Source organism: Rhinoraja longicauda, chromosome 18 (assembly GCF_053455715.1).
Source record: "Rhinoraja longicauda isolate Sanriku21f chromosome 18, sRhiLon1.1, whole genome shotgun sequence".
Taxonomy (NCBI): domain Eukaryota; kingdom Metazoa; phylum Chordata; class Chondrichthyes; order Rajiformes; family Arhynchobatidae; genus Rhinoraja; species Rhinoraja longicauda.
Genome location: NC_135970.1, coordinates 29,188,585 through 29,243,273, shown reverse-complemented (window position 1 = coordinate 29,243,273; position 54,689 = coordinate 29,188,585). Strand labels below are relative to the sequence as shown.

The window sequence follows — 54,689 nt, the reverse complement described above, 5'->3', positions numbered from 1 at the left end:
CTCTCAACCCCATTCTCCTGCCTTCTCCCCATAACCCCTGGCACCCTTACTGATCAAGAATCTCTCAATCACCATCTTAAAAATCCCCAATGCCTTGGCCTCCACAGCCCTATGTGGTAATGAATTCCACAAATTCACCTCCCTCCGACTAAAGAAATTCCTTCTCAACTCCTTTCTAAAGATACGTCCTTTTATTATGAGGCTATGACCTCCGGTTCGAGACTCTCCCACTAGTGGAAACATCCTCTCTGCATCTACTCTATCCAGCCCTTTCACTAATCAGTAAGTTTCAATGAGGTCCCCCCTCATCCTGAACTCCAGCAAGTACAGGCCCAGTGCCGCCCAACGTTCATCACACGTTAACCCAATCATCCCTGGGATCATTCTCGTAAACCTCCTCTGGACCCTCTACAACACCAGCACATCCTTCCTCAGATATGGGGCCCAATATGTGGTCTAATATAAATTTAACACATATTCCTTGCCTTCTTGATCTGGCCTTCTAAAAATGAACTTGACGTATTTTTTTATGGCCTTATTTACCCACGCTACCAATTTGTATAAACCTGTGGCTCTGTGGCTCTAGATCCTTTTTCTTTGCCCCCTTACCCTATTCAGATTTTTGCTAGCTAAGTAATGTTTTTTTAAGTATGCCTGTATCTACCTATTCCCTGACACACATTGTCTTGCCTCTTCTCTCTCCTAGTTCCCACCCCCCCCCCCCCCCCCACCCCCAATTATCAGTCTGAAGAAATGTCCCAGCCTAAAATTCCATGTACTCCAGAGATGCTGCCTGACCCGCTGAATTACATCAACACTTTGCGACTATTTATTTGTAAATCAGCATCTGCAGTGCCTTGTTTCTATATATTGTCTGGCCTTCTTATGCACTTAACTGTATTGAAATTCATTTGCCAATTACATGCCCATTAAATCAGGCACTGTACAAATTACATTATTTAAAGCTTCAGGTAATACTTACTCTCCCATTGTGATGGTTGTGTTTAATGACCCTGTGGATAAAGAACAATTAAGTTACTAACTTAATGATTTAACCTCAAATGTTCAGGTTTCCTATTGTCAAGTGTAGTTTTGCATGTTATCCATACAGATCTGTTAATACTGTACATAAATATAGTCAAACAAAAGTACAATGGACAGAGCAAAGTGCAAGATGTTGTTCTTAACATTGCAAAGCATTATTGTTTATTTTATGCCTTATGCTCATTGCAAATAGTCCTAATTGTTTTAATTGAGGACCTTAGAAAGTGGTTTATTTTGTTTAATAGACACCGTTAGAAAACCAGATTTTGCCAGATAAATTGCCAATTTACCAAACAAGTGAAATGACAATTGGTAAAAATAAAGATGGATATTAATAATTGTAATGTTGGTGGATTTTGGTCATAATGCTTACATTCCATTTAAACAATATGGAGATGGGCTGAAAGAATTCTCAATAGCCGAGTCCTGATGACTTCTAATGGTTTTCAAAACCAGACCCGAGAGGGAAAGATTAGTCGTGTGGAAACTGAATCCTTTAGAATGGTTGGCATTTTGGAAATTAATTTGAGAAAGTGTTTCTAAATTTGGTTTGAACGCGAAGGGTAGCAGATGCTCGATGGAAGCATTTCTTAACGTCAATCATTCCTCAGAGCCCAACAGTCTAAGACCAGTGGCAGGTGGTAGACACACAACGGTCTGATGGACAGCTTCCCTCCTGCAAAACTGAAGAACTTCTCCACCCATCTCAACAACTGCTCGAAGTTGCTGCCAAAGGAAGTAGTTTATGTAAAATAAATCCATGTCTTTGCCTACAATTTCGTTTAAATGTAGTTTTAGTTCAGTTTTAGCTTAGTTTAGTTTCAGGTTTAGTTTCAGTTTAGTTTATTGTCAAGTGTAGCTAGGTACAGTGAAAAGCCTCTTGTTGAGTGCTAACCAGTCAGTGGAAAGACTACAAATGATCACAATCGAGCCGTCCACAGTGTACAGATACTTGATAAAAGGAATAACGTTTAGTGCACGATAAAGTCCAGTAAATCTTCCAATTGAAGATAATCCAAGGGTCTCCAATGAGGTAGACGATAGCTCAGGACCGCTCTCTAGTTGTTGAATTCAGTTGCCTGATAACAGCTGGGAAGAAACTAACATTCTCGGAATATCTGTCGTCATTTAAAATCCAACATTATAAAGATTTTAAAACAATAATGATGTGCAGAAATTGACATATTCATGAGACTGATGGACAGATTTATAAAAGTAATTAGCCAATGAAATATTTATTAGTACAATATTAAGTGATGGCCTTAGAAAATGTTTTATTTTGTTTGATAGACACACAGTTAGAAGACTGCATTTTACCAAATAGATTAATAAGACAAATTAAATGGCAATTGTAAAATTAAAGATTCCAAGTTGAAATATATAATTCACACAGTTAGAAGACAACATTTTACCAGATAGATTAATAAGACAAATAAAATGGCAATTGTAAAATTAAAAATTCCAAGTTGAAATATATAATGCACACCGTTGGAAGACAAAATGTTACCAGATAGATTAATAAGACAAATAAAATGGCAATTGTAAAAATAAAGATTCCAAGTTGAAATATATAATGCACACAGTTAGAAGACAAATTTTTACCAGATAGATTAATAAGACAAATAAAATGGCAATTGTAAAAATAAAGATTCCAAGTTGAAATTAATAATGCACAGTGAGAAAGCTTTTTGCCACATAGGAGATCAAGAGAGAGATTTGTAAAGTCAAACTTAGAGCTCACCTGAAATAAAGAAGGCAGAAGGCAGACGGGGGTGTGTGGAGAGGTGCAGTGAAGACTGGGGAGCCACAGGCAGATTTCAAAAGCAAGCGGTATAAATTGCTTTGTGTGATGGGTCAGCAAAAAGCAGCTTTCTCTTTATGGCAATGAGTTCTCCTTAGACCAATGGACTCCAGACTCCAGAAATACCCAAGCTGAGCGTCTAGAGTATAAATAAATCGGCTGCAAAGGAGCTGTGGAGCTGAAGAAAACTCTTTGGGAGAAAGAAAACGGTGAAACTTTCACTCACTTCATGGCACTTGTTGAAGTCAGGGTTGTAAAGGACTTATTGACATCCTAATGTCAGAATTAATCTTTACTTTACTTTAGAGGTGCAGCGTGGAAACAGGCCATTCAGCCCACCTAACATTCCGCAGATGTGCAGGTTAATTGGCCTCTGTAAATTGTCTCTAGTGTGGAAGATAGAACTAGCATCGGGGTGATTGTTGGTCGGCATGGACCCGGCTGGCCGAAGGGCCTAGTTCCACGCTATATCTCTAAACTAAACTAAAGTAAACTAGGCAAAGAGTTCTCCAAGATCATAGAGGCGGAATCGTTCTGCCACAGCCAAGATCTCAAGCCAAGAATGTAAATTTAAAAGAGGCAGGCGACATTGAGCAGACTGTGGTTGAGAGGGAGAGATAGATCAGCCACGATTGAATTGCGGAGTAGACTTGATGGGCCGAGTGGCCTGATTCTGCTCCTATCACGTATGAACTTACGAAAAAATTATGAGTGTGCCCTAACTAAGGTTCTTAAAAACTTCACCCAACCTTCTAAACCTCTGCGGTAATCCATTTCTGGAATTGTTCTGCTGTGTTGTGTAGTTTTCTCTGGAACATCACAAGTTGAGGAGAGACCTGATAGAAATATGTAAAAGTAAGAGAGGTGTAGAGAGGGTAGACAGTCGGAACCTTTTTACCAGGGTAGAAATGCCAAAGAGTTGAGGGCACAGCTATAAGATGAGACGGGCAGAGATTAAAGGAGATGTGCGGAGCACGTTTTATTTTACACAGAGGATGGTGGGTGCCTGGAGCACACCGCCAGGGGTGGTCGTGGAGGCAGATATGATCTTGCTGCACAACAGTGTCGCAGTGCTCATGTTTTAGGTGCCGGAGCTGTCACTGGTGCCAGAGCGGCCGCTGTTAAATTCCCCACTAGTTAAAATTCCCCGCAGTTTATTTGGGGTTTTTTAAGGAGGTACTGGAGTGGCGGTCTGGTGAACTCCCACAACACTGCACCCCTGCTGCACAAGATCATAGCTGGAATAACAGAACACTGAAAGTCTGATAGCCGTACAGACCAAAAAGGGGGGAGTCTAATCAACAAAAGTTTGAAAGCCTGTACCACCAAACTCAGGAACAGCCTAGAGTCATAGAGTCATAGAATGATACAGTGTGGAAACAGGACCTTCGGCCCAACTTGCCCATACTGACCATCATGTCCCAGCTACACTAGTCCCACCTGCCTGCACTTGGTCCATATCTCTCCAAATGGGATAGGGGGATCTTATCGAAACATATAAGATTATTAAGGGGTTGGACACGTTAGAGGCAGGAAACCTGTTCCCAATGTTGGGGGAGCACAGAACTAGGGGCCACAGTTTAAGAATAAGGGGTAGGCCATTTAGAACGGAGGAAAAGGGATTTTTCAGTCAGAGAGTTGTAAATCACTACCTCAGAAGGCAGTGGAGGCCAATTCTCTGATTGCATTCAAGAGAGAGCGAGATAGAGCTCTTAAGGATAGCGGAGTCAGGGGGTATGGGGAGAAGGCAGGAATGGGGTACTGATTGAGAATGATCAGCCATGATCACATTGAATGGTGGTGCTGGCTCGAAGGGCCGAATGGCCCACTCCTGCACCTATTGTCTATTGTCTATTGTCTAAACCTGTCCTATCCATGTACCTGTCTAACTGTTTCTTAAACGTTGGGACAGTCCCAGCCTCAACTACCTCCTCTGGCAGCTTGTTCCATACACCCACCACCCTTTGTGTAAAAAAGTTACCTCTCAGATTCCTATTAAGTCTTTTCCTCTCCACCTTGAACCTATGTCCTCTGGTCCTCGATTCCCATACTCTGGGCAAGAGATTCTGTGCATCTACCCGATCTCTTCCTCTCATGATTTTATGCACCTCTATAAGATCACCCCTCATCCTCCTGCGCTCCAAGGAATAGAGACCCAGCCTACTCAACCTCTCCCTATCGCTCACACCCTCTAGTCCTGGCAACATTCTCGTAAATCTTCTCTGAGCCCTTTCAAGCTTGACAATATCTTTCCTATAACATGGTGCCCAGAACTGAACACAATATTCTAAATGTGGCCTCACCAATGTCTTCTTCCTTGCTGCGATCAGACCTCTAAACTCTGTACTCTACACTCTGGTATTTTTCTCTGTTGTACTGTCAAGTCAAGTCAAGTCAATTTTATTTGTATAGCACATTTTAAAACAACCACATTGACCAAAGTGCTGTACATCAGTTCAGGTACTAAGAACGAACATCCAATGGCACACAAACATATCAGCACATACATAAACAGTTTACAGCGCCCCCTCAGAGGGCCTCAAACGCTAGGGAGTAGAAATAGGTTTTGAGCCTGGACTTAAAGGAGTCGATGGAGGGGGCAGTTCTGATGGGGAGAGGGATGCTGTTCCACAGTCTAGGAGCTGCAACCGTAAAAGCACAGTCACCCCTGAGCTTAAGCTTAGACCGCGGGATAGTGAGTAGCCCCAAGTCGGCCGACCTGAGGGACCTGGAGATAGAGTGGTGGGTTAGAAGATTTTTGATATGGGGGGGGGGGGTGGGGTGGGGGCAAGCCCGTCTAGGGCTTTGTATGTGAATAGGGGGAGCTTGAAGTTGATTCTGTACCGTCTGTTGTACCTGTGTATGGCTTGATTGTACTTGATTTGACTGGAAAACACATAAGCAATGTGTTTTCCACCGTGACAATAATAAACCAACCCCATCACCAAAACAAGTCACAAGCCAAGAGTGTTTTATTGTCATGTGTGCCAAAAAGAAACAATAAAATTATTTCTTGCAGCAGCACAACAGGATTGTAAATACAGATTATATCATAAATACGCAGAAAAAATGTTGATCATACTGACTAAAAAGACTGAAAGGGACTTTTAGGAATGTGTGACACAGAGAGAATTCCCAGAATTGTGTGGAAACCTTACTTTAAAAACATGTAAAAATCCAGGATAGACATGCACGTGATTAAAGTTCTCTCATTCAGGGTGGGTAAGGAGGTGAGAGGAGAGACTGGGAAGCTACAATCATCATTGACCAATGAAGGTGATGAGGTTGTCAGATGTGACGTGAACTCTTGCAGACATAAACCCCCCCACAAGAGGGCACCCTAACCATCCATTTCTTTTCTATGAAGATATTCTTTTCCAAATGAGGATACGCATCGGCAGAAGAATTGAAGCAAAATATCTGCTTCAGAGTTTATGCCCCCAGGAGTGATTGGAAGATAACACAGGATAAAAGGCCATTCTTCATCCATGCGCCATCCAACTCTAACCAAGACTCCAAGAAATTGCAGAGAGTTGTGGACGCAGCCCAGCCCATCACGCCAACCAACCTCCCTTCCATTGACTCCCTCCACCACGCTGCCTCGGCAAGACCACCAGCAGAATCGAGGACCCCGGTCGCTCCCTTTTCTCCCCTCTCCCAACAGGCAAGAGGTACTGAACTGTGAAAACCCACAGCTCTACATTCAGGGACAGTTTCTTCCCAGCTGTTATCGGGCAACTGAACCATCCTATCACCAACTACTGTGGTGATAAGGGCGGTCCTGAGCTACCATCTATCTCATTGGAGACCCTGGGACCATCTTTGATCGGACTTTTCTGGACTTTATCTTGCATGATACGTTATTCCCTTTATCCTGTATCTGTACACTGTGGACAGCTTGATTGTAATCATGTACAGTCTTTCCGCTGTCTGGATAGCATGCAACAAAGAGCTTTTCACTGTACCTCGGTACACGTAACAATAAACTATACTAAACTAAAAGGAGATTATTCTGTGTGATAAGCTATATATGCATTTGCATCGATGGCTCAATTAGAGATAGTCAGCATGGTTTTTTATGTGGGAAATTGTGTCTTATGAATCTGATTTTTTGAAGAGGACACCAAAAAGGTTCGTGAGGGCATGGACTCAGTGGGCTGAAGGGCCTGTTTCGATGCTGTTTCTCTGGACTGAACTAATGTAAAGATGAGAAATGATGAATCTGGGCAAAAGGATAAAATTGATTTTTTAAGTGTATCATATCCACTCACTGGGACCTCATTGATCATAAATGTAACTCAACGACATGTTGGATGATGTCCAAAAGCATGTTTTGTGTGTTCATTTCTGAAAATCCGATTTATATTGAATGCATCAACCACTCACTGCAAGGTACTGCTAACGAAGAGTCAGTGGGCTCTGGTTACCATGGCAACACTAGTGCCAGCGTATTTGGAGTATTGGTGATGAGGTGCCACCTACATACTTCAGCTCTACAAAAGAGTGAACGGTCAATTGACCGTAGACCACATCAACCACACAGTGGCGGCACAGTGGTGCAGCTGTAGAGTTGCTGCCTTGCAGCGCCGGAGGCCCGAGTTCAATCCCGACGGGGGCCGTCTGTGCGGAGTTTGTACGTTCTCCCCGTGACCGCGTGGGCTTTCTCAGAGATCTTCGGCTTCCTCCCACACAGGTATGTAGGTAAATTGGCTTGGTAAATGTAAAAATTGTCCCTAGTGTGTGTAGGATAGTGATAATATGCGGGGATCGCTGGTCGCCGCAGACCTGGTGAGCCGAACGAAACTGTTTCCGCGCTGTATTTCTAAAAAATAAAAAATAAACTAAACTGGTCTGTAGGAACAAGGAACTGCAGATGCCTTAGCAAACCTCGGGCACTTTCCCCTGCAACCGCACGAGATGCAACACCTGTCCCTTTACCTCCCCCCTCAACTCCATCCAAGGACCCAAACAGTCTTTCCAGGTGAGACAAAGGTTCACCTGCACCTCCTCCAACCTCATCTATTGTATCCGCTGCTCTAAATGTCAACTTATTTACATCGGCGAAACCAAGCGCAGGCTCGGCGATCGCTTCGCTGAACACCTGCGCTCGGTCCGTATTAACCAAACTGATCTCCCGGTGGCCGAGCACTTCAACTCCCCCTCCCACTCCCAGTCTGACCTGTCTGTCATGGGCCTCGTCCAGTGCCATAGTGAGGCCCACCGGAAATTGGAGGAACAGCACCTCATATTTCGCCTGGGCAGTTTGCAGCCCAGTGGTATGAACATCGACTTCTCCAACTTTAGATAGTTCCTCTGTCCCTCCCTTCCCCTCCTCCTTCCCAGATCTCCCTCTATCTTCCTGTCTCCACCTATATCCTTCCTTTGTCCCGCCCCCCCTGACATCAGTCTGAAGAAGGGTCTCGACCCGAAACGTCACCCATTCCTTCTCTTCCGAGATGCTGCCTGACCTGCTGAGTTACTCCAGCATTTTGTGAATAAAAGGAACTGCAGACGTTAGATAATGGAAAAAAGGACACAAAGTGAGGAAGTGAATCAGTGAGTCAGGCAGCATCTCTGGAGAACATGGATAGGTGATGTTCAGGGTTGAGACCCATCTTCAGACTATAATGGTCCATTAGTCCGTCTAATACCTTCTAATCCAGGCAGCATTCTGGTAAACCTCTTCTGCACCCTCTCCAAAGCCTCCACATCCGTCCTGTAATGGGCTGACCAGAACTGTACACATTATTCCCAATGTGGCCTGTCCAAAGGCTTTTCAAGCTACATCATGACTTCCTGTTTAGGTATACTGCTTGTGTAGGAAGGAACTGCAGATGCTGGTTTACACCGAAGATAGACACAAAGTTCTGGAGTAACTCAGCGGGACAGGCAGCCCCAAAGGAGAAAAGGAATAGGTGACATTTCAGGTCGAGACACTTCTTCAGACTGTGAGTATATTGCTCTCTTGAAAAGATCCAGGAGAATAGGCATTATAATATGTTTATTATAATAATAATAATAATAATAATGTATTTTATTTATATAGCGCTTTTCATATACTCAAAGACGCTTTACAGAGATTTAGAGAACATAGGGAAATTAATAAATAGATAAATAAGTAAATAAATAAACGAACAGAGAAGGGAGACAGAAGGTGAGGTGACCTTCAGTGGTTGAAGGCAGTACTGAACAGGTGAGACTTCAGCGATGTTTTGAATGTGGTGAGTGTGGAGGAGTCTCTGACGGTTTGGGGTAGTGAGTTCCATAGGGTGGGAGCAGCGATGGAGAAAGCCCTGTCCCCCCCAGGATCTGAGTTTGGTCCGGATGTGGGGGGATAGGAGATTGGCAGCGGCAGAGCGGAGGGTGCAGGTGGGAGTGTGCCTGTGGAGGAGGTCGGTCAGGTAGGATGGGGCCAGGTTATGGAGGGCTTTGTAGGTTTATGAGGAGGATTTTGTACTGGATTCTCTGGGGGATGGGGAGCCAGTGGAGTTTGTAAAGGACGGGGGTGATATGGTCACGGATCGGGGTTATCGGGATTATCGTCATACCTTTCCCTTCATTTGAATGACACCATATGATATTTCCATGGCACCAGGAATTATAAGACTAATAAAAGCAAGCAACCCGTTAAAATCCCGAATCAAATCAAATGAAAACAAAGGATCTCTGGACATATTCTGCCAGGTCTCCCCTCAGCCTTTGGCATTCCAGAGAAAACAATGCAAGTCTGTCCAAGCTCCCCTTGTATCTAATCCAGGTGGCATTCTGGTAAATCTCTTCTGCATCTTCTCCAAAACCTCAACACCCTTTCTATAGTAGGCCAACGCACAACTGCCCACAATACCCCAAATGTATTGGAGAATACTCCAAATGTATTGTATTCAGTCTGAAGAAGGGTCTCGACCCGAAACGTCACCCATTCCTTCTCTCCCGAGATGCTGCCTGACCAGCTGAGTTACTCCAGCATTTTGTGAATAAATCGATTTGTACCAGCATCTGCAGTTATTTTCTTATACTCCAAATGTGTTCTGAGCAGATTCATTTCCCGAATTGTTTTAACATTTCACAAAAAAGTTCTGCCTTTTGTGAAAACGGGATCTTCATTGTAAAACAAAGAGTGAAACGATTCCGAAAAATTATGAGAATGGGATAAATCACCCAAGGGAGGCTAGAAGGGTAAGCAAAGATAGACACAAAAAGCTGGAGTAGCTCAGCGGGACAGGCAGCATCTCTGGTGAGAAGGAATGGGTGACGTTCCCGGTCGAGACCCTTCTTCAGACTGGTTAGGGATAAGGGAAACGAGAGATCTGGACGATGGTGTAGAGAGATAAAGAACAATGAATGAAAGATATGCAAAAAGGTGACGATGATAAAGGAAACAGGCCACTGCTCGCTGTGTGTTGGTGTCTAACCATATCTTTCACAGTTGATGTTTTATGGAAGAGACACCAGAGGACAGCACAACCCGTATAGCATAGGAACAGACCCTTCAGCCCACAAAGTCCTTGCCTAACATGGTGCCAAGTTGAACGACTCTCATCTGCCTGCACGTGATCCATATCCCTCCATTCCCTATGTATCCATGAATCTGTGCCTCCACCATCCCCACCCCCACCCCCATCCCCACCCCCATCCCATCCCCACCCCCATCCCATCCCCACCCCCATCCCATCCCCACCCCCATCCCATCCCATCCCCACCCCCATCCCATCCCCACCCCCATCCCATCCCATCCCCACCCCCATCCCATCCCATCCCCACCCCCATCCCATCCCATCCCCACCCCCATCCCATCCCATCCCCACCCCCATCCCATCCCCACCCCCATCCCATCCCCACCCCATCCCCACCCCCATCCCATCCCATCCCCATCCCATCCCCACCCCCATCCCATCCCCACCCCCATCCCATCCCCACCCCCATCCCATCCCCACCCCCATCCCATCCCCCACCCCCATCCCATCCCCACCCCCATCCCATCCCCACCCCCATCCCATCCCCACCCCCATCCCATCCCATCCCCATCCCATCCCCACCCCCATCCCATCCCATCCCATCCCATCCCCACCCCCATCCCATCCCCACCCCCATCCCATCCCCACCCCCATCCCCATCCCCATCCCATCCCAGTTCCAGGTACCCACCACTCTGTGTAAAAACACATGCCCTGCACATCTCCTTTAAACTTTGTCCCAGTCACCTCAACGTTTTGCCCCTCGTTGGTGATATTTCCACCACGGGGGAAAAGCCTCTATCTGCCCCCACATCATGTTAGATACTTACTTCAAGTTTCCCTTCAACCTCTGGCGCTCCAGAGAAAGTCCAGGCATCATTCTGGTAAATCCAAAACCTCTGCATCCTGGTTTTTCAGCGGGTCAGGCAGCATCTCTGGAGAACATGGATAGGTGACTTCTGGTCGGGACCCTTCTTCAAATTGAACCAAAGTGGAGGGTCCCGATCCAAAATGCCACCTATCCATGTTCTCTGGAGGTGCTGCCTGACCTGCTGAGATACTCCAGCACTTTGTGTCTTTCCTCAGCAAAGCAGCATTTGCATGTCCTTGCTTCTACATCCTAGTTCTTGTTGCGAGAACAATCACACCAAACGTGAAGGGGTCTGGAGTGGGGTTGGGAGTTTACAAACGAGGCAAGAGCTGTAGAAACCAGCAAGCATAATAGCTCTTGATTTCAATCGGCCCACGCTGGCCAACAGGGGAATTCAGCGGTCAGGCAGCATCTGGGGAGGGTGTTGGATAGGCAACATTTCAGTATAGAACCCTTCCTAGTTTAATTTAGTTTATTGTCATGTGTACGAAGGTGCATTGATAAGCTTTATGTTGCATGCTAACCAGTTAGCAGAAAGACTATACGTGATTACAATTGAACTGTCCACAGTGTACAGATATAGGATTAAAAGAATAACGTTTAGTGCAAGACAAAGTCCAATGATGTCGGATTAAAGATAGTCCACTGGTCTCCAATGTGGTAGATAGTATGTCAGGACTGCTCTCTGGTTGGTGAGAGGATGGTTCAGTTGCCTGATAACAGCTGGGAAGAAATTGTCTCTGAATCTGGAGGTGAGCGTTTTCACACTTCTGCACCTCTTGCCTGGTGGGAGAGGGGAGAAGGAGTGACCAGGGTGAAACTCATCACCCTTCAGACTTCCGACCTTAAACATTGTTTGTCCATTCATTCAGCAGATGCTGCCTGACCCGCCGAGTTCCTCCAGCACTTTGCGTTTCGCTCGACTCCAACATCTGCGGTTCCCTGTGCTTCTGGTCCTCAGGGGATTAGATACTTGGGCTGATTAAGAATACCAGGGGTTTGTAATCTGGTGGTGAAAAGTTTAGTTCAGAGATACAGCATGGAAACAGGCCCTTCAGCCCACTGAGTCCGCCCCGCCCAGCGATCCCCGCACTTTAACACTACCCTGCACACAGCAGGGACAATTTGTATATTTATACCAAGCCAATTAACCTACCAACCTGTACATCTTTGGAGCGTGGGAGGAAACCGAAGATCTCAGAGAAAATCCATGCAGATCAAAGGGAGAATGTATAAACTCCCTACCCGCAAGCACCTATAGTCAGGATCGAACCCGGGTCTTTGGCATTGTAAGGCATTAGTTCTACCACAGTGCCACCGTGACTACCGGGTGTTGGAAGCTATTTGCTCCACAGGGTTTTTCTTTCAGTAATCTTTGGGGCCAAGAGGGGCCGATATACTTACTGAAACACTCAAGAAACAGCTTCTCCTGTTCCTGGATTGGAACAAACAATTAAAGAAAAAATTGTGGACAGTTGTAACCAGCAATAACCACTAGAGGCTGCCATTGAGCAGCGCCCACCAACCGGGAGAAACAACAGCAAAATTAGAACTTGGAACAATATAGTCTGAAGAAGGGTCTCAACCCAAAACGTCACGCATTCCTTCTTTCCAGAGATGCTGCCTGTCCCGCTGAGTTACTCCAGCATTTTGTGTCTATCCTCGGTGTAAACCAGTATCTGGAGTTCCTTCCTACACATCGAACAACACAGCACAGGAAGAGGCCCTTCGGCCCACAATGTCCATGCCAATCTTGATGCCTGACTCATATCTGTCTCCATATCCCTCCATTCCCTCCTTATCCACACCTATCTAAACGCCTCTTCAACACCTCTATTGTACTTGCCTCCATCACCACCCCTGGCAGCTCATTCCAGGCACCTACTACCCTCTGTGTAATAAACTTGCCCCTCCCAAATCCTTTAAACTTTGCCTCTCTCACCTTAAAGCTATGCCATCTGTGTTGAGTATTTCCATATTGGGGAAAAAAAGGTTCCGACTCTACCCTATCTACATTTCTCATAATTTTACATACTATCAGAAGTCTGATCTTCAATCCAAGTCTGACCAGCCTTTCCCCTTTAGCTAATACCCTCTAATCCAGGCATCATTCTGGTAAACCTCCTCTGAACCCTCTCCAAAGCCTCCATATATCCTTCCTGATTTGGGGTGACCAGAACTGCAGTAAAATTGGTGAGTTGTGACTTTAGTTTTTAGAGATACAACGTGGAAACAGACCCTTCAGCCCATCAGGTCCATGCTGACCAGCGATCACCCCGTACACTAGTTCAGTCCTACACACGAGAGACAATTTACAGGCGCCCTTAAGCCTACAAACCTGTACCTCTGTGGGAGAAAAACAAAGAATGCACACACGGTCACAGGGGAGAACATACAAACTCCGTACAGACAGCACCTGTAGTCAGTATAAGAAAATAACTGCAGATGCTTGTACAAATTGAAGGTATTTATTCACAAAATGCTGGAGTAATTCAGCAGGTCAGGCAGCATCTCAGGAGAGAAGGAATGGGCGACGTTTCCGGTCGAGACGTCGGGATCAACCCCGGTTCTCTGGGTCTGTGCCAACAGTGTTGTTAGATTCACCAGTAATTATGGCCTTTCCACTTATGCTCCTCAGTACATGTGGCCCCATAGCAGAAGCGTCCACGTCGCGGGGCTGGAAGCTGGGAATGCCCCGAGCTGATTCTGCTACCACCATCGTCTACTGTACAAGTGATGGCTCCCACTGATTGTCGCCGGAAGCTTGCGCCCTTTTCAGGACGGGCGATGACAGCGATGTAACATTTGAAACGTGGATGATGGACACGAAAGAAGAAGTGCTACATGTACAAAATATACTTCCTCCATTGGGCCAGGGATGGAGGTGGAGGCAGATACGAAAGTGGCGTTTAAGAAGGTTGTAGGTATACACATGGAATGGAGGGATATGGATCACATACAGGCAGAGGAGATTATCTTGGCATCATGTCTGGCATAGACAGGAACAGGTCCATCGGTCCACAATATCTGTGACGAACATGATGCCAAGATCAACTCTTACCTGCCTGTACTTGTTCAATATCCACCCATTCCCTGCATGTCCATGTGCCCATCCAAAATCCTCTTCAACACCACTATTGTACCTGCCTCCGCCTCCACCCGTGGCAGCTCGTTCCATTTGCGCAACTGATCAAGATCCCGCTGTTATTTTTTGATGACCATATTGGCTATGGGCGATACCACCCACTTCCATGTCATCCGCAAACTTACTAATCATGCCCTCGACATTCTCATCCAAATTGGTGATTATAAACCACAAACAGTAATGGGACCAGCACCAATCCTCGAGGCACGCCACTAGTCACAAAGCACAAACCTCCAGGTTCAGGGACAGTTTCTTCCCGGCTATTATCAGGCAACTGAACCATCCTATCACCAACCAGAGAGTGGTCCTGAGCTACAATCTACCTCATTGGAGACCCTCAGACTATCTTTAATCGGACTTTACTGAACTTTATCTAACACGGTGGCGCAGCGGCCGAGTTGCTGCCTTACAGCACCAGAGACCTAGGTTCGATCCTGACTACGGGTGTTGTCTGTACGGAATTTGTACATTCTCCCCATGATCTGTGTGGGTTTACTTTGAGTTCTTCGGTTTCCCCCCACGCTCCAAAGGTTTGTAGGTTAATTGGCTTGGTATAAATGGTTTTTTTTTAAATTGTCACTAGTGTGTGTAGTGTGCGGGGATCGCTGGTCGGCACGGACACGATGGGCCGAAGGGCCTGTTTCCACACTGTATCACTAAACGAAACTAAACTAAACATTATTCCCTTCATCCTGTATCTGTATACTTTGGACAGCTCGATTGTAATCACGTACAGTCTTTCTGCTGACCGAATGGCATGCAGCAAAAAAGCTTTTCACTGTATCTCGGTACACAGGACAACAATAAACTAAACCAAACTATCGTCATTGTTTTTAAGACTGACAACCTTGCCTCAGTGAGGCACAGAATAATCGCTCAGTGCATCAAAATGTGTTCAATCCAATAATTCATCACTTTTATTTATTCCATTTGGAAAATTAAACAAATAAATTAAGGGAACAATTCAATGCAGAAGGAAACCAAGGAACCTTTTAAAAAAGTGTATGTAAATACCCCAGGAAGGGACGCGTTCGTCCAGGTTTTGTACCCAAAACAAAATATTCAAGCCAAGCAAAGTTGCAGGCAATTGTTTCCAGTTTCCAACTTTCAACTAATAGACTCCGTGAGGGGAAACGTTAAGGCATTTATTTGGACCAGGCTGTGAAGATACAAGCATTTGGGATTAAGTCCAAGCTATCTTTCGAGACAGTGCTTGTTTAAAACACTCGGGGGCCGTTTTGCCCGGTCTGAGAGACTTTTCCAGCGTCACCAAGAGATTCTGATGGCGTTCCTTGATGTTGAGAGGATACTTGGATCTCACACATTCGTACGCTGTCAAGAGATGCATGTTTTGTTTCAACATGAGGAACTGTATGATACAAGTTGGTGCCAAGGAATACCCATCCCGGCAGTGGACCAGGACTCGTTTCTGTTTCTCCGCTGACGCGCTGATGCACCCGTTAATGTCCTCGAAGCAATGTTCCCTCAGAGGGAAGACGTCGTCGTTGGAGAAGTCTCCGATGTTGACCTTGAGTCGCGACCAGCTGTGCTTTACGTTCTTGGAGCAGGTGCATGGGATGAGGGACATGTTGGACTCCTCGGGTAGGTTGCTCATGTCAATGATGCTGTCGATGTTGTTCCTGCACAGGACACGCCCGCAGTAGGCGGCGTTGACATTCCCCACGTAAATGTACTCCGTCACCTTGGCGATGACGGGCTCGGAGTACTGGAGCTGCTTGGGGATGCCGCGCTTGCTGTCCTTCGGGCTGTCCGTTTCGTTCGCCGTCTTGCGGCCGTGGTTCTTGAGCCTCTTGGAGCCGGACCTGGAGGGCGGGTTGGAGTCCGACTCCGAGCTGCTGTTCCAAGGCGCTGAGAACAGAGAGAATCTGCTGGAGGACTTGGCCTTGGCCAGCGCTTCGTTGGAATCCGTTAAATTCGATGGCGTTGAGGTTGACCCAGAAGCGCAAAAGAGCGAAGCTCTCTCCAAAGATCCCGTGCTGCTGGAGGCCCCAGTGGTGTAAGCCTTGTCCATCTGAAACAAACAAGGATGGCAAAAGTGTAAGGGAAAATATCAGGAAAAAATATACTTCCACTAAACGGGCCCTCGAAAATAATACAATGCATTGGAAGAACGTTATTTAAGAATTGGATAATTTTTGTAAACAGAATTCAGATACTTTAAGCGTGGCACAGTGTCGTAGCTGGTAGAGTTGTTGCCTCTCAGCGCCAGACACCTGGGTTCGATCGTGACCTTGGGTGCTGTGTATGTGTGAAGTTTGCATGTTCTCCCTTTGACCACGTGGGTTTTCTCCGGGTGCTCTGGATTCCTCCCACATTCCACAGATGTGCTGGTTTGTAGGTTAATTGGTCTCTGTAAGATTGCCCCTAGAGTGTAGGGAGTGGACGCAAAAGAGGGACAACATAGTGGACCCCGGTGGGCCGAAGGGCCTGTTTCCATGCTGTATCTCTGAACTAAACCATAGAAAGCATTCTGTCGGCTTGCATCGCAGTTTTGTTTGGGAACAGCTCTGCCCAAGGCCGCAAGAAATTGCAGAGACTTGTAGATTTAGTCCAGTCCATCACACAGACCAGATTCACCACCATCGAATCCATCTACATTTCACTCTGGCTGGGAAAAACAGCCAAATAAATCAAAGACTTGTCCCACCCCGGTCAGTCGTTCTTCTCCCCACTCCCGTTGGGCAGAAGATACCGAAGCTTGAAAGAGTGCACCACCATGTACACGAACAGTTTCTTCCCCTCTGTGATCAGGCTTCTGAACGATCCTTCCTTAAGCTAGGTTACTGTCCAATTCACCCAGAGATAGACTCTGGGACCCTTCTTCAGACTCTTTCAATTCTTTGGAGACACAGGAATTGCAGCTGCTGGTTTTCAAAAAAAGACAAAGTGCTGGAGTAACCCAATTCCTTCATCTAAACTCCTCTTACATTCCAGGCCACGGATTTCTGTGGAACTTTATTTATGAGTGGTTATTATCTTGCCTCGCTGCCCTAGGTGGTGCAAATATCCAATCCTCGTCAGTGTTTCCACTGCATTTCTTGGCCAACTCCTCAACCCCAACCACACGTGGCCACGTTCCTTTACAGTGAGCACTCGGCTGTACCCGGAGTGAACGATATCCCATGCACAACATATCCCATAACGATAATGATATCCCAATCATAACATATCCCATAACGATAACGATATCCCATAACAATATCCCATAATGATAATGATATCCCAATCATAACATATCCCATAACGATAACGATATCCCAATCATGATATATCCCATAACGATAACGATAACCCATAACAATATCCCATAACAATAACAATATCCCATAACGATATCCCATAATGATAACGATATCCCATAACAATATCCCATAACGATATCCCATGCATAACATATCCCATAACGATAACGATATCCCATAACAATATCCCATAACGATAACGATATCCCATAACGATATCCCATGCATAACATTTATTCACAAAATGCTGGAGTAACTCAGCAGGTCAGGCAACATCTCAGGAGAGAAGGAATGGGTGACGTTTCGGGTCGAGACCCTTCTTCAGACTGATGTCAGGGGGACGGGACAAAGGAAGGATACAGGTGGAGACAGGAAGATAGAGGGAGAACTGGGAAGGGGGAGGGGAAGAGAGGGACAGAGGAACTATCTAAAGTTTTGCCGCCCCCCCCCCGACATCAGTCTGAAGAAGGGTCTCGACCCGAAACGTCACCCACCCTGAGATGCTGCCTGACTCCTACACTCTCATGCATAACATATCCCATAACGATAACAATATCCCAATCATAATATATCCCATAACAATATCCCAAGCATAACATATCCCATAACAATAACGATATCCCATAACGATATCCCATAACGATATCCCATACTGATATCCCATGCATGACATATCCCATAATGATAACGATACCCCATGCATGACATATCCCATAACAATATCCCATAACGATACCCTATGCATGACATATCCCATAATGATAACGATACCCCATGCATGACATATCCCATAACAATATCCCATACTGATACCCCATGCATAACATATCCCATAATGATAACGATACCCCATGCATGACATATCCCATAACGATATCCCATAACGATACCCTATGCATGACATATCCCATAATGATAACGATACCCCATGCACACCATCACTGTGCTTACCTGTGATTTCAGGCTGCTTTTAAAATCCTGAGATTCCAAAGCTGCATATCGCCCGTTTCCGTCGGAGGAGACCGATAGACAGAGGGGTCGGTGTGACCGGACCGGGAGCTTGGGGGTCGAGGTCATGGTGATGTGTTTGTAACCCGGCCTCTCGCTTCGACTCATCCCCAAATCTGGGCATGAACCTGTGGAAAATCGCAAAAGGTGTATGAAGCAACAGCAGACGCTGGTTCACACCGACGATAGACACAAAATGCTGCAGTAACTCAGCGGGACAGGTATCATGTCCGGAGAGAAGGAATGGGTGATGTTAAGGGTCTCGACCCGAATCGTCACCCATTCCTTCTCTCCAGAGATGCTGCCTGTCCCGCTGAGTTACGCCAGCATTTTGTGTCTACCTTCTCACAAAGTAGATGGTTTAGTTCTAGTTTTTTTTTATTGTCACATGTACTGAGGTACAGTAAAAAGATTCTGTTTGCATGCTATCCAATCAAAGAAAAGACTGTACATGATTACAATCAAGCTGTCCACAGCGCACAAACGGACATAAATGTGTAGCTCATAACGACTGAAAACAAGCAGAGATTAAGTGGCTGGTGTGGGAAATGATGGCACGGTGGCACAGCGGTTGAGTTGTGGCTTACAGCGCTAGGTACCCAGGTTAGATCATGACCATGGGTGCTGTCTGTACGGAGTTTGTACGTTCTCCCCGTGACCATGTGGGTTTTTCCAGGTGCTCTAGTTTCCTCCCACGTTCCGAAGACATGCGGGTTTAAGTTAATTGGCTTTTGTAAATTGTCCCTATTTTGTAGGATGGAACTTGTGTACGAAGTGATCGCTGGTTGGTGTGGACTCCATGGGCCGAAGGGCCTGTTTCCACACTGCATCTCTAAACTAAACTAAAGTCATTGTGCCAAACATGAAGCCAAATTAAACTAATCTCCTCTGCCTCCACGTGAGGCATATCCTTCCTTTCGCTTCCTGCCAAAAAGCCTAAAATGCTGGAGCAACTCAGCAGGTCAGGCAGCATCTCTGGAGGAAAGAAGTAGGCGATGTTTCGGGTTGGAATCCTTCGTCAGACTGAAAGTCTGAAAGTGGTGGTGGGGGGGGGAGGAACAAACTGGAGGCGACAAAAGGCCAGGACAAATCACGTCTGACAACAGATGACCTCGGGAGGAGTGGTGTCCATAATGGCCCATTGTTGGCTAGGGGAGGTGTGATAACAAGAGGGATACAAGGATGCGAACAGTGGGATTGGTCGGATAACTAGGATGGGGGAGGGTGGGAGAGAGGGGAGGGTGGGAGAGAGGGGATGCAGGAGTACTTTAGTGAACCAGTATCAGCAGTTCACTTCTTACACATTATCACTATGGTAACTGGCTCCACCACCACCCCTGGCAGCACATTCCAGGCCCCCACCACTCCCCACGTGAAAACATTGTCCTGCACTTCTCCTTCAAACTTTGCCTCTCATACCCTGAGGCATCCCATTCCAACCTCCTTTCAGATTAGGACCCCAGCCTTGACTGATAAAAATAGTGTTCGTGGGCTTTTGTTCTTTATTGACGAGTCAATAATGCAGTTGAGCACGAACTGGTCACCAGGTCAACATCTGCGCACAAGTGTAATTTTCACTGAGTGCTCCAGGCTAATGCCTCTTGTGCCCACTTTCCACGAGAGGGCAGGCTGCTGTGTGTCTATTCCCAGTCTCAATCATACCAGCCACTTCAGAGAGAAGCAAACCTGATATTTCTGCCACAATATTTAAAAAGCACGCTATGAGCAAAATACGCTCAAGTGCATTTATATTTTAGAAGGAAAGGAGGCAGAGGCTGGAGTCTTGAGAATCGAGAATCTGTAATCGAGAATCTGTAAATCTCTGCCTTAAAACACAAAGTGCTGCAGGAACTCAGCGGGTCAGGCAGCATCTGTGGAGGCAGTGGACAGGCGACGTTTCACATCGAGACCCTTGTTCAGTCTGGGGGTGAGGGGGGGAAGCTAGAAAAGAGAGGTGGGGGCAGGCCCAAGACTGGCAAGTGATAGGTGGATACAGGGGAGGGGGTTTTTGAAAAGCAGATGGGTAGACAAAGGCTAGAGATGAAAAGGTGTCCGAAGGCCATCAGATAAAGAGAGGAGTGAATTAAAATTAATTGAAAGATACAGCAAGGAAACAGGCCCTTCGGCCCACCCACCATCGACCACCCATTAACACTAGTTCTGTGCTATCTCGCTTTCTCATCCTCTCCCGTGCACTATGGCCAATTTTCAGAAGCTAATTAACCTACAAACCCGCACGTCTTCGAGATGCGGGAGGAAACCTGGAGCACCCGGAGGAAACCCACGTGGTCGCAGGGAGAACGTGCACACTCCACACACAGATACCGCCCGAGGTCAGGATCGGACCTGGGCCTCCCGCGCGGTGAGGCAGCAGCTCTACCCACTGCGCCACCGTTGCAAGAAAGACGTCAGGTTGATGCAGAAATAATATTCAAGGGAAGTTAGCGATTCAAGGGAAGGTTGTCAATCAGACAACGAGCCGTCATTTTAAAGAGTCTCGGGTGTGAAGGTGGGGAGGGGATTCCCCACAAAATAATCTACAAAAATTCTTGTTCTTACCAACAGACAGTCAGTAATCAACTGGCCTCCTAGGGCAACAGCCGCGGTAGTTTGTGCAGCTTGTGGAATCTTTTTGCCCAACCCCAGGTCTTGGGAATAATATACATAACTTCATTCTTTGCAATAAAGCTGCGGCCAATTCAAACCCATCGCAACAAACCCCATGAGAGCGGTGGCTCGGGGGTCATTCCTTTCACTTCACGAAGCATGCAACACGTGCTTAGCACAATAACAAAGTTCGTGGCTACACATTAACACAAGTAATGTGTGTGTGTGTGCGCGTGTGCGTGTGCGTGTGTGCGTCTCGAGACAAAAGCACCCAAGTGATCGGTCTGAATGTGGCCGCTTACTCTGGTGAACTTGTCACCAGGGTAAACAGTGGCCTTCTCCAGCCTGACACTAGATTGGCCGCACCTCCGAATCTAGCAAACACACTGTGCAGGTTCCCATTTGCTTTTGCAATTCAAATCGTTTGTTATTGCAAGCAAAGCCAGGCGTTGAAGAGATTCACAGAGGGTGCAAGCTGAGTGGGAGGGAGTGAAGCACGTACTCTCCCAGGCAGAATGTGGGATGAATGGGTGGGAGGAGGAGGAGGGAGAGACGGGCCAGGGAATTGCAGAGGTCAACGGAAGAGGAATGGGAAGGGGAGTCGGTGATAGGGAGAAACATGGGAGGGGGAGGAGAGAGAGAGAGAGAGAGAGAGAGAGAGAGAGAGAGAGAGAGAGAGAGAGAGAGAGAGAGAGAGAGAGAGAGAGAGAGAGAGAGAGAGAGAGAGAGAGAGAGAGACTGAATCAGAGAAAGAGACACACATGGACAGACAGAGAGAGACGCAGAGAGAGCCACACAGAGACAGAGGGAGAGACAGACAGAGAGACACACACACACACACACACACACACACACACACAGAGACAGACAGATACACACGATACACACACACATACACACACACACATGCACACACACACGTGAAGAAGAAAACGACAGAAAGGGACACAGAGAAACAGGGGGACACACAGACACAGAAAGAGACAGAGAGGCAGGGATAGAATAAAGGTTCAGAGGGATGTACTGTAGGTCAAACACAAGCAGGTGGGACTCGGGTAGATGGGCCATTTTGGTCGGCATGGATGAGTTGGGCTGAAGGGCCTGCTTCTGTGCTGTATGACTCTGGGGCTCTATGACTATAACTCTTGACAACATAACAAGGGTCGCATTAAGCTAAGATCAGGATGTATTTTACACAATAGATGGTCATTGCTGGGGCATCTGCACAGTGAAGGTGAAACGTTGGGACCGTTTGTAGGCGGGGGCATTGTGATTGGGGTAACGTACATCCATATCTACACTCCAGCCAACTCTACACTTGTGTTGTAATACAGATTTGCCCGATAATCTCTGCACAGCCGGCCCCCTCCAAAACAAATTACTCCCAAAGAAATGCGAGAGGGAATACAAACCTGCACCGCAGTCTGAATGAGGAGCAGAGAGTGGTAAACAGTCACGGATCTTCAATATTTGGAGCAGGTTCTTAGCTATCATTCCTGCATTAAAAAAAGCACAAAAGTCAATAACAGAGTTTATGATGTGCAGGGAACTGCAGATGCTGGTTCAAACCAAAGATGGACACGAAACATCGCGCATTCCTTCTCTCCAGAGATGCTGCCTGCCCCGCTGAGTTACTCCAGCTTTTTGTGTCTAACCGAGTTTGCGATCATTTATACTTCTCACTTTAAGTTCAGTCATTGCAAGTAGAATGGTACAGAACAGGAACAGGCCCTTTGGCCCACAATGTCCGTGCTGTACATCATGCCAAGACCATAAGAAGCAACGAGGGACCGTCCGAACTATAATGAATACTTTTGTAACTTTGACGGCAGCATATTTGAGGCGACTCTTTGCGTACTTTGTGCATTGAATGCCAAAACAATTTCACTGCACTGAGGCACATTTAGATTAGTTTAACGATCCAATGCGGAAACCGAGACGGCGCCGAATGGCGATCCCCGTACACTAGCGCTACCCGACACACTCGATCTCTACTGAAGCCAATTAACCTACAAACCTGCCTGTCTTCGGAGTGTGGGAGGAAATCGGAGCACCCGGGGAAAGCCTACACGGTCACAGGGAGAATGTACAAACTCAATTAACAGGGGGGACGAAGCTGTTCCCAAGTATGGTGTTGCTCGCTTTCTGTACATTGGATAGAGGCTTGAGTACCTTTTGCCCAATAGGAGCGGGGAGAAGAAGGAATGACCGGGGTGGGACAAGCCTATGATTATATTGGCTGCTATTCCGAGGCAGCGTGAAGTGTAGACGGAGTCAATGGAGGGGAGTCCCCAGAAATGCTGTCCGACCTTCTCAATGTTGTCAACATTTTCTGGTTTTATTTTGGAAATCCGGTAGGTTTTTTTTTTAATTTCATAATGCTAAGATACTTTGTCAACCTGCCATTGATGAAGGCAAATAAAAGATACCTCCTGCAAGAGCAGTTTACACAAGGGTAATCATTACAACGCGAACAGTTAATGAATGGCTGCTATATCATTGCTGGATCAATTATCATGAAATTGCCATCCATCATTCAGAGATAACAGCAATTGCCAACACCATTTGCCTTAATGTCTGTCAAAGCATTGCTCAATATTCTAAAACCAGATATTTTTAATCATCAACATACTCCTCTGTGAGTTTGCCGTGTGAAGATTTAGTTTAGTTTAGAGATACAGGCCCTTCGGCCCACCAAGTCCACACCGACCAGCGATCCCCGCACATTAACACTATCCTACACACACTGGGGACAATTTACACATACACCAAGCCAATTAACTACAAACCTGTACGTCTTTGGAGTGTGGGGGGAGACCGAAGATCGCGGAGAAAACCCACGCGGTCATGGGGCGAACGTACAAACTCAGTACAGACAGCACCCGTAGTCGCGAACGAACCCGGGTCTCGCTAAGATGGTGTGGTGTTTCCTACAAATCAACAGTAACTATGCTGCGTAGGTATCTAATTGGCAGTAAGCACTTGGGATATCCCGAAAGGGGCAGCAATGATGAAAAGCAACTGTGAGCCCTTTATTTACTCCTGGACCAAGTGTATAAAATCGGACCCTCAAAATTATGTCGGGACATAATTATCATCTGTGGGATATCCAGTTTGTAGTTGCAATTATTTGGGGTTAAATGGAAGCCAATTGCAGCTCAAAACCTTCATACATTTTGCAAACGGGGGTCAAAAACGTCAACCATTTTGAATTTCTACGGAGAAACCAGGAGGAAATGGTTGAGAGCTTCCAGTTCCTTGGCGTCAATAAACCAACGCACTATCGTGGACCAGCCTCATCAATGCAACAGCCAAGAAGGAACACTAGCGCCTCTACTAGCTTTGGGAAACCGAGGAAATTTGGACTGTCTCCAATAATTCTGATCAACTTCTACAGATGCACCATAGAAAGTATACTGTCAGGTTGCATCACAGCTTGGTTTGGGAACAGCTCTGCCCAAGACCGTAAGAAATTGCAGAGAGTTGTAGATGTAGCCCAGTCGATCACACAGACCAGACAGACCCCTCACCGTTGATTCCCACTACACTTCACATTGCCTTGGAAAAGCACCCAGCACAATCAAAGACTTGTCCCACCCGGTTATTCCTGCTTCTCCCTGCTGACATTTGGCAGAAGGGTTTGTCGGTTAATTGGCTTCCATAAATTGCCCTGATGTGTCGGGAGTGGATAGGAAAGTGGCATAACAAAGAACTAGTGTGAATGGGTGATCGACGGTCGGCATGGAGTTGGTGGGCCGAAGGGCCTGTTCCTCTGCCTTATCTTTCCAAGTATTTAGAGGTATTAATAGTTTAATATTGAAAGCACCATAATCATTGTTGGATCTTTCGTTCATCGGATGACTAGTAACCAGTGGGTGCCACAGATGAAATGCAGCTGATACTGCACAAGCTAGAAAGAGGAACTATGTTCTTTATTGAGTGCCTTATGCTTCCATTTTGTGAGCAACACAATAATTTAACCGCACGTATCCCTCTGCTGTTCCCACACCAGAGCGGCCTCCATCAAAGAGGCTGGGGACATTTTGGGGAAGATTGCGACCTTTTCTTTGGAATATACCACGGCAGAGAAAAATTGGGAAAAAGTATATCCGGGTGGCAGCGGGTAGAGCCACTGCCTCACAGCCCCAGAGACCAGGGGTCAATCCTGACCTCGGGTGCTGTCTGTGTGTGGAGTTTGCACGTTCTCCCTGTGACCACATGGGTTTCCTCCGGGTGCTCAGGCTTCCTCCCACATCCCAAAGATGTGCGGGTTTGTAGGTTGATTGGCCCTCTGTAAAATTTCCCCTTAGCGTGCAGGGAGTGGATGTGAAAGTGGGATCACAGAGAGCAAGTGTGACCGGGTGATCGATGGGCAGCGTGGACTCGGTGGGCTGAAGGACATGTTTTCATGCTGTATCTTTCAATCAATTCCAATTCACTCCTCTTCTCTCCTTATCTCACACCCTTCTGCCTCCTTTTCATCTGTCTATCCATAAAAAAACCCTCTCCCCTGTATCCACCTATCACTTTGTCCCGCAGCCTCCTCTTTTCTAACTTTCTGCCCCCTTGATCAATGGTCGGCGTGGACAGAGGGCCGATTATTGCATTATTCAATCAATGAAAATATTAAATATCCAGAACCAGGGGCCACAGTTTAAGAATAAGGGGTAGGCCATTTAGAACGGAGATGAGGAAAAACTTTTTCAGTCAGAGAGTTGTAAATCTGTGGAATTCACTGCCACAGAGGGCAGTGGAGGCCAAGTCTCTGAATGCATTCAAGAGAGAACTAGATAGAGCTCTTAAGGATAGCGGAGTCAGGGGGTATGGGGAGAAGGCAGGAACAGGGTACTGATTGTGAATGATCAGCCATGATCACATTGAATGGTGGTGCTGGCTCGAAGGGCCGATTGGCCTACTCCTGCACCTATTGTCTATTGTCCATCAGTAACTTTACACTAAAGGCACCATAATCCAATCTTTAACTCAGTTTGAGTCTGTAGCCCACACTTTTGCAGCCCGAGGGGGCTACATAACAACTGCACTACTGGTCTCATTAGCAGCACAGCAAGCCCTTGAACAAAGATAGAGACAAAGTGCTGGAGCAACTCAGCATCTCTGGAAGAAAAGGACAGGTGACGTTTCGGGTGGGGACCCCTCCTCAGTACAGCACGGGAACAGGCCCTGTGGCCCACAACGTTCATGCCGAACACGCTACCAAGACCAATTCTTATCTGCCCACAGGCAATCCACATCCTTCCATATACATGTACCTACAAAACTCAGTCAAATCTACAATTATATCTGCCTCCACCATTACCACCCCCAGCAGCGAGTTCAGGGCCCCAACCACCTTCTGTGTAAAAAGAACATGTCCTGCACATCTCCTTTAAACCTTGTCCCTCTCACCTTAAGGCTATGCCCTGCAGTATTTTATATTGCTACCATGGGATAAAGGTTTTGACTGTCTACCCTATCTATGCCTCTCATATGTTATATAACCATAGGTATCCCCTCAACCTCTGGCATTCCAGGGAAAACGATCCCAGTCTGTCTAACCTCTCTCTCTGTAGTTTATATTCCCTAATCCAAGAATCATTCGGATAAACTTCCTCTGCATCCTCTCCAACAGCCACCAGTAACGGGGCGACCAGAACTGCACATAATACACCAAATGCAGCCAAATTAAAACCCTGCAAATTTGCATCATGACTCCCTGACTCTTATACTCAATGCCCACCAAACGTGCAGGTAAGCACACCACATGCTTTCTTTATCACTCTACCTACCAGTGCTGCTACGTTCAGGGAGTTATGGACTTGGACTCCAACCTCCCTCTGTACATCAATGCAGTTAAAGGCTTTGCCATTAATTGTATATTTTCTTCTTATATTCAATCTCCCACCAACCCATTTGCTTGGAGTAAACTCCATCTGCCACTTGCCCGCCCATTTCTGTAGCTGATCTATATCCCGCTGTGTCCTTTGAAGCCTTCTTCACAGTTCATGACCCCGGCAAACTTGGCGCCATCTGCAAACTTACTAACCAACCCATCTACATTTGCATCCAAGTCATTTATACTTATCGCAAACAACAGAGGTCCTGGCATAGAACCCTGAAACCATTCATCCAAAATACAGCATATTGAGATATTTGTAATTCAAGCTAAGATTATTCTGACAGTACACAATCTTTTTATGGTTATAGTCCCAAACATCCCTACCTGTGGTCCCATTTTCCTTTGAGTTCAACTTGTTGTTCAGAAGCTTGAGAACGAGCAAGTCTTTGTTCCATTTCTCCACTGGTTCCATGTTTTAGACCTCCTGCAAGTTCACAAGAAGAACAAACATCAGGCATTGATTCACAAGTGTGGGAAAGATGTGCCTGGTCTACCCAAGCTCAACTTCTCTGTTTGTCACCCAGGAAATCCTACGTGATGATGCCCTTTTGAGAATGACTCAAAAACATCTGAATGACCAAACATCAAGAGTCAACAATGTTCACAAGTTACAGGAGCTGAATTGGGCCATTCGGCCCATCAAGACTACCCTGCCATTCAACCATGGTTGATCCATCTTTCCCTCTCAACCACATCCTCCTGCCTTCTCCCCCATAACCCCTGACAGCCGTACTAATCAAGAATCTCCGCCTGAACAATGCGCACTGACTTGGCCTCCACAGCCTTCTGTGGCAATGAATTCCACAGATTCACCACCCTCCCACTCATCTCCTTTTTAAAGGCAAGCCCTTTTATTCTGAGGCTCTGGCCTCAGGTCCTAGAATCTCCCACTTGTGGAAGCATTGTACAGACAATGGTGCTATGAAGTTCTTCCTTGCCACAACTTAACAGCTTTGTAAACACAATACTCATAGATAACATATAATAAACAAAATGAAATTAAATCAATTAATAACCTTCAATACTACTGCAAAAAAAGCCCAAAGTCCATTTTTCTTTAAGAGATACAGCATGGAAACATGACCTTCTGTCCACCAAGTCCCTGCCAACCAGCAATCAGCCGGTACACTAGTTATATCCTACACACCATGGACAATTTACAGAAGCCAATTAACCTACAAACCTGCACGTCTTTGGAATGTGGGAGGAAACCGGAGCACTAGGAGAAACCCACGCAGTCACGAGAGAACATACAAACTCCATACGGACAGCTCCCATATTCAGGATCGAACCCGGGTCTCTGGCACTGTGAGGCAGCAACTCTACCACTGCATCACTGTGCTGCCCTAAGGTGCAACCAAACACAGTCCACAGTCCATAGTTTCGGTAGCGTTTTGTAGTGTTCAAGGGCCTGATGGCTGTTGAGAAGATGATGTTCCTGAACATTACAACTTTCAAACTCCTGTACCTTCTTCCCGATAGCAGGAGTGTAATGAGAGCCTGGCGAGGGTGGTGTGGGTCTCTGGTGATGCTGACTACCTCTTTGAGGGGAGCCTCCTTTAGAACCCTTCGATATTGGGGAGGTTAGTACCTGTGACATCAATCTTCCAAAGTACCACCTAGAATTCCATCTGCTGGTTGCTGAGACATTAGGTGAGTATTTTGCACAACACTGAACAATGCGTGATAGTTGTTAAGATATCCTTGAATTGGGTAACACTGTCTATTTGGGTTTCCTCCGGGTGCTCTGGTTTCCTCCGACATATCAAAGACGTGTGGGTTTGCAAGTTAATCGGCCTCTGTAAATTGCCCCCGAGTGAGTAGGGAGGGGATGCGAAAGTTGGATAACTGAACTAGTGTGAACGGATGGTCGGCGTGGACTCTGTGGGCCGAAGGGCTGTATAATAATAATAATAATGCATTTTATTTATATAGCGCTTTTCATATACTCAAAGACGCTTTACAGAGATTTTGAGAACATAGGGAAATGAATAAATAGATAAATAAGTAAATAAATAAATGAACAGAGAAAGGAGACAGAAGGTGAGGTGACCTTCAGTGGTTGAAGGCAGTACTGAACAGGTGAGACTTCAGCAATGTTTTGAATGTGGTGAGTGTGGAGGAGTCTCTAACGGTTTGGGGTAGTGAGTTCCATAGGGTGGGAGCAGCGATGGAGAAAGCCCTGTCCCCCCAGGATCTGAGTTTGGTCCGGATGTGGGGGGATAGGAGATTGGCAGCGGCAGAGCGGAGGGTGCAGGTGGGAGTGTGCCTGTGGAGGAGGTCGGTCAGGTAGGATGGGGCCAGGTTATGGAGGGCTTTGTAGGTTATGAGGAGGATTTTGTACTGGATTCTCTGGGGGATGGGGAGCCAGTGGAGTTTATAAAGGACGGGGGTGATATGGTCACGGATCGAGGTGTGTGTGAGTAGACGGGCAGCGGAGTTTTGAATGTATCTCTAAACTCTATAAACACTTGAACTAATGAACCATATGGCTTGGGTGCAATGCCTGATTTCTCCTGGACGTTATATCTCTAGTCTCCCCATTAACTTTAATATTCCAAGATCTCCTTCATCTCCCCATTACATTTACAACAGACATGAATTTAAAAGAAAGTTAGATAGAGCTCTAGGGGCCAGTGGAATCCAGGGATATGGGGAGAAGGCAGGCATGGGTTACTGATTATGGATGATCAGCCATGATCACAATGAATGGCGGTGCTGGCTCGAAGGGCCAAATGGCCTCCTCCTGCACCTATTTTCTATGTTTCCAGGAAAGTGGAGTAGGGCTGTCAGCATCCAAGTGAGACTGTAGGCAAGTTGGACACACTGAATACAGACCATTTGAGCAACAACCCAGCAGCCACACAATCTGTGTCCACAACATCTGTGCCCACAACAATATCCTGACTAACCAGACATTTACGCGTAATTGTCACAATGTTCCACACAAAATAGTGGATGTTTAATTTGCCCCAATATTTTGCTTTTGATTCACTAAAAAGAAAATGCACATCACTTTAAAAAAAATAGAAGTAGATGCAATTTTCAGTAGAGAGAAAGAACTGCAGACAAAATGGGTAGAATGGAACATCAGCTGCTGGTTTATACCGAAGAGAGACACAAATTGCTAGAGTAACTCAGCGGGTCAGGCAGCGTCTCTGGAGAGAAAAGATGGGTCTCGTTCCGGGTCGGGAACCTTCTTCAGACTCACAGCACCAGAGATCCAAGTCTGAAGTCTGAAGAAGGGTCCCAACCCGAAACATCACCTAACCATGTCCTCCAGATATGCTGCCTGACCCGCCCAGTTACTCCAGCACTTTGTATCTGTCTTAAGTTTCAACTTTCTGCTGTTTTGAATATATTTCATACAAACAACCAACACCACCCCTGAAAAAAAAAATCACCCCTTTTAATTAGACAATAGACAATAGGTGCAGGAGTAGGCCATTCAGCCCTTCGAGCCAGCACCGCCATTCAATGCGATCATGGCTGATCACTCTCAATCAGTACCCCGTTCCTGCCTTCTCCCCATACCCCCTCACTCCGCTATCCTTAAGAGCTCTATCCAGCTTTCTCTTGAAAGCATCCAACGAACTGGCCTCCACTGCCTTCTGAGGCAGAGAATTCCACACCTTCACCACTCTCTGACTGAAAAAGTTCTTCCTCATCTCCGTTCTAAATGGCCTACCCCTTATTCTTAAACTGTGGCCCCTTGTTCTGGACTCCCCCAACATTGGGAACATGTTTCCTGCCTCTAATGTGTCCAATCCCCTAATTATCTTATATGTTTCAATAAGATCCCCCCTCATCCTTCTAAATTCCAGTGTATACAAGCCCAATTGCTCCAGCCTTTCAACATATGACAGTCCCACCATTCCGGGAATTAACCTAGTGAACCTACGCTGCACGCCCTCCATAGCAAGAATATCCTTCCTCAAATTTGGAGACCAAAACTGCACACAGTACTCCAGGTGCGGTCTCACCAGGGCCCGGTACAACTGTAGAAGGACCTCTTTGCTCCTATACTCAACTCCTCTTGTTATGAAGGCCAACATTCCATTGGCTTTCTTCACTGCCTGCTGTACCTGCATGCTTCCTTTCATTGACTGATGCACTAGGACACCCAGATCTCGTTGAACTCCCCCTCCTCCTAATTAGATACAATAATAACAACATAATTATATTGAATACCAAGAAGCATCATCATAGTGTACCAAACCTTATAATTAAAAAACTATATTTGTTGAAATTATACATTCAAGTATAGAATGGAAGCTATTTCAGAGATTGGATCAAGAATTATAATTGTTTTATGTTATGGTTTCATGCTTTTGAGTAATTATTTATGTAGCAGCTCTGTCCTAATGCATATTTCTTTTTCAGTGCCTATGTTGTTCTGCAATCATTCATTACAATCGTTCCACTCTTTTAAATCTATATTCTAGCACTAGCATTCCGCTACGGGTTATTCCGCTCATCTTGTATCCGTACATTGGGGATGGCTTGATTGTAATCATGTTTCGTCTTTTCGCTGACTGTAACAGGGGCTATTTCACTGCGGTATGACTCCAATTAAGGACCCCACCATTGCCTGAACTATCACCAAACAACACCTCAACATTTATAATTGTAGGCCATAGAGTCATACAGTGAGGAAACAGGCCCTTCGGCCCAACTTGCTCATGCCGGCCTACATGCCCCATCTACACTAGTCCCACCTTCCCGCGCCTGACCCATAACTCTCTAAACTTAAGAGTATAGATACCACTGTGGAATCTTTCTCTTCATGCTACCTTGTATACTTCTGTTTGGCACCATTAGATTCATGTACAGTATTATTTGATTGGGTAGCATGTGAGCAAAAGCTTTTCACAGTGACTCAGTACACAAGAGTCAAGAGAGTGTCAAGAATGTTTTCATAACATCATAAGACATAGGAGCAGAATTATGCCATTCAGCCCATGAACTATGCTCCACCATTCAATCATGGCTGGTCTATTTTTCCCTCTCAACCCCATTCTCTTGCCTTCTCTCCATAACCTTTGATGCCTTTGTTAATCAAGAACTTTTCAGCCTCCACTTTTAAAATACCCAAAGACTTATCCTCCACAGCTGCCTGTGACAATGAACTCCACAGATTGTCCACCCTCTGGCTAAAGAAATTCCTCCACATCTCCATTCTAGAGGCACGTCCTTTTATTCTGAGGCTGTGCCCTCTGGTCCTAGACTCCCCCACTGCTGGAAACATCCTCTCCACATCCACCCTATCTAGGCCTTTCATTATTCAGTAGCTTTCAAAGAGATCCCCATCATCCTTCTAAACACCAACGAGTACAGGCCCAGAGCCACCAAACGCTCCTCATATGACTCAATGATCCGTGGGTTATATTGTCAAATGTACCAAAACAATGAAATTCTTGCATGGTGATGCACTACCTGTGATAATAATCAACCTTAAACATAGATCTCCTTTTGAATGGATTCATTTCACTTTTGCTTGGTCGCGTACAAGACCATGGGAGGAATAGATTGGGGTAAATGCTTCGAGTCTTTTGCCCAGAGTAGGGGAATTGAGAACAAGAGGATATAGGTTTAAGGTGAGGAGGGGATAAGATTTAATAGGAACTCGAGGGGTAACTGTTTTTTACACAAAAGTGTGGTAAGTGCACAGAACGAACTGCCAGAGGAGGTAGTTGAAGCAGGTACTATTGCAGCATTTAAGAGACAATTGGACAGGTATGTGGACAGGTATGTGAAAGGTTTAAAGGGAAATGGAAGATAGACACAAAAGGAGTAACTCAGTGAGACAGGCAGCATCTCTGGAGAGGAGGAATGGGTGATGTTTTGAGTTGAGACCCTTCTTGAGAGGTATAAGAAAATAACTGCAGATGCTGGTACAAATCGAAGGTATTTATTCACAAAATGCTGGAGTAACTCAGCGGGTCAGGCAGCATCTCAGGAGAGAAGGAATGGGCGACGTTTCGGGTCGAGACCCTTCTTCAGACTGAGACCCTTCTTGAGAGGGATATGGGCCAAGTGGGATTAGTGTGGATGGGGCATGTTGGGTCCGTGTTGGCAAGTTGGACCGAAGGGCCTGTTTCCACGGTGTATGACTCTATGATCATCCAGAAGCCTGATAACAAAGAGGAAGCAGCTGTTCTCGACTCTGGTGGTGGTAGGTGCTTTTAAATTATTAGCATGTTTATTAACTCGTAGCCTGGTGGAATTGACAGAACTTAACAGGTACAGCTCGAGGTAAACCTGAAGTGGTTGTACTCTGTGCACACACACACACACACAATTAAAACAGTAGGCAGCAATCACTTGGGGTTGGCCACAGAGAACACCCCGACCAATTCCAGGTCAGACTCGCCGACTGTGTGTGAGCGGAATGTGAATTTGAACGCCAAACTCAACAATGTGCAGTAAAACCCTGATGAACGGGAAATCTCTTTGCAACAACAGCCTGAGCTGTAGCAAGTCGTGGCACGCTGATCTCACTCTCCATCTCTCTCTCTCTATCTCAGTATAAGAAAATAACTGCAGATGCTGGTACAAATCGAAGGTATTTATTCACAAAGTGCTGGAGTAACTCAGCGGGTCGGGCAGCATCTCAGGAGAGAAGGAACGGGTGACGTTTCGGGTCGAGACCCTTCAGACCCTCTCTCTCTCTCTCTCTATGTCTCTCTCTAGCTCTCTCTCTCTTTTTCTCTCTCTCTATCTCTCTCTATCTCTCTCACTCTCTCTCTCTCTCTATCTAGCTCCACACTCCCCCTGCTCTGTTGACAATGGGGGCAGGAGCTGTAGCAAGTCGTGGCACGCTTTTCTCTCTCTCTCTCTCTCTCTCTCCATCTCTCACTCTCTATCTCTATCTCTCTCACTATCTCTCTACATCTCTCTCTATCTCTCTCTCTATCTATCTCCACAGCTCCACGCTCCCCCTGCTCTGTTGACAATGGGGGCAGGAGCTGTAGCAATTCGTGGCACGCTGATCTCTCTCTCTATCTCTCACTCTCTATTTCTCTCACTCTATCTCTATCTCACTCTATCTCTCTCTATCTCTCTCTCTATCCCTCTCCATCTCCACAGCTCCACACTCTCCCCCTGCTCTGTTGACAATGGGGGGGCAGATGCGTTTGCTTGTCCATCTTCTCCGCCCATGTCCTGTCCTGGTGTGCCCGCTGCCTCGGTCGCTGCCCTCGCCTCTTGCCGTTTACACTCAGTGACAGACGCCGACCACGCAACCCCAGCCCCAAACCCGCATGTATCGTCGCCCCCCTTATCATCAAGCATCTGCAGTTCCTGGTGTCTTCCCCCATCGTCTTGATGCGGGTTTTTCATGCACGTCATCCAAAAATTAGACGCGGGGAACAGACCGCATATTTAAAAATACCCCTTCCTTCCTTTTAACAACGCTCCACAATGCCCAGCGTCACATATCTCTCTCTCTCTCTCTATGTGTATATATATATACACACATTTATTTTATAAACACAAACCAGACACGGTGCGTCTGATAATCTTGGGTCTCTCCAAAGCTCCTAAAACATAACGAACGACTTTTTGTTTGTGCAATGCAAGATAAGAAAGATGCATTTCCATTGCCATTGAAGAACGCCCGGTATTGTGTCGGTGTGCATGCATAACATACATACATTCCCTGCAAAGCACCGTGCAAATGATTGAATGCACAGCACAGTTGATGGTGAGCGATGATGTTTTGAACCTCCAGCTCCAAGCTCTGCGGTTCAGACGGTCGACACCGCGCGTTTTGACTCGTTTGCAACAAAAGCAGATCGATTATCAAAGCGGCTCTCTGGCTGTCCACAGACAAGCAAGGAACCAGGAGCCTCCAACTGCATTTTAATCTTGTTCCTTAAATTACCTTACCTTGCGACCTGAAACTGCGTCTTTTTTAAGACCGGGCAAATACAAAGGCATCAAATGGGAAACGTTAAACAAAACCCCAATGTGCAACGAACGTCCTACCTTGCATTTTGCAGCTAGCATTTACAAATCTCATACAGATTTTTTTTTTTTAAATCAATGCGGCTTAAAATTCATCTGACAACAGGTCCAAATGCATCCAGCAGACAGGCGCGGTGTGAACAGACTCTGAGAGAGAGTTATCCCCACCTGAGAGAGACCTGAAGTTCGGTGCAAATATAATTAGCCATCCACCAATATCACGACACACGGCTTCTCCAGTCTGTTCCCTTCCCAGAGGTTGTTGTCGACCCCCTCTGATTGGAAACTCCCGACACATCATCATCATCATCAGCCCGTGTTGAACAATTGGGATGCCGCGTTGCAGCAATTGGCCGCTCCACCCTGGATACAGTTGTGTCATGTCAGCACGTAATTGACCAAACCCTCAGACATCCGAATTAGGAGCTTCTCGCTCGGCGGGGCTGCCCGAAATCACTCATCGGGTCGCCAAATAAGGGAAATCCTCAAACGCCAACTCACCCCACCCCCACCCCATCTCTCTCTCTCTCTCTCTACCCACACACAGGGGGGAACTCAAGGGCACTCCCGAGAGAACATCCCATCCGAGTGTCAGTCTGAACATCCCATCCCATCAGTCTGAAGAAGGGTCTCGACACATTCCTTCTCTCCCGAGATGCTGCCTGACCTGCTGAGTTACTCCAGCATTTTGTGAATAAACACCTTCGATTTGTACCAGCATCTGCAGTTATTTTCTTATATTATATATATATATATATATATATATATATATCCCAAAATGCTGGAGTAACTCAGCAGGTCAGGCAGCATCCCAGGAGAGAAGGAATGGGTGACGTTTCAGGTCGAGACCCTTGATTTGTACCAGCATCTGCTGTTATTTTCTTATATATATATCCCATCCTAGTGTCAACTCTTGCTATCGTCAAAATTCTTGCAATCTACAGTGGGGAGGGGAGGGGAGGGGAGGGTAGGGGGGAGAGGGAGGGGAGAGGGGGGGAGGGGAGGGGGGAGAGGGAGGGGAGAGGGGGGGAGGGGAGGGGGGAGAGGGGGGAGGGGAGGGGAGGGGAGGGGAGGGGGGGGGAAACCGGATAGAAGTGCTGTATGTAAGATTATGAGAGGGAGGCATGTATAGAGTTGACAGTCAGAACACCTTTTATCCCCCAGGGTGCAAAAATCAAATACTGCAGGGCACAGCTTTAAGGTGAGAGGGGCAAAGTGTAACGGAGATGTGCGGGGCATGCATTTACACAGGTGAATGGCTGGAATTCGCTGCCAGGTGTGGGTGTGGTGGGATTTTAGAGACTTTTGGATCGGCACATGTCAGGCACAAATAGGTACATCATTGCATTTCATTATCCGAACGCAGGCAGGTGGGACTAGTGGAGACGGGGCATCTTGGTCGGCATGGGCAAGATGGGCAGAAGGGCCTGTTTGCGTGATGTAGGCTCTATGACTGCATGACTCTGACACGTTGATATGCAGGGAGTGGAGGGGATGTGGATTACGCGCTGGCAGATAAGAGTTGGTCCTGGCATCACGTTCGGCACAGACATTGTGGGCTGACTGTGTAGGAAAAAGATTGTGTAGACCCTCCGTCTGAAGAAGGGTCTCGACCCGAAACGTCACCCATTCCTTCTGTCCTGAGATGCTGCCTGACCCGCTGAGTTACTCCAGCATTTTGTGTCTACCTTGTGGGCTGATTGGCCTGTTCCATTGATAGATTGTTCCGTAGATTCAACATTGAATGGTTCATGATTTTTGGAGCAGAATTAGGCCATTCGGCCCATCAGGTCTACTCTGCCATTCAGTTGTGGCTGATCTACCTTTCCCTCTCAATCCCATTCTCCTGCCTTCCTCCCGTAACCCCTGACACCCGCACTAATGAAAAGAATGGTTTCAAACTTCAAGTAATACCCCTTCCCGTCATCTCCTTCTCCTCAATCACCCTGCTCCTTTCCCCATCCCCCATTCCCGAGTCCTCCATTTCTCTTTTATTCCCCTCCTCCCCTAGTTTCTGCTCCCCCTATCCCCTTCCTGCCATACGGCTCCCACCAGCTTTACACTTCACTCCTCCACTTCTCTCCGTATCTGACACCCTTTTGTCTCCTACTCTCCTGCAGCCTTTGTTACTTACTCCACCCATCTGCCAACCACCCCTGCCCCACCCCCCCCCCCCCCCCATGAGGGGTGGGATAATGGGAGACATGAGTGGAGTGCGCACTGGGGTGGGGAGGGGGGTTCCATGGGAAAGAGAGATGGGGAAGGGAGATGGGTGTCATTTAAAACTGTACAATTCAACGTTCATAGGAATTCATATTTCTTTTAAAAAAAGACACAAAGTGCTGGAGTAACTCAGCAGGTCAGGCAGCATCTCTGGAGCACATGAATAGGCGACGTTTCATAAGACCATGGGAACTTATTCATAGGAGCAGAATTAGGCCATTCGGCCCATCGAGTCTACTCTGCCATTTGATCATGGCTGAACCAATCTCAAACCCAATATCCTGCCTTCTCCCCATAACCTTTGGGGCCCTGATTATTCTTTAGCCTATTGATCTCCGCTTTAAAACTACCCATGGCGCATGGCCATGTGAGTAATATTGTGAGCAATTTTGGACACCATATCTGAGGAAGGATGTGCTGGCTCTGGAGAGGTTTACAAGAATGATCCCAGGAATGAATGGGTTAACCTATGGTGAGCGTTCGTCGGCACTGGGCCTGTACTCGCTGGAGTTTAGAAGAATGAGGGGGGACCTCATTGAAACATACAGAGTATTGATGGCTTGGATAGAGTGGATGTGGGGGAAGATGTTTCCACTAGTGGGAGAGTCTAGGACTAGAGGTCCTAGAATTAAAGGACGTTCTTTTAGGAAGGACATGAGGAGCAATTTCTTTAGTCAGAGGGTGGTGAATCTGTGGAATTCTTTGCCATAGAAGGCTGTGGAGGCCGTCAGTGGATATTTTTAAGGCAGAGATAGATAGATGTTTGATTAATGCAGGTGTCAGAGATTATGGGGAGAAGTCAGGAGAATGGGGTTAGGAGGGAGAAATAGGTCAGCCATGATTGAACGGCAGAGTAACCTTAATGGGCCGAATGGCCCAATTCTACTCCTATCGCTTATGACTTGTGTCATGTCTTCCAGAGATGCTGCCTGACCTGTTGAGTTAGGCTAACACTTTGTGTCTTTTTTTGTAATCAAGCATCTGCAGTCCCTTGCGTCTTTATGTTTCCTCATCAAGGTTGGTGTCCAATTTCAATTCTGTGAGCAACCTTGGCATGTTTTACTGAATCAGAGGTGCTAAATGCATGAAAATCGGTGCTGCCATTAAGACATAGTGCTGGAAGACACTTTGGATTAATTGGCCAGTTTGGCCCATTGAGTATACCCATCTACACAAATCCAATTTGTCAGCATTTAGTCTGAAGCCTCTGTGCCTTGGTGATTCACTTACTTAAATGTTAGATATTAATTAAATGTTAGGAGACAAGTTATCTCCAGATATGTCTAGATTCCATCCAATTTATGGGTCTTATTTTATAAACCAGCATCTGCAGTTCATTGTTTCTCCATTATCATATCATATCATATATATACAGCCGGAAACAGGCCTTTTCGGCCCACCAAGTCCGTGCCGCCCAGTGATCCCCGTACATTAACACTATCCTACACCCACTAGGGACAATTTTTACATTTACCCAGCCAATTAACCTACATACCTGTACGTCTTTGGAGTGTGGGAGGAAACCGAAGATCTCGGAGAAAACCCACGCAGGTCACGGGGAGAACGTACAAACTCCTTACAGTGCAGCACCCGTAGTCAGGATCGAACCTGAGTCTCCGGCACTGCATTCGCTGTAAAGCAGCAACTCTACCGCTGCGCTACCGTGCCGGTTATTATTCTAAACAATAACTCCATTGTAGTCTATTTTGTAAAGTCATACCATAATGTCCCTGCTATTTTATATATCCCCCACCTAATGAAGGCAAGTATCCCATATGTCTTTAAAAAGACACAAAGTGCTGGAGTAACTCAATGGGTTAGGCAGCATCTTTGGACGGCATGGATAGGTGACGTTTCAGGTCAAGACCCTTCTTCAACCTGATTGTGATTGGTGGAGGGGGCGGGTGTTGTATAAAGCAGAAAGAGAGGTGGGGGTGGGACAAAGTCTGGTGAGTGATAGGTGGACAAAGGTGAGGGGGGGGGGGTGGCTGATTGGCAAATGGTTGGATAAAGATCAGAGAATGAAAGGACAAAAAGTGCGAGATCAGGAGATTGGAATAGAAGGGGCATGAATTGTGAAGCCAGAGGAAGGAATCGAGGTGGAAGGGGACAGGGGAAGGGAAGAAGATGGGGGAGGTAATGGGCACAAATCCAGGTGGGGCACAATGAAAAGGGGGAGAGAAAAGGAGGGTCCGGAAGAAGGTGGGGGTTTGTTTGTATGCGAGTTATATAAAATGGGGAATTCATTGTTCATACTGTTCCCAAGTCATATGTCTTCTTCACTGCTTTATTAACCTGTGCTGCCATCTTCAGGGTTCCTTGGACATTTACACCAAGGTCCCTCTGTTCCCCAACAATCCCCGAGGTCCTCCTATTCATTTGTACATCCTATCCTTATTAGTCCTTCCAAAGTACATCACCCCTCATTAGTGTCATCGAGTCAGACAGTGCAGAAACAGGCCCTTCAGCACAACTAGCCCACACCAACCATCGTGGCTCAACTACACTCGTCCCACCTGCCTGTGATTGGCCAAATGTTTCTTAAACGTTGCCTGCCTCAACCACCTCCTCCAGCAGCTCGTTCCATATACCTACCACCCTTTGGGCAAAAACAGTTGTCCCTCATGTTCCTATTAAATCTTTCCCCTCACTTTAACCCTATGTCCTCTAGTTTTTGATTCCCCATCTCTGGGTAAAAGACCATGTGCACTTGTCCTATCCCTCTCATGATATATACTTCTATAAGATCACCCCACATCCTCCTGCGCTCCAAGGCATGAACTTCTGGTCTATTCAACCTCTCCCTATAGTTCAGGCCCTCCATCCCTGGCACCATCATAGAGCATCTCTGCACCATTTCCAACTGTGAGATCACGTTTAAATTCCATTTGCTATTGTCGTGCCCATCTTAATGTGCGGCACAGTGGCGCAGCAGTGGAGTTGCTGCCTTGCAGCACCAGAGACCCGGATTGGATCCTGACTACAGCTGCTATCTGTACGGAGTTTGTACGTTCTCCCTGTGACCGCGTGGGTTTCCTCCAGGTGCTCCGGTTTCCTCCCACACGCCAAAGACGTACATGCCTGTAGGTTCATTGGCTTCGGTAAATTGTAAACTGTCCCCGCTGTGTCGGATAGTGCTAGTGGAAGGGGTAATTGCTGGTCGGTGCGGACTTGGTGGGCTGAAGGGCCTGTTTCCTCACTGTATCTCCAAAGTCTAAAGCTAAAGTTAACAATTGATCAGCCTCACTCTGAGCTTACAACTCACCTCATCCCCATGAATCAATTTTCATGTCTTCTGCTAACTTATTAGCCATTCTTCCTACATTTCTACCTTAATTACAAACATTAACATATATTACAAACAGCAAGGGACCCTGTACCAATCCCTATGGCGCACTACTACATGCATGCTTCCAGTCACAAAAACAACCTTCCAACCTTACTGGAGACACAAAGAATTACAGATGCTGGTTTACAAAAAAAGACACAAAGTGCTGGAGTAACTCAGGGGGTCAGGCAACATCGTGGGAGAACATGGATTGGTGGTGTTTCAAGTCAGGACTCTTCTTCAGACTCAAACATGGATAGGTAACATGAGCGACATGATAGCACAGCGGTAGAGTTGCTGCCTTACAGCGCTTGCAGCACCAGAGACCCGGGTTCCATCCCGACTACGGGTGCTGTCTGCATGGAGTTTGTACGTTCTCCCCGTGACCACATGGGTTTTTCGCTGAGATCTTCGGTTTCCCCCCACACTCCAAAGATGTACAGGTTTGTAGGTTAATTGGCTTGGTTTCAATGTAAAATTGTACCTAGTGTGTGTAGGACAGTGTTAATGTGTGGGGATCGGTGTGGACTCTGTGGGCTGAAGGGCCTGTTTCCACGCTGTATCTCTGAAAAAACACCTAAAAGAAAAGGTGACAATTTGGTTTGGGACCCTTGTCCAGACTGAAACATGAATCGGTGATGTTTCGGGTCAGGATTGTCCTTCAGACTGAAACATGGATTGGGAATAGTTTCGGTTCGGGACCCTTCTTCGCACTGAAGAAAGGTCCTGACCAGAAGTGTTGCCTATCCATGTTCTCCAAAGATGCTGCCTGACCCACTAAGTTACTCCAGCATTTTGTGTCTTTTTTTCCCCAACCACACTCATGCCTCCCACGACCAAGCTAATTTTGGATCCAACCTACCTCGATCCCGTTAACTTTTAACTTTTTGTCTACATATCTGCTCCTCTATCACTTGCTGTCTGTGAGCAAGCTTGTGGTACACCTGTAACAAAGAGTTCCTCTCATGGGGTCATGCAGCCCGGAAACTGTGCCTTTGGCCCAAACTGTCCATATCAAGCAAGGTGCCCCATCTAAGCTAGTCCCATTTGCCTGTGCATTTGGCCAATATCCCTCTGAATCTTTCCTGTCCATGTACCTGCCCAAGTATCTTTTAAATGCCGTTATCATACCTGCCTCCAGAGTCAAGAGTCAAGACTGTTTTATTGTCATCTGTCCTGAAACGGAACACTTAAATTCTTACTTGCAGCAGCACAACAGATACGTAAACATGGTACTCTGTAAACCACTCAACTACTTCTTCTGGCAACTCGTTCTGCACACCCACCACCATCTGAGTGAAAAAGTTGCCCATCAGGTTCCTATTAAATCCTGCCCCTCTCATTTAAACCTATGTCCTCTGGTTCTTGTTTCCACTATTCTGGGTAAAAGACTGCATATTCACACCTATCAATTCCCCTCGTGATTTTATACGCCTCAATAAGATCACCCCTCAGCCTCCTGCGCTCCAAGGAATGAAGCCCTAGTCTGCCCAGCCACTCCCTGGAGCTCAGCCCCACGAGTCCTGGCAACATCCTCTTTTGTGTTTGTTCCACAGCTTTACCCAAATGCTCTTATTTGAAGAGGCTTCTGGGGTGTTCTCCATCAGTGCTGCAGTCTTTACATAAGGAATTTATATTATTCATGGAAAAAAAGGTGTTGGTTTTGACTCAGAAGCAATGCTCACATTTCCGAATCAATTAGTCATGGATTTAAATTGTCACTGTGGAGAGACAAGCATTTTACTGAGGGTGATGTATAATGAGCGTCAGAAGCTCTTTCCTCTACACGCTACATTAAATCAGAGCTCTACCTCCTCGGGAAGACATACGAGGGCTCTTGGAAACAATCGAAGCAAAGCAAGAGAGTTCTTCAGCTGCCGATCCACCAGCCCCAGTCACCTTCACAATTATCTGGTGCTTAACCAGAGTCGGGTTCACAGATTGAATACACTCCTTCTGGTGCTGTGTGATTTGACAGTTTCAGCTTGAGACCTTAGAGATACAGGTGTGGAAACAGGCCCTTCGGCCCACCGGGTCCGTGCATGAACACTATCCGATACACACTAGGGACAATTCTACATTTACCAAGCCTGTTAACGTACAAACCTGCACATCTTTGGAGTGTGGGAGGAAACTGAAGATCTTGGAGAAAACCCAAGCAGGTCACGGGGAGAACGTACAAACTCCGTACAGTATAGCACCTGTAGTCGGGATCGAACCCGGGTCTCTGGCGCTGCAAGCGCTGTAAGGCAGCAACTCTACCGCTGCGCCACCGTGACACCCTGTTATCCTATTATCCATGCCACCCAATTATCTGGTACTTAACCAGAGTCGGGGTAACAGATTGAATACTCTCCTTCTGTGCTGTGTGATTTGATGGTTTCAGCTTTAGACTTTAGAGATGCAGTGCGGCATCAGGCCCTTCGGCCCACCGAGTCCGCACCAACCAGCAATCACCCCGTACTCAAGCACTATCCTACACACTAGGGACAACTTACAATTTTACCAAAGCTAATGAGCCTGCAAGCCTGTATGTCTTTAGAGTGTGGGAGGAAGCCGGAGCACCCGGCGAAAACCCACTCGATCACAGGGAGAACGTACAAACTCCGTACAGACAGCATCCATAGTCAGGATCGAACACAAGTGTCTGGCGTTGTAAGGCAGCAACTCTACCGCTGTGCCACCGTGCCGCTGTGCAGCCTCTTGAGAGTTTTATGCGTACATATGGACCACAGTATTACATTTTTTCATTGATTTCTATAATGAGGGAAGGAACTGCAGATGTTGGTTTTCACTGAAGGTAGACACAAAATGCTGGAGTAACTCAGCGGCTCAGGCAGCACCTCTGGACTCTGCTTCAAAATGTAGCTAATGGGCTTTGTGGCATTTTCTGCATATCCTAATAATTGAAAAGTCATTATATCAATACTACTTTCTTCCTTTAGAGGATAAAAAATAAGCAAAAAAGCCTAACATAAATTCAAGAACTTCTGCCTTAATGTTAAGTGATCTAATAAGTCGTGTCCTGATTATTACAAATAAGGCACAATGATAACCAAAATCTGTTCTACTTGAAAAAGGTCTCTTAATTAATCTTTGAGAAGAGTCCTGACCCAAAACGTTACCCTGCCATGTTCTCCAGGGATATTTTACCTGACCCGCCGAGTTACTCCAGCACTTTGTGTCTTTTTTTGTAAACTAAGATCTGTAGTTTAGTGAAGGAACTAACAACACTATTCCAGTAAATCTCCAGTCTCCTGTTATGTCAGCCGTAACAGCAGGTACTATCAAAATATTTAAGAAAAGTTTGGACAGGTACATGGATAGGACAGGTTTAAAGAGATGTGGGCTAAACGCAGGCAGGTTGTGGGACATGTTGGTTGGTGTGGATAAGTTGTGCTGAAAGGCCTGTTTCCACACTCTATGACTCTATGACATAAAAGTGACACCTGTAGTTATACGTCAGCTTCAAAATGGTGAAGATTTCAAAGGCACTTCATGTGAGGATGGCTAGTCGGCCCGCTGCCTCTCGGCGCTGGTGACCCTGGTTCGATCCTGACCTCGGGTGCTCTGTGAGTGTGGATTTTGCACGTTTTCCCTGTGACCACGTGGGTTTCCTTTGGGTTCTTCGGTTTCCTCCCACATCCCAAAGATGTGTGGGTTTGTAGGCAGCCATTGCACTCCTGCTCGCTGCAGTTCCGTACTTTCATGGCTGATAGTTCGTGGATCAGAATAGTTTGTTGGCTGCCTTGGCACAATCAGCCTCCCGATTAACATCAGGCCTCACGGTTCTGCATTGGACTTAACTTAAAATGATTGTGGGTGACGGAAAAGGGTAAAATAAACCAAAGCAATCTAACAATAATTTGAAACTTTAACAATTTTAAGAAAAACAGCGTTCTACAGGAGTAATATCACGTAGGCTAACAAAAATCCTTTGGTCTAAATCCTTTTGCAATTTCAATCATTCCTCCTTCTGAACCTTAACCCTGAGGCAGCATTTCTGTATAAGGTATTAATGTATTGTGTAGTTACAGATTTTGCATCTAACATTTTTGTGTTATCAGTGTTTTGTCATTCGTTAGTTCAATATTTTCCATAGTGACAGCCAATTGCAATGGGCCCTACGGTTGTTGCCATAGAAACCGTGCGCGGCCAATCAGAAATCCCCTTTAATAAATACTTAACAATCTTGCACAATGTCGAACATCCCCTCACTGTATGTGTACTGTTGCCTATTTTAATCATATAATTATTCCCTTAATCTTTTTGACAGAATCAACACTATGCGCAGTAACGAGGGGAGACAAAGTATATGTTCACTTGCTCTGAACAGTCATTTCTTGAGACTATCGTTCTGACGCTGATCGAAGTAACTGTTCAAAATGAGTTTTTAGGGATCCAGCTAACCCTGGGAAACAGGCCCTTCGGCCCACCGGGTCCGCGCTGACCAACGATCACCCATTCACGCTGTTACTCCCACATATTTGGGGCAATTTACAGGTGGCCAATTATCCTACAAACCCAATTAATACAATACAATACAATACAATATATCTTTATTGTCATTGTACCCAGGGGTACAACGAGATTGGGAATGCGCCTCCCATACGATGCAATAATTTAAGTAATTAACAGCAACCCAACGAAACGAAACAATTGTAACAGTTTTTAGACAGGGTAAAGTGCAAGTTGATCTATGCGTTGTGGCCATCCGGCTCAGCAGGACCGGTTCATAGCAGCTATGGCCCTGGGGATGAAGCTGTTCCTGAGTCTGGAGGTGCAGGCGTAGAAGGCCTTGTATCGTCTGCCCGATGGAAGGAGTTCGAACAGACTGTTGCAGGGGTGTGAAGAGTCTTTGTGGATGCTGGTGGCTTTTCTGAGGCATCGTGTGTTGTCTACGTCTTTGGGATGTGGGAGGAAACCAGAGCGCCCAGAGGAAACCTACGCAGCTACAGGGGGAACGTGCAAACAGATAGCACCCGAGATCAGGAACGATATAGCCTGTAACAGGTACATGAGCCGGTTCACGGTCTCGTCTGCCGCCTGTCGCTTCTGCGGCGAGGAGGAGACCGTGTACCATTTGTATACAGAGTGCGTGAGGTTACAGCCCCTGTTCCAGTATCTGAAGGGGCTGCTCCTCAAGTTCTGGCTCAATTTTAGCCCTACGCTTTTAATTTTTGGGCACCCGGTACAGAGGGGGGAGGGTCAGGAGGGAGGAGGGGGTCTCCCTGTCGGTCTGCTCCTGGGCCTGGCCAAGATGGCCATCCGCGGGTCCAGGCAGCGGGCAGTCGACGGCCTCACAGAGGTTGGCTGCCTACCCCTGTTCCGGGCTTACGTCCGTGCCCGCGTGTCCCTGGAGGGGGAACACACGGTGACCACGGGGACTATGGAGGCCTTCCGTGAACGCTGGTCGCCGCGGGGGGTTGAATGTATTGTTGACAGAGATGGCGAGATTTTAATGTGATAATTGTTTATTTTGTAAACTGCCGATACAGGCGGCTTTTGTTTGATCACATTTTGCTTAGTATGTTTGTATGTTTTTCTTTGGAATAAAACTTTTATTTAAAAAAAAAAAAAAAAAAAAAAAAATTTAAATAAAAAAAAAAAAGAGATCAGGAACGATCCCGGGTCCCTGGCGCTGTGAGGCCGCAGGTCCACTGCTGTGCCTCTGTGCCATCCAAAATATTTGCAGTTATTATTGCTTACTGATGATTATGGTTACCGATGATTATTAGTTATGAATATAAGCTGAAGCTCACTCAAAGATCCTTTATAGAACAGACCTTTGCTGTGGCTCTGCTCAAGAGAAATATTGTTGATCGATGGTTGACATGGACTCAGTGGGACAAAGGAACTGTTTCAAATGGATGGGTGACCAACGTGGATAGGTGACGTGCTGTACGACTCTATGACTCACGAGGGGAATAGTTAGGGTGGATGCACAGAGTCTTTTACCCGGAGTAGGAGAATCAAGAGCCAGAGGACATAGGTTGAAGGTGAGGGGAGAAAGATTTAATAGGAACCTGAGGGGCAACTTTTTTACACAAAGGTATATGGAATGAACTGCCAGACGAGGTATTTGAGGCAGGTACTATCACAACATTTAACAAATACATTTGGACAGGTACATGGATAGGATAGGTTTAGATGGATGTAGGCCAAACGCCCATCTAGAGTAGATGGGGCATGTTGGTTGGCATGGGCAAGTTGGGCCGAAGGGCCTGTTTCCATGCTGTATGACTCTATGAGAGGCGGCATGATGGTGTAGAGGTAGAGTTACTGTCTCACACCGCCAGAGACTCGGGTTAAATCCTGACTACAGGTGCAGTCTGTATGGTATTTGTACGATCTCCCTGCGACCGTTTGGGTTTTCCCCGGGTGCTCCGGTTTCCTCCCACACTCTGAAGACGTACAGGTTTGTAAGTTAATTGGCTTGAGTAAAGTTTGTAAATTATCCCGAGTGTGTTGGACAGCGTTAGTACGCAGGGATTGCAAGTCGCTGCGGACTCGTTGGGCCGAAGGGCCAATTTCCACGCTGTATCTCTAAACTAAACTAAATTACTCTATGTGACAGCAATCCTGTTAGCATCAGTATGAGATACAGAGAAATAATTGCCAAAATAATTAAACTCATGGTTTGAATTTCCTCTGAAACAAATTATGGGCGATATCAGATTTCTTCTTGTGCAAGAAAGAAAACAAATGGAACAGGTTTAATTAAAATTAACAGGCAAAAAATCCACAACGTGCCTTCACTCCTGGGTTACCATTTCCCTCTCTGGCTCCGTTGCCGAATTCCAGGCCAAAGCATGCTGTGTCTCACCTGTTCTCAGCTCCAGAAAGCGTTCAGCGTGTGGAGTAATTGGTATGAAGGTGAGTCACGTTTTCTGGCAAGTAAGACAGCAGTGCATTCCGTGACTCAAGCTGCCGCCTACATGAGAACGCTAGAACTTACTAAAAAAAGAAACAGGGCTGAGCTGCTAATCCGATGAGTGTCTTGGAAAGCATGCCTGGACTGTGGGGATCCTGAAACATTGGATGCGTTGGAATGAGGAACTGCAGATGCCGGTTCACCCAGGAAAGACACCAAGTGCTGGAGTAACTCGGCGGGTGAGCCGGCTGCATCTCTGGAGAACATGAAGACGTGACGTTTCGGGTCGGGACCCTTCTTCACCCACTACTTGAATCTAATATGGTCTTGGTGGAGGATGTAGAATGTGATGGTGGAGGGTTGGGTTAGTGAATGGACACCGTGTGCAATGAATACTACAGTGATGGGTGATAGAACCCTTCCTGTTTGCAATGTTACATGAATAATTTTGATGGAAATTTTGACCATATGATTAGTAAATTCACAGGTGAGATCTAAACTGGTAGTTTGTAGAAAGAAGGAACTGCAAATGCTGGTTTGCAAAAAAAAAGATACAAAATGCTGGAGTAACTCAGCAGATCAGGCAAGATCCCTGGAGAAGATGGATAAATGACATTTTGGGTTGGGGCTCTTCTACAGACTAGATATGAGCACTGATATCTCTCTATCTTGGCACTGATTCTTACTGTAAGGCGAGAGTTTGAAGAGGAATCTCACAGACAGGTGCTGGTTTACAAAAAAAGGTGCAGAGTGTTGGAGCAACTCAGTGGGTCAGGCAGCTTCTCTGGAGAACATGGATAGGTGCCATTTCGGGTCAGAACCCTTCTTCACACTGATTGCCTTCAGCCCAACTTGCCACTCAGTCCAAAAAAGGATCCTGAACCAAAATGCCACCCATCCATGTCCTCCAGAGATGTTGCCTGACCCGTTGAGTTACTCCAGCACTTTGTGTTTTTTACCTGATGTATTATTGACTTTGTTGGCCAATAACATTGTGAACACTGCGATACTTTTAATGGATTTTTGTCAGATGTGGTGCTGGCCTTTTACTTCCTTCTTGGGCTTTTTCTTATGTTTATCCATTGATGAACATTCTCGACTACTTCTGATACAGCCACGACCCAACTAAAGGGTGTATTGACTTTGATTGATTTAATCGATTGAAAGATACAGTGTGGTAACAGGCCCTTCGGCCCACATGGTCCACACTGACAATCGATCACCCGTTCACACTAGTTTCTCATTCTTTCTCATTATCCTACTTTCTCATTCTCTCCCGACACGCAATGAGCAATGTACAGAAGCCGATTAACGCGCAAACCTTTGAGACGCGGAAGGAAACCGGAGCACCCGAAGGAAACCCACACGGTCACAGGGAGAACTTGCAAACTCCACCCACAGACCCAAGGTCAGGATCGAACCCAGGTCTCTGGAGTTTCCTCCCACATCCCAAAGATGTATAGGTTTGCAGGTTCATTGGCTTTTGAAATTGCTCCAAGTGTGTAGGATGGAACTGGTGTTTATGGTTGGCATGGACTCATTGGTCTGTTTCCATGTTGCATCTCCAAACTAAAACTAAAACAAAAACAAAACCTTTCAATGTACCTTGGTACACGTGACAATAATAAACCTAAACCTATTAGTGAGATTCCCTGTACGCACAAGTCAGTAAAAGCCCACAGGTTTCACTCTGGGAGAGAGAGATTGCCTGAACCTGGTGAATGTTTGTGGATGGTGAGCAGCACTCAGAGTAGGTTTTTTTAATATCAAAAAATACTTTATAAATATTTACAAAAACATTTTCTTTTCAGAAACTCCATCCGACATTCCCGGAGGTTACACGTTCAAATCAGGTATTCATTTCCAAATTTACACCGAAATTTACACAGAATCCCTTATTTGGAGGGGCGTCTCCACCACCCTGCCCCCCCCCCCCATGTCCAGCAGCCAGTTAGCATGTGTTCTACAGAGGTCAGTGAAAGACCATGAAAGGATAACCTTTCAGAAAGCTCCAGGAGCCCTCCTCTACAACAAGGGCTCTGTTAAACAATGCATCCATACCCAGCAGTCAGTCTTTGAAATGCGATACAAAGTGAGAAACAATACTTGTTAGCCTGGAATAATTTGGAGGCCATAGTGTTTTTCCAGTTCCTTTGTTTTGCCATTTTTTTGATTGAGTATTTAGTTTAATCTAGTTAGAGATACAGCGTGGAAACAGCCCTTCGGCCCATCGAGTCTGCACCAACCAACGATCTCCCGTTCCCACTAGTTCTATGCTATCCCATTTTCTCACCCACTCCCTGCACACCAGGCACAATTTAAAGAGGGCCAAATAACACCCTAAAACCGTACATCTTTGTGATGTGGGAGGACACGCGGAGGAAGAAAACTCACCCGGTCACAGGGAGAATGTGCAAACTCCACACAGACTGCACCCAAGGTCAGATTGAACCATAGAAACATAGATATCGAAAATAGGTGCAGGAGTAGGCCATTCGGCCCTTCGAACCTGCACCGCCATTCAATATGATCATGGCTGATCATCCAACTCAGTATCCTGTACCTGCCTTCTCTCCATACACCCTGATCCCTTTAGCCACAAGGGCCACATCTAACTCCCTCTTAAATATAGCCAATGAACTGGCCTCAACTACCCTCTGTGGCAGAGAATTCCACAGATTCACCACTCTCTGTGTGAAAAAAAACTTTCTCATCTCGGTCCTAAAAGACTTCCCCGTTATCCTTAAACTGTGACCACTTGTTCTGGATTTCTAGCGCTGTGAGGCAGTGGCTCTACCAGCTGCACCAGTGGTGCTCCCCTGTCATGAACACTACTTAGGAACTGACTGACCCCTTTAACTTCCCGTCCAAAGTGACAACAGGCCTCCGTTAACCTGGTGTGGTGATAAAATTATTCCTTGGATCATTTTGATTTTTGGAAAGTCCAAAAAAAAAAAAAAAAAATGTGGAAAACGGATCTTAGAGGTAGCTGATAGACACAATGTGCTGGAGTAACTCAGAGGGTCAGGCTGCATCTATGGAGAACATGGATAGGTAACATTTTGGGTCGGGACCATTCCTCAGACTGGTATTTGAGGCTGGTACTGTAACAGCATTTTAAAAGACATTTGGACAGGTACATGGATAGGAACTGGGCCAAACGTGGGCAGGTGAGACAAGTGTAGATGGGGTATCTTGGTCGGCAAAGGGAAATCAGGCTGAAGTGTCTGTTTCTATGCTGCATCACTCTATGTCCCTAAATAGATCTTTTTGATATCTTGTTAAAAACAATTGTCATTGAATTTTTAAATATATTTGTTTTATTTTCTTATTTTATCCTTAATAAGTCATAAAGCAACAGCAAACCAAGTGTACATTACAGTAAATAATTTACTTTCTATATATTAAAGGGATTAGTGTACCTAATATTTAACATATGGAATATTACTGCATGTGCCTTATTTATGGCAGTTTCATCAAAATAAACTGCGATATGACTCATACTGCACACTCTGCTGAGGCTCCAAATGTTTGATAAAATGGATGCCACAGCCAAATTTTCAAAGAAAATAAATGCACCTTCCTGGCAGGCAGTAACTAGTGGGGTACCGCAAGGCTCGGTGCTGGGACCACAGCTATTTACAATATACAATTTACAATAATGACTTGGATGAAGGGATTAAAAGTACCATTAGCAAATTTGCAGATGATACAAAGCTGGGTGTTAGTGTGAACTGTGAGGAAGATGCTATGAGGTTGCAGGGTGACTTGGACAGGTTGTGTGAGTGGGCGGATGAATGGCAGATGCAGTTTAATGTGGATAAGTGTGAGGTTATCCACTTTGGTGGTAGGAATAGGAAGGCAGTATTATCTGAATGGTGTCAAGTTAGGAAAAGGGGACGTACAACGAGATCTGGGTGTCCTAGTGCATCAGTCACTGAAAGGAAGCATGCAGGTACAGCAGGCAGTGAAGAAAGCCAATGGAATGTTGGCCTTCATAACAAGAGGAGTTGAGTATAGGAGCAAACAGGTCCTTCTGCAGTTGTACAGGGCCCTAGTGAGACCGCACTTGGTGTACTGTGTGCAGTTTTGGTCTCCAAATTTAAGGAAGGATATTCTTGCTATTGAGGGCGTGCAGCATAGTTTTACTAGGTTAATTCCCAGAATGGAGGGACTGTCATATGTTGAAAGACTGGAGCGACTAGGCTTGTATACACTGGAATTTAGAAGGATGAGAGGGGATCTTATCGAAACATATAAGATTATTAAGGGGTTGGACACGTTAGAGGCAGGAAACATGTTCCCAATGTTGGGGGAGTCCAGAACAAGGGGCCACAGTTTAAGAATAAGGGGTAGGCCATTTAGAACTGAGATGAGGAAAAACGTTTTCAGTCAGAGAGTTGTAATTCTGTGGAATTCTCTGCCTCAGAAGGCAGTGGAGGCCAATTCTCTGAATGCATTCAAGAGAGAGCTAGATAGAGCTCTTAAGGATAGCGGAGTCAGGCAGTATGGGGAGAAGGCAGGAACGGGGTACTGATTGGGAATGATCAGCCATGGTCACATTGAATGGTGGTGCTGGCTCAAAGGGCCGAATGGCCTCCCCTTGCACCTATTGTCTATTGTCTATTGTCTAATCTCCCTACCTCAGCCAACACATTAATTGGTCATCGATTTTACAGTCTGTGTGGAAACTTTCAAGGTGTGAAATGCCCGTCATAATAAAGTGAGTGTGCCTCCTAAATAATTCATGAACTTTGGAGCCTTCTCAGCGGAAGAGGGGGAGGGTAGGGAATAAGTGCGCAGGGTAAATGTCTTTTGAGGAGGAACCTGAGGGGTAACCTTTTTACACAAAGGGTGGTGGGTGTACGGAATGAAGTGCTGGAGGAGGCAGCTGACGCAACATTTAAGAAACATTTAGACAGGTACATCGATAGGACAGGTTTAGAGGGATATGAGCCAAACGTAGGCAGATGGGACTATAGTAGATGGGGCATGTTGGTCGAGTAACTTACCAGGTCTAGCAGCAACGATTGAGCACATGGAAAAGCGATGTTTCAGGTCGGGACCCCTCTTCAGACTGGTTGTACTGGGGGGGGGGGGCACTGGAAGAGAGGTGGGGTGGGGCAAAGCCTGGCAAGTGATAGGTGGATGCAGTGTGGGGAGTTTTGATAGGCAGATGGTTGAACAAAGACCAGAGGTGAAAAGACAGAAACTGTGAGATAAGAATACGAGAGGTGAAAATTGTGAAGCCAGAGGAAGGAATATAGGTGGAGAGGATGGGATGGGGGGGGGGGGGGGGGGGAGGGTGGAGGAAATGGAGAAATGGGTGTAAATTAATGCTGGGTAAAGGGAACGGAGGGGGGAGGGGAGGGGGAGGAGGGGAGTGGGGATGGGAGAGGGAGAGGGCGGGGAGAGTTGTTTGTAGGTTGGTTACGTAAAATTGGAGAATTCAATGTTTCAAGTGAACAGATTTTCTGATGCACGAGATGAAGGGATTTTTGGAGATTTGCGATAGGCTGTGAGGTAGGAGGTAGTTAGTCACGAAAACAAGATGCGAGTGCAGATGAAAGGAATAATAAGAAGATTGGAGCGATGGAGGTGTGATGGAAGAAGCAGCATTATTTTCTGGAATTACCTTCGAAAAACACAGTGAACGTTTGAAATCTCAAAGACTGATCAAATGTATGAACTATTATTCCAGCATCTCCCTTAGGCTTTATCTGAAATCTTCTGTAAATAACACAAAAGCCCAATGAGCAAACACTCATCTGACATGCAACGGCCTGAAGCAGCAATTACCCTTTTATGACCAATATATATATGGTGGCGCTGGGCAGAGGCTCACCTGCAGTCCGTTTGTCTTTTGTGTTGTTTTTGTCTTAATTGTAGTGTTTAGATGTGATGTGGTGTTTTTTGTGGTTGTGTACTATGTGTGGGGTGGGGGGGGGGGACTGTAAAATTGTCTTCCGAACGGAGACCCGACTTTTTTTTCTGGGTGGTGTCTCCGTTCCCGCTGCGGCCTACCATCGGCCAAACACCTGGAACTGGCGGCCTCCAGCTGGGACCACCTGGGGCTCTGGTTCGCAGAGCCGACGGACCAGACTCACCACCAGGAGCTGGCTGCCTTCGGAGGCTGTGGTGGCGCTGCAAGTGCGGCTGTGACTCACCTTTGGAGGCTTCGGCAGCGGGCTGCGCCCAAGCCCGAATCGTGGGGCTTGGGTCGGCCCGCTGCGGACCTTTCACCGTCCGGCTCGGCCTGGAACAGGCCGCGGGATTTTCCACCGCCCGGCGGGGGCTTCAATGTCGGGACCCCCGACCGCCCCGACGTGGCAACTTCAACAGCCTGACCGCGGGAGAAGAATACGGCAGGGAAGAGAAAAGACATTCTGGCCTTCCATCACAGTGAGGAGGTGACTGGAGGAGACTCACTGTCTCACGGAAGTTTCTTTCTTTTTTTGTGTGTTGGTTTGTGATTGTGTGTGTTATTGCTTGTTTTTATTGCTCTTATTGTTGGACTGTGGGTAACGGAATTTCGTCCAAAAGACTTGTTTTTTTGGATGACAATAAAGGTTATTCTGATTCTGATTCTGATATTATGAATACTCCAGTCCAAAAGCCTCTAATGTGTTTTGTGGGAAGATGCATTGTTGTTCCTCAAACTTGTATTAGTGTCTGTGAAACTAGTGAAGAGATTGAGCACAGGAAGAACGGGACATAAGAACGGGACAGAGAGTTCAAGTGACAGGTGACAAACAGAAGAAGAGGTCCATCTTATAGACAAAAGGACACAAAGTGCTGGAGTAACTCACCAGTTCAGGCAGCATCTCTGGAGAACATGGATAGGTGATGTTTCAGGTTGGGACCCTTCAAACAGTAAGTGGGAAGACCTTACCAGTCTGAAGAAGGGTCTCAACACAAAACGTCACCTATCCATGCTCTCCAGAGAAGCTGCCTGACCCGCTGAGTTACTCCAGCACTTTGTGTCCTTTTGTGTGTTAACCTGGGGAGGCACAGTGGCGCAGCGGTAGAGGTGCTACCTTACAACGCCAGAGACCTGTGTTCGATCCTGATCATGAGAGCTGTCTGTACAGAGTTTGTACGTTCTCCCTGTGACATGCGTGGAAATTTCTCCAGGTGCTCCGGTTTCCTCCCACGCTCCAGAAAAGTACAGGTTTGTAGGTTAACTGGCTTTGGTAAAATGACAAATT

At 46.3% G+C, this 54,689-nt stretch overlaps 1 protein-coding gene across 3 annotated transcripts; it reads right to left on the bottom strand.

Annotated features, from left to right (window-relative positions):
* Window positions 1-15,274: 15,274 nt before the first annotated feature.
* Window positions 15,275-35,461, bottom strand: LOC144602115 (uncharacterized). Of its 3 annotated transcripts, none has more exons than XM_078414823.1 (5): window positions 35,225-35,461; window positions 27,413-27,512; window positions 22,605-22,688; window positions 18,529-18,713; window positions 15,275-16,346 (listed from the first exon to the last, which is right to left on the bottom strand). In XM_078414823.1, exons 2-5 carry the CDS (start codon window positions 27,498-27,500, stop codon window positions 15,498-15,500), a joined length of 1,206 nt encoding a protein of 401 aa, XP_078270949.1. In that variant the 5' UTR covers window positions 27,501-27,512; window positions 35,225-35,461; the 3' UTR covers window positions 15,275-15,497. The 3 variants fall into 3 exon arrangements, with proteins under 3 accessions (XP_078270949.1, XP_078270950.1, XP_078270951.1); XM_078414824.1 differs by lacking the exon at window positions 35,225-35,461 and adding an exon at window positions 35,078-35,184; XM_078414825.1 differs by lacking the exon at window positions 35,225-35,461 and adding an exon at window positions 34,744-34,791.
* Window positions 35,462-54,689: the final 19,228 nt, after the last annotated feature.

Bases quoted from the DNA above. Each gene is read 5' to 3' on its own strand.
- LOC144602115 (XM_078414823.1), bottom strand. From the start codon at position 27,500: ATGGAACCAGTGGAGAAATGGAACAAAGACTTGCTCGTTCTCAAGCTT. The intron at 22,689-27,412 runs GTAGGGATGTTT...TTTTTAATGCAG, and splicing joins AAAGGAAAATGGGACCACAG to GAATGATAGCTAAGAACCTG. The intron at 16,347-18,528 runs GTAAGCACAGTG...TGTTTGTTTCAG, and splicing joins AAAGCAGCCTGAAATCACAG to ATGGACAAGGCTTACACCAC.